General features: G+C 37.6%; 1 protein-coding gene, 1 long non-coding RNA gene and 1 pseudogene across 2 annotated transcripts in view; 1 reads left to right on the top strand and 2 right to left on the bottom strand.

The window, feature by feature from the left end:
* LOC113297867 (histone-lysine N-methyltransferase ASHR3-like) overlaps positions 1–6,999 on the bottom strand; it is a 9,481-nt gene extending 2,482 nt beyond the window's left edge. Inside the window, exons 1-9 of the mRNA XM_026546436.1 lie at positions 6,520–6,999; positions 5,118–5,264; positions 4,439–4,606; positions 2,864–2,890; positions 2,287–2,404; positions 2,052–2,154; positions 977–1,070; positions 786–864; positions 456–627 (exon numbers count right to left, since the gene is read on the bottom strand). Coding sequence (XP_026402221.1) covers positions 456–627; positions 786–864; positions 977–1,070; positions 2,052–2,154; positions 2,287–2,404; positions 2,864–2,890; positions 4,439–4,606; positions 5,118–5,264; positions 6,520–6,930 — 1,319 coding nt within the window. The 5' untranslated portion in view covers positions 6,931–6,999. The remainder of the gene's footprint in view (positions 1–455; positions 628–785; positions 865–976; positions 1,071–2,051; positions 2,155–2,286; positions 2,405–2,863; positions 2,891–4,438; positions 4,607–5,117; positions 5,265–6,519) is intronic.
* A 43,400-nt stretch (positions 7,000–50,399) lies between these two features.
* LOC113294907 lies at positions 50,400–53,605 on the bottom strand (annotated as a pseudogene).
* An 8,075-nt stretch (positions 53,606–61,680) lies between these two features.
* LOC113297865 lies at positions 61,681–63,014 on the top strand. Its single transcript, XR_003333811.1, has 2 exons — positions 61,681–62,285; positions 62,410–63,014. It is a non-coding gene; the product is annotated as an uncharacterized LOC113297865 (long non-coding RNA).
* The last annotated feature ends 9,075 nt before the right edge of the window (positions 63,015–72,089 follow it).

Raw genomic sequence — 72,089 nt, 5'->3', positions numbered from 1 at the left:
AGATGTTTCTACAAACAAGCATTTTAAGTATCACAGAAAACCACCTTCCAGTCTTAGAGGAACCGACCGATAGCCAGACAAAAGTATCACCGCACTTTTTCATTAACCAATTGTATAAAAAACAAGTTGTAAATAACACGAAGTCAATTTCATTCAGCAGATTAGTATGACAGTGATTTAATATCATACATAAGGCTAGTTTGCTTCTAGCCTGTGTAAATCCGTCAGTTGGCCTAATGCTAAAATGGTTCTGAAATCTACATTAGTTTCAGAAATGTAAGTAAATACTGAAGATGACATTCCAACTTTCAAGCATAGAATTGTATACCATAACCCGGAGCACTTATACTATTTTTTGTTAGTGGAAGGATATGGTTTTCCTGCAGTAGCAAGTAATGAGCAACGAAAGAGTATCATGACAGAAAATATAGGTAACAAGATATAAGGGCACCAACCATTTTTCCAATTTACAGTTAGGATCACAACTGTGGTTCAGGAAACGAGAGACGTTGCCCTTGAAAGTTGCATCGATTGTGAAGTCCTTGCGAATTTCACACATGTAGAAGTTCTCATCACCTCTAAATCTTATGTCCCAGAGCCTTTGTTCACATAAAGCATCATTAATTACTGAATCACAAAGAAAGCACCTTTAGCATTTTCTTACATACTAGAAAAATGCAGAAAAATACAATTGCTAACCCTGAGATTATCAACAAAAAAGCAGCTCTAAATAGTCTTTCTAAGAAGTTACAGGAATAAGCGGAAAGGAGAGGGAGCCATACTACCTTCTCCAATATACTCGATAACGAAATCGCCCCGCTTAAGCGATTCAGCTGCCTCTACTCCCCATCCACAAAACTGAGTCTGCATAAGTGTTTTTTCTTATGACTATCCAAACAGATTTGAATATTTATTCTTATATGGTAGAGATCAGGATAAAGATAACCAGTAAGCTTTAGAAGAGCAGAGTTCTTACCCTGACAACTTTAATTTTTTTCTCTTTACGGAATGGTCTATTTGTGCATGCTTCTGAACAATGGCAAGACTTGGAGCAGCTGATGGATTGGCCCCTATTTGAGCAGATATTTTCGTTATGATACCCAATTGACTCTATTATTTGAATAAATGATTAACCAGTGACAGATATATTCAAGGAGCTGAATCATTAAGTGTAAAACCTTCCACAAAGGCTGGACAGTAAGGTAGGGACAAAATGATGCATATTTAAAACATAAAGAATGACTCATTAACCAACGAATAACCAAATAGGAAATATTCACAAATGTATCTACTGAAAGTTGAGAAAAAAAATTGTATGTATTTCCACTACAGATAAACTATTATCCTACAAAGGTGGAGGAGAAGTATATCCGTACACCGCCAGACAAGGTCCATAACTATCATCAAGTACACTACAAAAAATTCACCTGACTCATAATGAAGCAATAAAATTACTAAAAACAAAAACATATCATTTGCCATGTCACTAATTGTGGACAGTTCCTTCATGTGAAGAGTGAAGGGACATCGAACACAATTGAATACTGGAACTGATTTAAAACACGGAAGGGAAAAGATGTAGGACATCATGTTACAAAACACAACGGTCGACAGGCTTGGTGTGTTTATATCCTAGTTTTTGGATTGGTATCTTATTTAGATTCACAGCTGTATGGCCCAAGACCAAGATACAAAAGGTGGTTTAACATATACAGTATTATGTAAAAGTTTTCTAGATTTCTACTTTTTCTACAAATTTGATAAATATGCAGGACCTTGATATATTATTTCTTGCACAAAAAATAGGTTGTGTAATTCAAGGTTTTACTTCATCCATGGGTCCGGAGGTGTCCTATGTCTAGCTTTTGGTAATTAGTAACGTTTAAAGTTTACATATAAGTTTTCTCTGAAAGTGTTCACCAATACATGTTTTGGATTTTCTTATCTCAAATTAGTTTCAGTTGTAAGACACATTTTATAGATGCTTAAAAAAATCTGTACGTAATACCCAAGCGAGAACACCTCTTGAAAAATCACCTAGAATCACTTACCTGCAAACACACTCCTCTGAGCACATTTCATTATCAGCTTTGCAATTTGTGCATCCAATACCAGCATCAGTATCCTCACGCTTTTTCTTCACAAGGTACACATCTTTTTCCTTATTAAGGGTAACACCATAAAATACATGGACAAATAAAATGAGATAATGATGAATCAGTGTTATACGCGAAGGCGCTAATCGGTGTATTCAGTAATATCAACACAAATTGTCTGATAGGATACTTCGTTTTATATGAGCATATTGAGGTGGCTCCATATTTTGCTCCATCAAGTCCTTCCACATAAGATTAATCTGAAACTCTTCTTCGATGTACGGTATAGGCAATCTCCGAAATATTTCCTAAAAAATTGGAATAAAATGTTATCATGTGTAACTTTATGAGTGATAACACTATAACATACTTGGGCACAGACTTGAGGAAATATTTAGTTATGCCTGCAATATGATCAAAAAATAAATTAAGAAAAAACAACCTACACAGCTCCTTTTGTGTTACTTTTTGTAAAGCACCCTCATGAGTAAAAACTACTATAGAAGCTTCTAATAAGTGAAATAAAGCTAAGACACTTTTTTGCATTTTACATTAATTACAGGTGGAAAAGAGATAAAAAAAGTATTTGCACACAAGAAACAAAACTCTTCAATCATGATTCAATCCCACAAAATTACCAAATCTTCTTAGGAACTATGTAGCACATTTCAGATATCACTTTAACATAGTGCACAGAACTTGAAGCATTTCCAAGCAAACATATAATGTATTGAATATAAGGATTACAAGTTTATAAAAACCCTGACCTCTACATCACTTGTTGGGACTTCATCCTGCTCATCCAACAAATATATGTCAGGCCTGTTATCCAACCTAACCAATGAAAACTAAGAATGAAGTTAATACGTAACAAAACCCAGATTAAAACATTATATCAAACAACATGCACAAATAACAAGGTCAATCCACGGTATTAACAATTTCCGGCATGCAGACTTTTTTTTCCAAAATAAAACTTAGATTGCAAACTAGTGAGTTCTCAACAATCATAGCAACCATTGACTGTAAACTAGCTTCTCAAGATATGTTTTTCATAACCGTCTACAGCAGAGCCACATGCATCAAAGCCTTGGAAACAGGTAGCATAAACTAGTAGCCAACAAACCATGCAAGGTAGGTGACTACAATGGGCAAGTTATCGTTTTCCACATGGGAGAAATAGTAAAAGAGTATGGATGGTGTTTATTAAAATCCCCTTTTTGTAGGTAGAGGTAGAGGAAATATGGACGCCTCTAAGAAAGGAAACCAGACATTTTACAAGAAGATGGCGTGATCCCATTGGTTTAAGCAGCAATTAACTCTGTACACGAAATAATGTGATATAGCATGGATGTGTTACCACAATATATATGTATATATACAAGTGTAGTGCAGATGTAGTCTGAAGTTGTATTGCAAGAACTTAGTTTTAGTCTGTGTTGCAACGATACGGATACAGTATCGGATACAAGATACCAATACGCTACTATGATACACCAACTTGAAAAACTAAAATACGGCGATACGGCATTTCAGTAGTTTAACATGAATATATTATATATAAGATAGAAACTTAACAAAATACATACATGTATGATTAACCTCACTGGATAGAAAAAGTCTGGATAACAAGGAAGAAAGTCTAGAGCAAGATCAGTGGACAGATTTGGAACTAATATTTTGTCACTATAGTTAAAACTTCTCATAGAATCTAGTAAAATACCTAATTTTCTAATATTAAGGTATTGAGATCTAATATTTAGTCAAAGTTTTCTAACTGAGTTGTATCTTGAAGTATTGGAAGTATTAGTACGCGTATCCGTGTAAATACGTATCGATACGGCTGAATTTTTTTTTTAGGTGTATCGGTGTAACACAGGTTTTAGTACAATCATTTGTTCGTGAAACCATATGTAATACTTGCCCTGGTTTAATTTACAATAAACCTAGTTCTCTAAAAGTCCGAACTGTTAAAAAAAAAAGGGCATAACGATGTACGCCATCAAAGTTTGAAAACTAGACCCCAACAAATTTACCAACGGAGATTCAAAGTCACGTTTTCAACCTCCAAATACCCGCCTATCCAATTATCATAAGATGGAAACAGGATGAACTTATATGGCATTATGCTATCTAACAAACTGTCCTCTAACACTTTTCTCCATATAGACATTCATATCTTAAATGATTAGGTTGGTGAACAAAATACCCATGAACATAAGTTATAAGTCTAAGCATCAAGTGGAGTAATGGTGTGAGTTTGTGTAGACTCATTGAGTATTGTTAAGAGTACAACCATCATGAATGCAAATGGAACAAGATGTAGGAAAGAAGAGGTTGACCTTCTTTTCAAGACGCCAATCAGTTGGATGCCTCCAACAAACTGCTCGCCCTGGTTGACTAGTCGTTAGATAGATCACTTTATCAGGCCAGGGAGCACATTTAGGATGTGACGCCGCCGGACATCTTATGCAACGCCAGTTTTTGTTCTGTTTGCAAACGAAACAAGCCTGTCCAAACAAATATGTGCATCAATTGCATGACAAGCCCCAGCAATAACAATTTTTCATGAAACATTTGTAAATGAGAAAAGCAGAGCAAACCAATGTTCAGTGCGTATTTAGCTATATATAAAATAAAAAAGACAGGGACAAATGAGAAAACATAGTTAGATTAACAATAAACATCAACCAATTGATCATGGGAAACTGGAATCGCCTTATTATGATCAGATAGAAAGGTTAGCAAACTTGTGGCCACAAGATCCAACAATCTTCAATACTTAGTCCTCCTGTACAAGGTAATTCTAAGAAAAAATGTCCATTTGGCAACATATCCAAGACAAGATCGGTATATTGGCTTAACAAGGAAGAACAAGATCATATGAAAATGTGAAATCAATGTAGTCTAAAAGTACACTAAATTTATATCTAGAATGAAGTATGAAATATATAAGTAAGAAAAAATAATGGAAACGTAGGTAATAAGGCAAAAACTTCAACAAAGATAAAGGATTTGTACATGATGGGGGCACTTGAAATTGTTTGAAGTTGAGAATCCAAGTATTTCCCTTACGCACGTTTCATGATATGATTCTTGACAACCTCGGACACTGCATACTGTTTTTTCCCCAGAATAGATAAAATCGTTGCATGCGCGACATTCATCCTGAAACGAGTGTAAAAACACATATTATAACTACAAGGATTTAGCAATTTTCAATAATGCATGAAATCTTTTATGATGCTGACACTCTTTTTCTGCCTGTGAACTAACATAGTCCAAGCAGCTAGCCATGTGTCAGTGTGTGTGTTTGTGTGTGTGTGAGAGAGAGAGAGAGAGAGCAGTTGATGAGAAACAAATGAAGAAAATAACTCTAAGCTACCGATCATTGAACTGTAAGTCTCTAACAAATTAAATATAGTAATAAGCTAATAACAACTGATAGCAGAGCGAAGTAATCAGTGCAGTGGTACCAAATTCTAGAACCACTACACCATTGCATAACGTGTTTCAGTTCTCTCGTACTGGTCTAGGGCACTCTAGTAAAACGATACTCAAAGCTTTGCATTCCAATTGTTTGCCTCACTTATTCTAAAACAATACGCCCTTAAAATGATCAACGGGTAAATCAGATAATTATTTCTTCATGCTTGTTTAGTTAAGGATTCGGGGACTAAGGTATATGTATAAATTTATGATATTAGACATATCATCCCGGAATAGAATCCCAAAGCAAACTGAATTTCAGAAACGCATTCCCGATGCTCACAAACTAATGTACCTCATAGGCGCGTACATCATTTCGCACTGGATCAGACAGCGCATTTTGACCCAGTGCATTTTGATTCTCTTTTCAAAGAAACCCTTGACAAGTTACCATAATTGCTGATTTTTACACATATAATGGTATCCGATTATCTAGTCGTTCAGAAATCAAACCGAAAGAATGCAATTAAGCTACAACGTAGGCTGTCATGTTCTGTGAAACATCTAAAACAAACTGTAAGACCAAATTATTCACCAAATATTTGAGGATAGTGTTGCATATGATAAATTAAACTAATATTAGGTAATCTACGTGAAACAGCCAATGTAGGTGTCTAGAGAAATTTACAGGCACTTAATGAAATAAATCAGTAATCCCTCTCATTCGTAGCTTTTTAAGTATCCATTTCACCGTGATTCGTTTTTCAATATGCATTCTTATGAGTTATGACTATCTTGGATCCCATTTAGAAAACCCCCCTTGTACACCATCTGCTCGGCTGATTGCTCTTCCAAGTAAAGATGCTAATTTTAGGCAACTACATTTGCAATAAATGCTTAGGTGCTGAATAACATACAACGCAAAAGGCTTGATAATTTACAAGAAAATAACATACAGTATCCAAAAATCTAAAGAGAGGGATCGGGAGAGTACCATTTTGGGGGCATTAACAAGAAAGGGGAGAAAACATCGTCTTTCAGGAACTCCAGATTCAATTTTCTTCTGAATCCAACTTTTCACACAATCATCCAGATTCAATTTAACAACATCCTTTTTCTCACATCTCTTAATCATCTTTGAGCGAACAAACACCTTAATTCCAATATTACCACTGTTACCCTTAGAAATTTTACCATTTGTACTAATCGGATTACCTAATCGAGTACCCAAATTACTACACCAACTAGTATTCTTCTCTTGATTAAGCGTTTTCGATTCAACAGGGTAAAGAGAATCAGATGTAGAAGAATCGCAGTTGAGAGTAGAAGAAACTGGTAAGAAATTAGGGCATCTAGTAATTTGTAAAGAAGTAGAAGAATCGAGAAGATTACTCACATCTAACATGATTGAAAATATAAAACAAATGAGGACCCTAACAAAGAATAGGCTTAGGGCATGTTCTTTCAATCTTTATTTTTTATTTTATTTTTTTTTGGCGAGATTTGGAGCGGGAGAAGTTCTCAGAAAAAGAGTAAAGTGAAGTGAGAGAGAATTTAGGCGGGAAATGTCAAAATTCAAATGTAGTTCGTACAATATTTGTCGAAATTACAGAAAAGTACCTCGATTTGGTAAACATTACAATTCGCTTCGGGTGAAAGAGGTAACTTCTTTTATTTTTTTATTTTTTTTTAACGAAACCACCCATGGCAAAGGCACACTGGGCAGCAATTTTATTAAAATCATTAAAAAAAAAAGTGGGGACTAGGCCTTACCTCCAACCTAGTTAATAAGTTCGCGGATGATTCGCGAATCATTCGCGGATGATTCGCGAATCATTCGCGAATTTTTCCGTATCACGAATTTTACCGTCTTATTCGCGTACGTTTGCAACTCCGAACCCAAGTCGCGTATTATGTGGTATTCTCGGATTATTCGCGAACCGTTCACGAATTTTACGTATCCCGAATGATACGTCCGCTTAATTCGCCATAAATTCTTTAGCTTTTACTTTTTAAAAACTCCACTTTTTGGGCTTTACTGCCTCCCGAGCATACACGACCGAATATTAAAAGTGTTCTAATTTTTATGAAACAAAAACGACTGAAGAGATTTGAAGGTGAAGGTGAGAGAGATCTCAAACTCACTAACCAAGCATCTAAACCACCATACGACGTCCTCTTGGATAACTAATGTTGTATATATTATTAATATCATCATATTAAGTTTATTTTTTCTTTAAATAACTCACACATATGCATAAAAATTGGTCTATGACCTTATAAATACAAATTATTTGTTATATATAGATACCGAATTTTCAGAGCCGAACTCACATTTATAAATCGAATTATACACGTACGTATGCCGTTCCGAATTACTGACGAATCACGTCCCGTTGACCGAATTTTGGACCGAATCTGGATTTTACAAAACCGTATAATACTCGTACGTTTGCCGTTACGTACGTTTGCCGAATCCCAAATTGCTAACTAGGCTCCAACAAGAAAAGAAGAAAAGAGAAAAAAGAACAAAGAAAATAAACAATTACATATTACGAAAACGATATAATAGAAAAATAGATTTATCAATAAGTAGCTTCCGTCTTGTGAAATCTGGAAGCTCAATCCACCAACGAGACTCAACCATAGCATCATGCTTGGCCAAAAGGTCTGCCACCGAATTACCTTCACGATATGTATGAGTACAAACAACTTGAATTGAAGAAGCGAACTTCAAGCAATTATTCCAGTGGGTAGATAACGTCCAAGGGACCAAATCCGGATTTTTGATAGCCTGTAGAACAAAAGTAGAATTGCATTCGAGCCAGAGCCTTTGTATTCTCTTTGTACAGGCCAAACGGAGAGCACAAATAGCTCCCCAAAGCTCGGCACATAAAGAATTGTTAAAACCAAATGTCCAAATGTCGAGTCCATTATCCGGACTGTACGTTGTAGACTGTAGTGGTTGGTAGGAAGAGGATACAATTCTGGCACCCAGGGTAAAAAGATTCAGAAGTGTTGCATGCCCTCAAGTTTCTCCCCCAGTTTGCTCTCCCTAACGTGGCGTCAACGGCCACCACACATAATACTTATGTCCCTCGGAGAAAACACAGGGGCCACTTAAATATTTAAATTTGTTATGCGAGTGTGGGAAGGTTGGGGGATGATTTTTTTGGAGGTGAGAAGCATTTTCGGAAAAATATCTCCAAAACCACCTACATATAAAAAGGAAATAGTGGATTTTTCTTTTCTTTAATAAATGATGGGAACAATTGACTTTTTTAATAAATGATCTGAAATTAAAAATGATTCGGACAATATAATGAGACTTATTAGATAATATTTTATGTATTTAGACGGTTTTAGACGAGTTTACTCACTTCTTACAATTCGTCTAGAATTTTTGGCTAAATAAGGAATATAGATGAGTTTTTTTTTCTAAGCTTCTCCTCATAATATTTCATCATATCAACTTCCTCAACATGATATTCAAAACCCTTTTCAGATTCTTCTGATTCACTTTCTGTTGTACTTCCACACTTTTTCCAACTACCTTTCTCAGACCTTTCCTGGAATTTCCTTGCATCTCTTACAAGCCTTTTTTTTTCCATGCAGCAAACTCAACAGATTGATCTTCCTTTCTCTGTTGCCTGGCTGATCTTCCTTTCTCTGTTGCCTGGCTGATCTTCCTTTCTCTGTTGCCTGGCTAATTCATGCGCACGTCGATCTATCTCATTTTGTAAATCATTCTTCAATCTCTCTATCTCTAGATCATTCAAGGTCATTGCGATGCTTTTGGCTTGAATGTAAAATGCAGAGAATGGAGGATCTACGGGATAATTCTCTCCAGAATTTGTCAGTTCTTAATGATCTCTCTCTAATTTTTTCCTATTTTGGTTTAATAGACAATTGTTATGATAATTTCTTTTCTGATTCCCTTTATAAAGAGTCTACTGATCCCATTAATAGTTATTTATGGCTTTTGGTTAAGTGTCATGTCGCTTGGCTATTCACGCCTTTTCAATGCCATGCGCACCCTTTTCAAAATTATCATTACTCTGTAAAACCCTAATTTCAAAGTCTAAATCTAGACGCTTCGTTAGCTTTTAAACCATTTGGAACTGCCATTAAGAGGTTTATTGGTAGGTTACCTAATATTGATGAGTTTCTTTGGGTTTTAATTAAAACTTTTGGTTTTACGCATACTCAGAGAAGGAAACACCTGTTAAGAGGCACCAATTGGGGTACGTCAATCAGATGGGTTATACCTATCTCCAGACGGGTTAACCTTGCATTGCACCATGTCAACAACAAATTAGCCTTCAATACCCCAAAGCCAAAAAATCATCATGTCAAACAGTCAATTCCTACTTACCATCAGTATTATCTACCTTTTATCGTTGTTTTAATTACACTTGGAAGGATGTGTCAACATTCTCGTATCTAACCCAAAAAAGACAAACCTATTAAGTGCTCAACAACTTCTTCTCTCATCATGCTTACGTATAGGATGTACGTAATGAGAACAAAATTGGCATAGATTATTGGGCAAGTCGTTGGCTTGTTTCGTTCTTACCGATCCCACATGAATATGAAGCTTCATTCTTTTTCAGTATCTCTGAAAAGATAGATATAGGTGGACAAAACAACTACTAAGGGATTTATGATAAAAAAAAATGAAAACAGGGAAGCTAGCATATTTATGCATCATTTTTTCCTTGTGCGAACCATAAATCATATTCAACCCTCAAATATTTCCCATTTTAAGGTTCAGTCTTCAAAAGAAGATAAAATTTGTCATTTTCTTCAAATCTTGGTTTTATGTCAGTATCATCAAATACGTACCAAAGCTAGAATCTTTTGCATCTGAATATGAATTTTAATTCATAATTTGGATTCTCTTCCCAATACATATTTCTCCATATCCATCATTTTTTTAAAGTTATATGGAGTCATCAAGTTCTCAAGATATCACTCATTCTGCAAATTTAAACATTCAAAACCTCGTATCTCAAATGGCTGAGAAGTTAACCCTACCCTCAACTCTCTCTGAACCAGCCTTTATTGATAAAACTGTTATTTTAGCTGAATCTGATAATAATTGGAAATGGTGTATGGTTGGGTATGTCTGTAGTGAAACTTTTTTTCCCACTTCTTCTATTCGTCATCATATCTGTAACCAATGGCCATTAGCTCAAACATCCACTGTTACCACCTTCAGTGGTCTAAGAAACAAAGTTCTTATAAGGTTTTTAGATGAGAATGACTTCAACAGAGTAAATGAGCAACATCCATGGTTTGCATGAGGTTATTTAATGGTTCTTAGAGTTGTCCCTTCAACAGAATGGCCAGCAAATTATCAGTTATTTAATGGTTCTTAGAGTTGTCCCTTCAACAGGATGGCCAGCAAATTATCAAGTTTCATTCGTTGAAGAACTTGTATAGTTGATCTTACGCAATATTCCAAAGGAATGCGATAAATTTGAAGATCTACAAAAGATCACATTCAAGCTTGGTGAATTAATTGAAGCTAAAGAACCTTATGGAAACCATCCTTTGAAGAAAAACGTTAGAGTTTGTGTTCAAGTCTCAGTTCAAAAGGCTTTACCTGCGGGTATTCCTCTTTTTACTAGTGGGAGAGTCCAACCATTTCTCATTGAATGCAGATACTTTAAAGTTCCGCTCCATTTATGTACTTCCTGTCGAGTTATTGATCACAAAGACGCTGATTGTCCAGCTTGAAGATCTAGAAAGAAAGCCATTAACGATGCATCCTCCTCTAGTACCATATATTCTCTACAAGTTGTATCTAAACTCATGATGTCGTCAAAGCCAGTTATTAAATGCCCTCCATCCATATCTAATATAGTGGTGAATAACTCTATTATGTCTCCAAGTGATATTGTTCTTGATACTCAAGTTGAGACCCTCGATGTCCATCCTAGTGACAAAAGAAAAGCTAGAGACACTACTCAAAATGCTGATAATATTGTTCAAAAAGGTATGGAAAGTAATCTCCAAATAGGTCCTTTTGTTAGTCGGTCAACTGCTTTAAAGATCTTTGATGTTGGTCTGATTCAACAAAACTCAACTTATTTAAACAATTTTTTGCCAGTCATCTTCAAGCAAGTTACTACTCAGAACTTGACAATTGATGCATCAATTTCTAATCCCGAGTCACCAAATCAGGGCCCGATTCGAACTACTAATTCCTCTAAAAGATTCAAAATTGTGGCTAATCTGACTCAAAATCCTGCTATTACTAGAGAAGAAGTTATTTCCTCAGCTGATGGGCATGATGCTCTGTCCAATATCAAAAGGAAAACTAATCCTAGATCGGATCTGAGGAACGTACTATATCTAGCTCTTTTACTCTAGATAGTATTGTGCTCATCCCTGAACGAAGTGATATTTCAGAACTTGATTATTCAAAGTTGTGTCCTCCTATCACCAAATTGGGCGATCTCCCTGCCATCAATTTGTCTAATTACACCTTTAATACCCATTCCATGGTTGATCCTTATAGTAGTTATAATGTAATTGCTGACGATTTCCCAAGCAACAATGGTGCCCACAATAATTCTTTTCGTGCAGCTGTTACTCTGAGTATTCTACCCAAGATGGTAGTTCTACTCAAAATGGTGGTTCTACTGATTCTCAGCTTGGTGGTGGGTTTGATTCTACCAATCAGGTAAATTCTACTTCGTCGCCTCCTTCTAATGATTCCTTCAATGCTTCTAATCCTGTGAATACTTTCCCTATGAATAATGTTAACATGTTGTGTTGGAATTTTAGAGGCTTAGGTAAAAAAAAAACTGGTAATAAGGAACTTAGCCTCCTCCGTAGAAATATCAACCCCGGTATTATCTTTTTTATATGAAACTAAAATGAATAAGGATTTGGCTGCTCGAAGACTGTGAAATATGGGTTTTCCGTGTACTTTCAATGTTCCAAGTATTGGAAGAAGTGGTGGGTTAGTGTTGGCCTGGAAAAAAGAGATTAACCTCAATGTTTTATCCTCGAGCTCGAGGGGCATCTATGTCACAACCAGTGATATTATCCATTCCAAACTCTGTCATATCTACTTTATATATGGAGAACCTAATAGAAGCTTAATACAAGCCTTCTGGGATAACCAATGTCAGTTACCGCCTACACCTCATGATGAACCTATTTTCTTTGTAGGAGATTTTAATGCCCTTTTAGGAACTAAGGATAAGAATGGTGGCTTAGAAGTAGAAGATTCTGATTTTTTTCAATCTTAAGAATTTTTGCAATGTGCATGATCTTGGTTTCTCTGGTCCTAGATCTACTTGGTATAATATGCAACATGGTAGTGACCTTAAATTCTTGAAAGATTGGATATATGTCTAATTAATCAAATTGATGAACAAATATTTCCTAAACTTTGTGTCAATAACTTGACTAGAGACTCTTCTGATCATTTCCCTATGCATGTTGGCTTTAATTATGACGACTTCAGCATGCCTAGATCTTTTAATTTCATGGCTGTGTGGATTGAGGATCCCACTTGTAGATATATCATAGCCAACTCTTGGTCTGTTAACGTGGAGGATCTCCAGCCTTTAAATTAAAAGCCAAACTTCTTAGTACTAAGAAAGGTCTTCGTGATTGGAATAAGTCCTATTTCGGTAACATCCAGACAAATATTAAAACTACTATGAAGGACTTAGTAGATATTCAAACTTCTAACCCAACTGACTCTAATTCAATTTCTAGACTTAGAGCCAGATTGGAGTATTTGTATAATTTAGAGAAGTTATACTGGAAGGACAATAATCGAGAGAAGTTTAGCTTATGGAAGGAGATATAAACTCTCCCTATTTTCACATAGTCACTTTTTCAGAAGAAAAAGAAATGTCATTAGTTGGATTGCGAACAATTTTGTTACTATTCTTACTGATGGAGATAGCATTGCTACTTCTTTTCTAGACTATTTCAAAACCTTGTATTCTTCCCATCCTCAGAAATTCCAGGATGATATCCTCCATGACATTCCTGTGAAATTCTCTAATGAGGATAATTAATATCTAAATTCTCCCCTCTCTGTTGAGGAGATTAAAAATGCGATTTTCCAAATGGGAGGGGAAAAAACCCCTGGACCTGATGGTTTTACGGGGATTTTTTATCAGAAACACTGGTACATTGCTGGTGAGGTTGTTGTTAATATGACCCAGACTTGTTTTCGTATTGGGCATATTGCTAAAGTTTTCAACCATACCAACATAGCTCTTATTCCCAAGCTCCTCTAGCTGAATTAGTCTCTCAATATAGACACATTGGCCTTAGTAACTTCGTTTACAAAATTTTATCCAAGACGTTAGATAATAGACTCAACTCTTGCCCTCGGGTAAGTTGCGTCTAGGCCTGCAGGAAGCCGGTATAAAAACTTTAGCCGCATATTTGGAAATAAGATCGTTACGCGGTTTATCTTCGCTCGACCCGGTACTTGTTACTGGAAAACGAGCTTTGGTTCTTGGTTCTTGGTTAGCTAATAGACTCAAACCTTTTATGAACAATCTTATTTCTCAAAATCGAAGTGCTTTTGTCCCTAAGAGAAGTATCTTTGATAACATATGTTAGAGCAATGCTCGGTCGCACTCGCATGCGTTGTTATCTCAAGCATGTTTGTCAATGTTAGTGATCAAAACTATAAGTCTTTATTTCTAGCCTTGAAAAAGCGGGGGTCTAACAACACCACCCAATATTTCGCTTAGCAATCTGTATGGACAAACTCCAATATACTTTTTATGAGAATCAACTAGACAGTTAGACTCAATCAATAAAAAGATATATCAAAGAGTTTATATCTCAATCTCTCGATTTGATCTTTACTCAAGCACATGGAAATATGCGAGTCTTTATCAAAGAGAGATAACTTGGACGGTACCAAAGACCAATATCCAAGGATCAATCAATATCAATCAACAACGAAAGGTTAGATTTCCAATTGATGATCTTAACGCACAACCTGTATTATTTCAATTAAATAAAATATAATGCGGAAAAGAAATAACACAGACACCAGAAGTTTTGTTAACGAGGACCGTAAATGCAGAAAACCCTCGGGACCTAGTCCAGATTGAATACACACTGTATTAAGACGTTAGAGACACTAGCCTATTACAAGCTAACTTCGGACTGGACTATAGTTGAACCCCAATTAGTCTCCCACCGATTCAAGGTACAGTTGTAATCCTACGCCTCTGATCCCAGCAGGATGCTACGTACTTTATTCCCTTAGCTGATCTCACCCACAACTAAGAGTTGTTGCAACCCAAAATCGTAGACTTGATAATAAACAAATCTTCCTCACACAGAAAAGTCTATCAAAGGATAAATCTGTCTCCCACAGAAAAACCCTAGGTTTTTGTTCCGTCTTAAGATATAAAATCAAGGTGAACATGAACCAATTGATAATCCGGTCTTATATTCCCGAAGAACAGCCTAGATTAATCAATCACCTCTTAACAATCCTTCTTGACTACACAAGCGATTTGTCGAGGAATCACAAACAGTGAGACGAAGATGTTTGTGACTTCTTTATCTCGCCTATCGGAGAACTCTCACGACCCAAATCCAATCAATAGATTGTACTCGTACGATAGAAGATGCAAGATCATATCACACAACTACGATAAAAGTAGTATCGGTCTGGCTTCACAATCCCAATGAAGTCTTTAAGTCGTTAACCTGGTTTTAGAGAAGAAAACCAAAGGTTAACGGAGAATCGACTCTAGCGAGCGCACTAGTATCACACAGACGTGTGGGGACTAGTTTTGCACAATGCTAGATGTCTCCTTTATATAGCCTTCAAATCAGGGTTTTGCCTTAGTTACAAAGCAATTCATATTCACCGTTAGATGAAAACCTGATTTAGATTCAAGCTAATATTTCTCAACCGTTAGATCGAAAACTTCACTTGTCACACACACTTGGGTAGACGTTTACTGGGTTTTTGAAAACCATGCCCAAATGTGTACGTGTATGTTGGTTTAACATAGTAACCCAAAAGGTTAACCATATGATCAATTCATATTAACCTAGTTCTTCTTCACCATTACTAGTTCAATTGACTCAAATGAACTAGTTAGAGAGTTTTTCAATTTCTATGAGATCTTATGTAACTACACAAGACACAATTGAAACAAAGATGATTCGATTCGATTGAATCGTCTCATGAACTTTATAGTCACGGTTTGCATAAAGCATTCCTTAGTAATTTAAGTTTCATGTTCAGAGCACATCTTTAGATCATAACCACTTAAGCTCACAAACAAGTTCGCGGACTTAAGGCAACCGGCAGAGTTTTCCAAACTCAGCAGAAAATCTCGTCAAAGAGACTTCCGCCAGTTCGCGGACTAGGTTCGCGGACTGAGTTCGCGGACTAGAACTTCACGAACGAATATGGAATCCCAGCAGAAATTCTCGGTACAAGAACTTCCGAAAGTTCGCGGACTGAGTTCGCAAACTGGGTTCGCGGACTTGGCAAAACCAATTCCTCTGGTTTCTCTCAATCAACAAAGTTCGAAAACTTCGGATTAAGGAATACATGGTTATGTAATCTAAACTCTCATTCCAATCATTGAGACATTCTCAGAGGACGTTATATAGCCGTTATTCACATACCGTTTCACATCAGAGCAATTCTCAAAGTAATTGAAACTTTTCATGACTTTCGTCACTAGGTGAAGATAAACTTGATCAAAGCGAAACGCTTTACCAACACACGATTTCGAGAAAAAGATAAGTAGTGAATACTCGGCTCGAAATGTAAAATGTGTATGATCCAGTCTATATAGCATACGACTTTTTGTCTCATAAGAAGTAGGATATAGAATATATAGACTTTTCAGTGATATATAAGTTCAAGTATCCACATACCTTTTTTTGATGAAGTTTCACGGTTCCTTGAGTAGATCTTCGTCGTTGTATGATGAATCGCCATGAAGTCCTTGAGCTCAACTACACTTTTTTATCCTAGTCCGAGACTTAGCTATAATAGACTAGAAATCAAGACTAATAGTTTTGATCACTAACATTGACAAACATGCTTGATATAGCAACGCATGCGAGGTCGACCGAACTATCCTCTAACAATCCTATTTATATATGTCTAAGACTAGGACATAGATAGTGTAGTTAAGCTTAGATTTCACAGAGTTCATCATTTGAAGACGAAGAACTACTAAGGGGAGCTTGTGGAACTTCTTCGACAAAAGGTATGTGGAGACTTGAACTCATCTATCACTTGGAAAGTTTATTTCTACTATCTCCTATATTGAGACATAAGTCCTGTTAAGATATAGTTTTCTCTATACACATTTGAGATTTCGAGCTGAGTATATCTCGCTTACATATTTCTCGAAATATGTGTTGGTAAGCTTTCGCTTCGACCAAGTTCATCTTATATCATGAGAAAACTGCCGAGTAACACCTTACATGGTTTGTGTGGTACAATCATTTGATGTAGGCTTGGAATGTTTCGACAATGATTATTTCAATATCTTGAAAATTTCTTTGATGCTAATAGTGCGTGAAAACGGATATTGTCACTATAGAAGAATGTTTCAATGATTGAAATAAATAGTTGAGAATGTAACCATGTTTGGATATAAGCATATATAGTGTGTTCGCACATTAGTGTATAAATCCATAAACCGGGAGCCAAGTGTATGCATATGTGTGTATACGAAATTGGTGAAGGAGACAGGTTAAGTATGCGTATCCGTACGCATACTGGCGGAAGTTTTCTAACCGAAAATTCCTGCTGAGTTTGGAAACTAAACAAACTCAAATCCGGTTGCTTAGGTACGCATACCCGTACGCATATTTAAGTTGGTTACTTTCTCAAATCGGTCAGTTCATGGACTTAAACATTTAAATCATAAGGAATGCAATCTTTGCAAACCATGGGTACAATGTTCATGATTGATTCAAGTGAATCAAACCAATTTGGTTTCAATTGTGTTTTCTATAGCAATTGAACAAATCTTTAACTAGTTTCATTTGAGTCATTTGAACTAGTTATGGTTGAGATGAATAAGGTCGATATGAGAGTAATCATATGGCTAACCTCGGTTAACTATTTCTGAACCAAATGAGGGTACATTTCATTTGTGTGTAACAAGCTAAGTTCGATCTAACGGTTGAAATATATTAGCTTGGTTGAATCAGGTTTTTCATCTAACGGTGAATATTGAATGCTTTGTTACCAAGGTAACTTGGATTGCAAACCCTAATTTGAAAACTATATAAATGAGAACTCTAGCAACTGGGAAACCTAATCCCCACAGCTCCTGTGTGTTACTAGTTGCATAACTAGAGTCGATTCTCCTTTAACCTTAGGTTTCTTCTCGAGACCCTGAAGGTTAACGACTTGAAGACTTCATTGGGATTGTGAAGCCAGACCCAACTATTATATTTGTAGTTGCGTGATCTGATATTGTTGTTTCTATCGTGTTGAGTACAATTGAAATAATTGGCTCGAGATTTTATATCTCTGATAGGAAAGATAGAAAAGTAATCACGAACACTTTGTCTCATCGTTTGTGATTCCACAATATCTTCTTTCGCTAGTCGATTAAGATTATTGTGAGGTGATTGATAATTCTAGGCTGTTGTTCGGGAATATAAGTCTGGGTTATCAATTGGTTCCTATTCACCTTGATTTATCAAAAGATAGAACAAAAACTCTTGGGTATTTCTGTGGGAGACAGATTTATTCAATCCAATAGACTTTTCTGTGTGAGACATATTTGTCTATCAAGTCTTCGACTTTGGGTCGTAGCAACTCTTGGTTGTGGGTGAGATCAACTAAGGGAATCAAGTGCGTAGTATCCTGCTGGGATCAGAGACGTAAGGAGCGTAACTGTACCTTGAATCAGTGTGAGATTGATTAGGGTTCAACTACAGTCCAGTCCGAAGTTAATTGGTAGTAGGCTAGTGTCTGTTGTGGCTTAATACAGTGTGGTGTTCAATCTGGACTAGGTCCTAGGGTTTTTCTGCATTTGCGGTTTCCTCGTTAACAAAATTCTGGTGTATGTGTTATTTCTTTTTCGCATTATATTTTGTTATATAATTAAAATATCACAGGTTGTGCGTTAAGATCAATCAATTAGAATATCCAACCTTGGGTTGTTGATTTACATTTATTGACACTTGAACATTGGTCTTTGGTACCGTTCAAGTTACTCCTCTTATTCAATCGGGTTCGCATATTTCTATTTGGTGATTGCGGATTGAATTAAGAGTTAGAGATATTAAACTCTTTGATATACTTTACTCTAGATTGAGTCTGACTGTCTATTTGATTCTCTAGAAAGTGTATTGGAGTAAGTCATCTCAGATTTCCAAACGAATTGTTGGGTGTGGTTGTTAGACCCCCGCATTTTCAATTGGTATTAGAGCAGGCAAACACATTAAAGACCTAATAAGTCTGTGTTTGTTGCGATCTGATATGGACATAAGTGCTATCTCAATAAATGCACCACCAGATCCAGGGATTCCAGAAGTTGCTTCCATGTCTGATTAATTAAATCCATAAAAGAAATTCTGTCTAAACCTCCACCAGGTCTAAAATCCCTTGAAGTTTTTTCAGGAATTGAAAAGAAACTTGAAAGCTTATCGTCTGATGTTGAGTCATATCTCCAGAAAGAACAAGATTCTCTTGACAAGCTAAATCAATTATGATGAATAATATTTATGTTGAAGTTGATATTGATTTGCTAATCAGTGAGTGCAATACTCCTCCTCTGTGTAATCCAATTAGTGGTAACGAACTAGACGTGTTACGAGAGGAGTTTAAATCTCAGACATCTGAGTATATCACCTCAAAGCATGAATCAATTCATTGATCAATGCCTGATACTTCGTATCAAGATAGTAGTAGTACCTTCTCTTTTAAAGAAGTCAGGATGTCTCTTTTTGTCAAAAGAGTTCCCCTTTACTGTACTAAAAACTATATACTAAAGATATGTTTTTTAAGTCGAAACAAGAAAAATCAGAAAAACAAACTTACTTGTTTTTTCTTGAAACTTTTGGATAGATTTTTAAAAAAGGAGTCTTGGATTTCTCTCGTTCCTGAAGGATGCAAGTGTTGATGGAAGGTGACTCTCTCTTGGTGTCATGGTGAAATATGCTCCTATGTAGCGTAATCAATGTGTAGCTGCTCGTAACTATTTGTTGAGATACACTCCAAATAGGTCGATCCTTGTTGTTCTTCCAAACAAACAAGTCCCTAACAGCTCACGTGCGACCCACACTCCTTAAACTATCTGTTTTGGAACTTTGTTCTGAACTAGTTCGGGTTCTACCGAATAACACTTAAAAAGAGAAAATATTCTCTTCGTTCACCACGTCTTCTTCTTCAGTTCGTGTACGAGGAAGAAAAACCAACAGCTCCTGAACCTTCGACGTATAACAACCCTCTTCTCATTATTTTTGAGTGTCCTTGGGGTTTTTGGATTCACAACGAAAAATCATTTCAAGGGTTGGTGTTTATTTTCAACTTCTCTGCTGTTCCGGAACTTCGCCATTGCTATCAGTTCACAAACCGAGTAAGTATCTCAACATTTCTTTGAGAATTTTTGTTGAATATGGCACATATGAGAGCTAGTCATGTTGGGAGTTCAAGTGGTCAAGCAAGGGATGAATCTTTCTATGATCCGAGTATCTGTGCTAGGTTCGTTAACCCTGCGGCTCGTGTACTCTATTTGGAGTATAAGATTAAGCAACCAATTTTTGAAAAACATTATGATGAGTCTGAAATTGTTGTACAAGGCCTATCTGATTTTTTTCAAAAAACACTCATGGGGAATTATTCACAAACCATTAGGAACTGCTCGTATTGAGATGGTTGCTCAGTTTTACGCTAATATTCATGATCCAGACCCAGCCAACTGCATGTTTAAGACTATGGTTGGAGGTATCTCCTTCACTGTGGATCGTTATGTTATTGCATATTTGCTTGATATAACTCATGTTGGTTATGCTCGATTTCCTCCTTCTGAGAATGAAAGATTGACTCCTCAAGTGATGTCAAACCATCTCTTTAATAGAGATGTCTCTCGGAGAGATGGTAAGATTTTTGTTGGAGGTGCTGATTTGTTTCTCAGAGTTACTGCAAAACTTATTGTGGCTAATATAATGCTTAGCAATATTGACAACAATCTCTGGACAAGGTCTCTTGCTGAATTTATATGTTCTACTGTTGAAGAAAGATACATTGATTTATGTGTCCTTATTGTTAATCAGATGATAAGTGTGAAACAGACTTCAAAGAAAACTCCAGGATTTCCTTGTCTTATTTCAAGGATTTGCAGTCACTTCAATATTACTCCTTTTGGAACTGAGATTGGTGGTCCAAAGGTTCTGAGTAAGGCTAGCATCAAAAAGATGAAGCAATCTTCAACCAGTACTCCAGCAAGTACATCTGCAGCGAAAAACTCTGAACTTGCTCGTCTTCGAGATGAAGTTGACTGCATGAAAGCGCAGTTGGAGTATGCTGAAGCAGAAAATCCAAATATAATCGAGAAGTTTTATGATATTGCTAGAGATTATTATGGGAGAAGTGAATGATCTATGCTCTCTAGTTAATCCACTGCTGATCTTCCTTGACTGGTTAAACTAGTTATGTTATTTGTTTGAACTTCTTGAACTTAATGTTATGGTGATGTAATAACTGTTATGACACCTTAGCTTTGAATGATTTTCTTTCAATTAAATTGCTAATTGTGTTAAGTTCATATGAAGTACAAGACATACTTGTTCAAAAGTTATCTCTATTATGTCGGTATGAATGTATTGATAGAAGATAGAATGAACTTTTGACATTACAAAAGTTAAAGCCTTTTATGTCATTGTTTTGATGGAAGAAAGGATAAACTTTTGTTTACAAGGATTAAGTCTAGTGTATGTCATTGTGCAAATAGTGATGAAAAATGGAATGAATCCTTGTCTATTCCGCAGTTTGGTCAATCTCCGATCCACATTTTTGTGCATATACTGTGTTGTTCCATAAGTTTTCTTATGTTTGAGCATGACCAATTGAATTGATCATTCTCTTGAGGTCAGTTTAGTTGTTGCTCCGTAAGTCCTCTTATGACGAGTATGTCCAATTGAATTGATCACTTTCTTGTGGTTAATTTAATTATGTAATTCCGATTGAATTAATCATGGGTTTTCTTGTGGTTAATTTAATTGTGCATTTCGATTGGATTAATCATGGATTCTTTTATGGTTAATTCAATTGAATACTATGGATACAAATTCATGCTTTCATGTGATTTGGTTATGTCCAAAGAAATCCTTCTTTTCTTGTGAAAGTAAGGCCTTTGTTGTTCTTTCGGGAATGCCATTTTATGGGGGAGAGTTCATTTTGAACTTATGCTTTATTGCCAAATCTTTGTGGGGAGTGCGGCTGTGGAATATTAGGGGTTATCTTGTATCTTTATAAACTCCTTGATGAATGCATTTAGCTTCAGATTTATGATGGCATCTAAATAAGTTGATATGGTATTCTATTTTGATCATGAACTATCTCTGTGAAAATTTCATGAGGATCCCACTAGTTTTCGTACCTTTGCCAATTTATATTGACAAAAATGGGGAGAATTAATGTGTAGTGTGATACTACAAATACATATGGTTTACAGATCATTATATAAGGGGGAGTGGTTTTCATGTTGAGATGAAGTATTACTAGGGGGGGGGGGGTGATACATATCACCATAGTATTGTTGTCAAAGTTGTGATACAATTAAACTTTGATGTTGTGTAATAATACTATGACACCGTATAACAATGATTGGGAGCATTTTTGTTATCTCATTGTTATCGCTACGGATCTTCAACAACTGTGATGCTGAACAACCTTTAGGATCATGGAGTACTTGGAAGTGACGAAAATTTCGAGTCGCATTGAACATGCCAAGGAGATCAACCATTTGGATGAGAAGCTACAATTTCTATCTATTTTGTAATCCATATGTATTGATAGTTTTGTCACTAAAATTGACAAAGGGGGAGATTGTTAGAGCATTGCTTGGTCGAACTCGCATGTGTTGTTATCTCAAGCATGTTTATCAATGTTAGTGATCAAAACTATAAGTCTTGATTTCTAGCCTATTTATAGATGTCTCGGACTAGGACATAGATAGTGTAGTTGAGCTTAGATTTCACAGAGTTCATCATTTGAAGACGAAGAACTACTAAGGGGAGCTTGTGGAACTTCTTCGACAAAAGGTATGTGGAGACTTGAACTCATCTATCACTTGGAAAGTCTATTTATACTATCTCCTATATTGAGACATAAGTCGTGTTAAGATATAGTTTTCTCTATACACATTTGAGATTTCGAGCTGAGTATATCTCACTTACATATTTCTCGAAATATGTGTTGGTAAGCTTTCGCTTCGACCAAGTTCATCTTATATCATGAGAAAACTGCCGAGTAACATCTTACATGGTTTGTGTGATACAATCATTTGATGCAGGCTTGGAATGTTTCGATAATAATTATTTCAATATCTTGAAAATTGCTTTGATGTTAATAGTGTGTGAAAATGACTATTGTCATTATAGAAGAATGTTTCAATGATTGAAATAAAGAGTTGAGAATGTAACCATGTTTGGATATAAGCATATATAGTGTGTTCGCACATTAGTGTATAAATCCATAAACCGGGAGCCAAGTGTATGCATATGTGTGTATACGAAATTGGTGAAGGAGACAGGTTAAGTGTGCGTATCCGTACGCATACTGGCGGAAGTTTTCGAACCGAAAATTTCTGCTGAGTTTGGAAACTAAACAAACTCAAATCCGGTTGCTTAGGTACGCATAACCGTACGCATACTTAAGCTGGTTACTTTGTCAAATCGGTCAGTTCATGGACTTACACATTCAAATCATAAGGAATGCAATCTTTTCAAATCGTGGCTATAATGTTCATGATTGATTCAAGTGAATCAAACCGATTTGGTTTCAATTGTGTTTTCTATAGCAATTGAACAAATCTTTAACTAGTTTATTTGAGTCATTTGAACTAGTTATGGTTGAGATGAATAAGGTTGATATGAAAGTAATCATATGGCTAACCTCGGTTAACTATTCCTAAACCAACATGGTGTACACGTTTAGGTACGGTTACATAAACCGAAATGAGGGTACATTTCATTTGTGTGTAACAAGCTAAGTTCTATCTAACGGTTGAAAGATATTAGCTTGATTTGAATCGGGTTTTTCATCTAACGGTGAATATTGAATGCTTTTTTACCAAGGTAACTTGGATTGCAAACCCTAATTTGAAAACTATATAAAGGAGAACTCTAGCAAATGGGAAACCTAATCCCCACACCTCCTGTGTGTTACTAGTTGCATAACTAGAGTCGATTCTCCTTTAACCTTAGGTTTCTTCTCGAGACACTTAAGGTTAACGACTTGAAGACTTCATTGGGATTGTGAAGCCAGACCCAACTATTATCTTTGTAGTTGCGTGATCTGATCTTGTTGTTTTATCGTGTTGAGTACAATTGAAATAATTGGCTCGAGATTTTATATCTCCGATAGGCAAGAAAGAAAAGTAATCACAAACACTTCGTCTCATCGTTTGTGATTCCACAATATCTTCTTTCACTGGTCGATTAAGATTATTGTGAGGTGATTGATAATTCTAGGATGTTCTTCGGGAATATAAGTCTGGGTTATCAATTGGTTCCCATTCACCTTGATTTATCAAAAGCGAAACAAAAACTCTTGGGTATTTCTGTGGGAGACAGATTTATTTAATCCTATAGACTTTTCTGTGTGAGACAGATTTGTTTATCAAGTCTTCGACTTTGGGTCTGTTTATGGGTGAAAACTACTTCTGCAGGTTTTGGTATTTTGGGGTGTGTGGATGAGAAATGAATCTAAACCCTAAACAAATGCACTGCACGGGAGTGCTTGTGATTCGAGAAATCAATCTATATAATTCTGGCCTAAACCAAGAAATGGCCGTTCCAGACTTGCTTCGGTCACAAAGTGAAGGAGATGGGGTTGATCTTAGGGAGGGAAGCGAAGAAGGTGTTGAGATTGTGAAGGTGTTGGCTGTTTTATGACCTGTATCAGAAAGCTGAACTGGCTTGCAGAATGTAAGCTATCAGTTTTGGTGTTGGGATACGTTGTATCAACACTTGACTTCTGTCTTGTCTCCGTCATTTGGAAATAGGGAGGAGAACCTATTTATACAAGTCATTGATCCTAACCCACGTTTCTCATGGGAAGTGGAGTGATGGAGTAATGGAGTTGTGTGTTAGTGTCACACGTCCAGTCTTTCCCACTTTTCTCATCATCTCTAACCGTCCATGACTTCCTGACACGTTCTTGTGATGGCGCGTTGTGCGCTGCATGCTGTAAACCGCCAGACCAATACCCCAGTATGTATCCCCCAGTTTGTGACATGTTTGATGTCTCGAGTGTGTGGATCGTAGGACCCACAGAAAAGTAGCATGTGATGCTATATTAAATAACTAAGTTATTTAGGAAGTCTATATTTATGAAATATCGTGTGCATTCTATGCATGTAACGCATCGAATATATTCAGCGTGTATGAAGCATCGTTGTTTTAAGGCTTAACGGAGTAAGTCGCGGATTAAGCATAGCATCACGTCCAACCATCTTCGAGTGATCGTTTGGAGGCTGTATAAGTAAGCCCTGACTTGGCCGATCACTCTGTGTGGAAGAGTGGTGGACGATGATCGTGGTGATACATCACGGGTCGCCTAACTCCTGTCTTAGGCTGGTGAAGTTGGACGGACGAGATGGCTTGCGACCCATATCTGCGACCGTCGTATTAGGGTTTAGGAGGTGCTCTAACACCAACCTTTAGCTTGGTCGAATCCAGGCATGGGACACGTTTTTGGCAGGGCCGATTGGGCATGCGTGTAGACGACATGCTGGTGTAGGTGTCTGTACCTCACTGTCCCATGGAGATGCGATCTAAGACACTCAATTTTTCTGGCAAAGAGGAGTGGCTGAGATTGATTTGCGACAGAAATCCCATGTCGCAAAGGAATCGAAGACCGCACGTTGTGCCTACTTCGGGCGCGCGTTTCGAGACGACCATGGATGGTCTTGGCCGATCAGTCAGGCGTGCTGTCGGCAGGCCAGTGTACATGTATGTACCTCACAGTCCCGTAAAGATGTGATCTAAGCCACTCAATTTGTCCGGAAAAGTTGAGTGGTCGAGATCGATTTGCAATTGAAAACGCGCGGCCATGCCTAGTTTGGGCGCACGAATCGAGACGACCAACCATAGTTGGTCTTGACAGATTAGTCATGTATGAAAGTGGGACCACGGTGATTGTGTTGACATGCTTTGGGCCCTTTGAATATACATCTACACCCTCCATCTATGCCTGCGGAGATGGATGGTTGAGACTTATTTGCGACACATATGATGTGCCGCAAACCCTAATTAGGGTTTCACGTCCACGCTGCTTTGGATGGACGAATTGGCAAGCCACGCTTCTCTTTTGGAGAGGCCGACCATGTGGGGCCCACGTTGGGCCGGTGGTGAACACGCCAATACCTGCCTGGTGGCTATGGGTCCGATCTAAGCCATCCAATCATGCCGGTGAAGTTGGATGGTCGTTGTCAATTTGGGACCTTTAGTGGAATTTCCTGCGACCCTTTAAGCTTTCACGCCGACCCAACTTCAGGCAACCGTACATGGTTCTGTGTCTAGGTCAGGGGAGGATCGACTATGCAGGCGTGAAGGGGGCCCGCCGGTGTGCAGGACACGCTTGTCCATCCGGTCATGGGACGATCTATGCCGTCCAACCATGCTGGTGATGTTTGACGGAAGTGATTATTTTGAGACTTCCATAGGCGGCCTTGTTCGCACATCTCCTCCAAGCCGCTCCATACCAGCCTGGACATCCAACTTCAGGCTGGTGTTCAGTGGTAGTTTGGGTGGCATGGTAGATATTCGACCGACCAGGGCGTAAGTGGGCCCGCTGGTGGTCATTAAGGTGGTAGCCTGCTCCTGCTGAGGATCGTTTAGGATGGTTAAATCATGCGGCCGACTTGCGTGGCCGTGATTGTTTCTGAGACTGATATGGATAACCCAGATTCAAATATGTTTAATCGGGCTAGTATAACACACCGAGAGATGTATCCTGTACGGGTATTTCGTGTATGCTTCATTATTAACACTTGGAGATTCGTGTTACTCTGCTGAGAGCAACACTCAGTCGTCATGCCACACTAATAATGAGAGTTCTGCAGGAAATACAAGGCTAAGCATGCATTAATAATGCTATAATTTCACATGGCACATGGGATTGTTGCCACATGCTCCATTCTAGGTAAACTAGCGAAGTGAAGAAGTATTCATCATTTTATCAGTGGCTTTATCCTTTGCAGGATGTCAGCGCATAAATTTGGTTTCAAAATTTTAGCCCTAAACTAAAATCAACCATCAACATTAAGTCCCCTGCCTAGCACATAATGGTTACACTATTGTGGGGTAGGCATTAGATGGTGATATATACAGATAAAACTTATGAGACAAAGTTAGATGTTACCAGGAGAGACGAGTCGTCCTGTCCTTGGAGCATGTCACATTCAAGAGGCGTTCAGGCGAGCGTTCCCCTAACATGATGTCGGTCTTGCCGTCTTCGATCGACCTTGCTATGCCTGCTTCGATCGAGAGCCTGCTCCGTGATTGCTCCGCTCGAGCGTGGGGCTGATGTGCCTGCTCAACGGACTGTTGCGCCTGCTTCGCTCGATCGTGGGACTCATCATGCGCATGCTTGCTCGAATGTGGGCTTGTTATGCCTGCCTTGCTCGAATGTGGGCTTGTTATGCTTTCCTTGCTCGAACGTGGGACCCGCCGCGTGCCTGCTTTGCTTGGGACCAGCTGTGCCTGCTTCGACCAATCTGGGCTGGTTGTGTCTGATCAAGCGGGACACGCCGCATGCCGGCTTTGCTTGGGGACGGCTGTGCCTGCTTTGACCAATCTGGGGCTGGTTGTGCCTGATCAAGTGGGACCCACCGCGTGCCTGCTTTGCGTGGGACGGCTGTGCCTGCTTCGACCAATCTGGGGTTGGCTGTGCCTGATCAAGTGGGACCCGCCGCATGCCGGCTTTGCTTGGGTCCGGTTGTGCCTGCTTCGTCCAAACACCATACCTGTTGCCTCATCCCAACACCAGACTTTTCCCTTGACCAACACCGGCCTTGCTGATTTGACGAACCCCGACCTTGCTGATTTGACGAACCCCGACCTTGCTGACGGACATCGCTGCTTCGATCGACACCGGCCTTGCTGTCTTGTTTCGTTCGGCCTTGTGACCTTGATCAACACCGGCTTCGTGGACTTGACCAACACCGGCTTTGTTTGCTAACGTGGTTCAATACCAGCCTTTTTTGCTGACGTGGACCAGTACCAGCCTTGTGACCTTGATCAGCCTTGACCAATAACTTGACCCAATACCGTCCTACTTGCGTGACGTGATATCATTCTTGCTTGCGTGACGTGATATCAGTTTTGCTTGCGTGACGGGATATTAGCCTTGCGATCTCGACCAACACCGGCTTTGCGGACTTGACTAACACCGGCCTCGTTTGCTGACGTGGCCCAATACCAGCCTTGTTTGCTTTGCCCAACCTGGTGTATTTTAACGTGAATGTATGTCCTGTCATGCGTGACTACACATCCCATGCGTTTTCATACAAGTACCGACTCCCCCGCTTTTATTTTATTGTAGGATGAACAAAAGGGGTCCTGCTAAGATGTGTTCTGGGGATAATGTTGATGCCAAGTCAGGGAGTGTTGACAGCTTCAAAGATATGTCGAGCATAGATGATGAGTTGTTCACCGCGCCCTTTCAACTATCTGAAAATATTTTTTCCACAAGATAACCCTTCTCCTATCGACTTCAAGGTTTGTCATGCTCCGCTGGCCATTATGAAGGATGGATGAGACGTATGTTGAGCAATGAGTACATCAAAGATAACTTGACCAAAGCGCAGATTATTGATGTAGCTTGCGTGTTGAAACGGCTCGAGAGGATGCTAAAGTGGCTTTTGGTGCGAACGTTGAACCGGCTCTTGGAGAGAGTGTTGAAGCAGGATTCTGAAGCGAACGTGGGTCCCGAAGAGAGCGTTGAGGCGACTCTTGAATAGACCATTAAAGCAGCTTCTGAAGCAAATGTGGAGGTGGCTTCTGGAGAGAGCATTGAAGCAGGATTCTGAAGCGAACGTGGGTCCCGGAGAGAGCGTTGAGGCGGCTCTTGAATAGACCATTGAAGCATCTTCTGCTGGAGGGAGCGTTGAAGTGGCTTCCTCTTCCGTTTGATTTACTTTTGTGAATTCCATGCTTCTTGATTGACCATCTCTCTCGTGTTGAAGAAGTCCTTGACTGACGGTGAAGGAACTTCGTGCTGAGCCTCAGTCCCCAAGCGTGGTTTATATGGTTCTATCTTGTATGTCCGATGGGTCTTTTGTACGTAATGGTCGTTGATATGGTGAAGCTCTGGATGATATCAATCGACAAGCAACAACAGTTCTTGGCAGCAGCTGTGATCAGAAGAGACTGGCAGGGAGAGGCGTGGTGGCAACTTGTACGAACTTGGCACCCTATTAAGTCCCAGGTGCAATCTCCTTTGGTAACATAACTACTTTTTCCACGGGAGACAAATTCTGAAAGCGTCTCTCGTTGATGTAGTTACCATCGATCCAGATATGGAATATCTTGGACGTTGTTTCATTATTGCGGCAGTCGTGCATGTGGCACTAGAGTTGAAGTTGGCAATTTTGGACGCGCAAGATGTTGTATCTCGGTGGCTTTCCTCTTGCTGCTTCAGCGAAACTGATTCTTTCTAGCAGGGCAGATGTTGTTGTAGATGAGCGTTCAGCAGCTTCACGAAGTCCAGAGGATGACCAAAAGCGCAGATTCTCCAACATAGCACGATAGACATGCACCATCGTCTGATAGAGTGACTCGCCCGGATTTTGCTTGACATAACGTGTGGACATCGTTATCTTCTTGAGGCGGCTCTCTTGAGGTATCGTCTCCAGTGGAAGATTGTCGTCATAGAGCGTTGATACATTGCACCGGCATTCTTTAAACCAAATGGCAGTACAGTATAATAAAAATTTCCGAGAGGAGTTCGAAAAACTATCTTACTTTCGTCATGCTCGTATATCCTTATCTGGTTGTAGCCGCTACATCCATCCATGGAGGAGAACATGCCATGTCCGCTGGTTGCATCTGCTAACATGTCGATGTTAGATAGAGGAGAATCGTTTTTGGGGCGGCATCTGTTCAAGTCTCTGAAATCCATGCAGCACCTGATCTGTCCATTTTCCTCGTGTCTGAACTGCAACCGGCTTGGATCCGGGTATGACATGTAGATGATGAGTGACCAATCTAAATCTATCATTTCTTCATACGTCCAGGAAAATATGTCCTGGTATTCCTTGAGAAGTTGCACAAGTATCGTGTGTTCCTCCGCAGACAAGGTCAAACTGATGGAGATAGGCCTAGGATATTCCTCATCCCCGATGTTGACCACTTCGAGCTCATCAGTTGTGGAATTGGTACCATCCTGCAGCTGTCGTGGAGAATCCGGTACTTCCTCTCGTGGCTCGTCGTTGTAGTAGGCTTCCGTACGACCTTTCCTTGGCGACCTTGGATGTCTTGAGAGTCTCGAGAGTAATCACATTCGAAGACGCTCCTGTGTCGATAAGGGCCCTCTTGAACTCTGAATCCTTGATGCGTACGATGACATATATGGCACGGTTATGACCTTCCTCTGGTTGATTGCAGCAAAACGTCTCCGCCCGCTGATTCTTCGAGAGGTGTAAAAGTTCGCATAAACTTTCCTAGAGAAACTTCTTCCTGATCCGGCCTTTGGTTCATAGTGAAACTATTGACTTGAGGAGGATCGTTGTGAGGATCAGTCCCCGGTGTAGGAGTCTCCATGACAGGACCGCTCATATCTGATGTTGCTTCTTTGATCAGGTCAATGTAGGCCCGCACCGCAGAAGTACCTTCTCCGGGTGCGTTGAATGCGTTCCTTGTTGGCTCTAGGGGTTGTCGCGGCTCTTGTGGCAATCGATCAGTTAATGTTTTAAGAAAATTGAGTACCTCTTTCTGAGTTGTAGCCATATCCGTTTGAGTCTTAGCAAGAACTTCCTGCCTCTCCATCAAGTCTGCGATGGTAATGGGAGATGATCCTCCTCTCATCCCTCTGGCTCCTCGTCCTGACGAAAGAGTGGAATCTGTTGCTCTGGTGACCACCGGAGGCGTTACACTTGAGGAGATGTCGGGATTCGCGGCTGCTCTTGCTCTGGTGATGGGAGGCGTTACACTTACGGGAACATCTCCTGCCCCGCTGGCGTTGGTGGTAGAAGTGACGGCTCCAAGAGATGTATTGACTACAGTAGATCCACTGACAGGTACATCAATACCGAGAGTGTTATCCACACTAGATCCATCAGAATTGATTGTTGACCCAGACCTGAGTTCTACCATCTTGAAATGGATTGATGATTGAATTGGTCCTAAGATCTACCCTTTTCGAAATTGATAAAGTTGAATCGGATTTTGAAGAAATTGACTTTACGACCGAGAGATTAACCTCCCACTGTGGTCGCCAATTGTTTATGGGTGAAAACTATTTCTGCCGGTTTTGGTAATTTGGGATGTGTGGATGAAAAATGAATCTAAACCCTGAACAAATGCACTGCACGGGAGTGCTTGTGATTCGAGAAATCAATCTGTACAATTCTGGCCTAAACCAAGAAATGGCCGTTCCAGACTTGCTTCGATCACAAAGTGAAGGAGATGGGGTTGATCTTAGGGAGGTAAGCGAAGAAAGTGTTGAGATTGTGAAGGTGTTGGCTGTTTTATGACTTGTATCAGAAAGCTGAACTGGCTTGCAGAATGTAAGCTATCAGTTATGATGTTGGGATACGTTGTATCAACACTTGACTTATGTCTTGTCTCCGTCTTTTGGAAATAGGGAGGAGAACCTATTTATACAAGTCATTGAGCCTAAACCACGTCTCTCATGGGAAGTGGAGGAAGTGGAGTGATGGAGTAATGGAGTTGTGTGTTAGTGTCACACGTCCAGTCTTTCCCACTTTTCCCATCATCTCTAACCATCCATGACTTCCTGACACGTTCTTGTGATGGCGCGTTGTGCGCTGCATGCTGTAAACCTCCAGACCAATACCCCAGTATGTATCCTCCAGTTTGTGACATGTTTGATGTCTCGAGTGTGTCGATCGTGGGACCCACAGAAAAGTAGCACGTGGTGCTATATTAAATAACTAAGTTATTTAGGAAGTCGATATTTATGAAATATCGTGTGCATTCTATGCATGTAATGCATCGAATATATTCAGCGTGTATGAAGCATCGCTATTTTAAGGCTTAACGGAGTAAGTCGCGGATTAAGCATAGCATCACGTCCAACCATCTTCGAGTGATCGTTTGGAGGTTGTATAGGTAAGCCCTGACTTGTCCGATCACTCTGTGTGGAAGAGTGGTGGACGGTGATTGTGGTGATACATCACGGGTCGCCTAACTCCTGTCTTACGCTGTCCGTCCAGGCCGGTGAAGTTGGACGGACGAGATGGGTTGCGATCCATATCTGCGACCGTCAGATTAGGGTTTAGGAGGTGCTCGAACACCAACTTTTAGCTTGGTCGAATCCAGGCATGGGACACGTTTTTGGCAAGGCCGATTGGGCATGCGTGTAGACGGAATGCTGGTGTAGGTGTCTGTACCTCACTGTCCCAAGGAGATGCGATCTAAGCCACTCAATTTGTCTGGCAAAGAGGAGCGGCTGAGATTGATTTGCGACAGAAATCCCATGCCGCAAAGGAATTGAAGACCGCGCGTCGTGCCTACTTCGGGCACGCGTTTCGAGACGACCAACAATGGTCGGTCTTGGCCGATCAGTCAGGCGTGCAGTCGGCAGGCCAGTGTACACGTCCGTACCTCACTGTCCTGTGAAGATGTGATCCAAGCCACTCAATTTGTCCGGCAAAATTGAGTGGTCGAGATCGATTTGCAATTGAAAACGCATGGCCATGCCTAGTTTGGGCGCACGAATCGAGACGACCAACCATAGTTGGTCTTGACCGATTAGTCATGTATGTAAGTGGGCCCACGGTGATTGTGTTGACATGCTCTGGGCCCTTTGAATCTACATATACACCCTCCATCTATGCCTGCGAAGATGGATTGTTGAGACTGATTTGCGACACATATGATGTGCCGCAAACCCTAATTAGGGTTTCACGTCCACGCTGCTTTGGCTGGACGAATTGGCAAGCCACGCTTCTCTTTTGGGGAGGCCGACCATGTGGGGCCCACGTTGGGCCGGTGGTGAACACGCCAATACCTGCCTGGTGGCTATGGGTCCGATCTAAGCCATCCAATCATGCCGGTGAAGTTGGATGGTCGTTGTCAATTTGGGACCTTTAGTGGAATTTCCTGCGACCCTTTAAGCTTTCACGCCGACCCAACTTCAGGCAACCGTACATGGTTCTGTGGCTAGGTCAGGGGAGGATCGACTATGCAGGCGTAAAGGGGGACCCGCCGGTGTGCAGGACACGCTTGTACATCCGGTCATGGAACGATCTATGCCGTCCAACCATGCTGGTGATGTTTGACGGAAGTGATTATTTTGAGACTGCCATAGGCGGCCTTGTTCACACGTCTCCTCCAAGCCACTCCATACCAGCCTGGACATCCAACTTCAGGCTGGTGTTCGGTGGTAGTTTGGGTGGGATGGTAGATATTCGACCGACCAGGGCGTAAGTGGGCCCGCTGGTGGTCATTAAGGTGGTAGGCTGCTCCTGTTGAGGATCGTTTAGGCTGGTTAAATCATGCGGCCGACTTCGTGGCCGTGATTGTTTCTGAGACTGATATGGACAGTCCAGATTCAAATATGTTTAATCGCGTTAGTATAACACACCGAGAGATGTATCCTGTACGGGTATTTCGTGTATGCTTCATTATTAACACTTGGAGATTCGTGTTACTCTGTTGAGAGCAACACTCAGTCGTCATGCCGCACTAATAATGAGAGTTCTGCAGGAAATACAAGGCTAAGCATGCATTAATAATGCTATAAATTCACAGGGTACATGGGATTGTTTCCACATGCTCCATTCTAGGTAAATTAGCGAAGTGAAGAAGTATTCATCATTTTATCAGTGGTTTTATCCTTTGGAGGATGTCAGCGCATAAATTTGGTTTCACAATTTTAGCCCTGAACTAAAATCCACCATCAACAGGGTCGTAGCAACTCTTAGTTGTGGGTAAGATTAGCTAAGGGAATCAAGTGTGTAGTATCCTACTGGGATCAGAGACGTAAGGAGCGCAACTGTACCTTGAATCAGTGTGACATTGATTAGCGTTTAACTACAGTCCAGTCCAAAGTTAATTGGCAGTAGGCTAGTGTATGTAGCGGCTTAATACAGTGTGGTGTTCAATCTGGACTAGGTCCCGAGGTTTTTATGCATTTGCGGTTTCCTCGTTAACAAAATTTTGGTGTCTGTGTTATTTCTTTTCCGCATTATATTTTGTTATATAATTGAAATATCACAGGTTGTGCGTTAAGATCAGTCAATTAGAATATCCAACCTTGGGTTGTTGATTTACATTGATTGACACTTGAACATTGGTCTTTGGTACCGTTTAAGTTACTCCTCTTATTCAATCGTGCTCGCAGATTTTTATTTGGTGATTGCAGATTGAATTAAGAGTTAGAGATATTAAACTCTTTTTGATATACTTTACTCTAGATTGAGTCTGACTGTCTAGTTGATTCTCTAAAAAGTGTATTGGAGTAAGTCCTCTTAGATTGCCAAACGAATTGTTTGGTGTGGTTGTTAGACCCCTGCATTTTCAACATCCTTCTTGCTAATGAGGCAATTTATGTTGTAAATCATCATAAGAATATTGATGGTATTGCATCTATAAAAACTTGACATGTCTAAAGCCTATGATAAACTTGAATGGTCTTTTATTGAAAAGGTTCTACAAAAAATGAGATTACGTGACCATTGGGTTAAGCTTATAAATCAATGTATGTTGTTTGTTTCCTATTTTGTTCTTCTGAATGGTATCCCTACTGGTCTTATTAAACCTGAGAGAGGTCTGAGAAAAAGAGACCTCCTATCCCCTTACTTGTATATCATATGCTCTGAGCTGTTGTCTGCCTATATTGATGCTCTTTCTAGGAGAGGTCTAGTTGAAGGCATTAACGTGTGTAAAGACGCCCCCTATGACTCAACTCATGTTTGCCGATGACTCTTTGCTTTTCTTTAAAGCCACTATAAAATATTTTGAAACCATTAAGGATTATTTGCAAAAGTATTGCTTAGCCTCTGGTCAGAAGATTAACATTGACAAGTCAGGTATTCTGTTTAGTAAAAAAATTCTTGAATCTTTAAAATATCGTCTGTCTAACATTCTTGATATTCATACTAGAGACTTAGGTGAAAAGTACTTGGGTACCTCTACTGTTTTTCAATCTTCTAAAATTCAAACTCATATGAGTATTTTACAGGATGTTGATGCTATAATTTCTATTTGGTTCCATAAACTTTTATCCCAGGCTGCTAGATCCACCTTGATAAAACATGTTGGCCAGGCTATCCCGATTTATCATATGGGTGCTCTTTTTATCCCCAAGTATCTTTGTAGGAAAATTGATTCTCATTTATGTAAGTTTTGGTGGGGAGAAACTCTAGACCCTAAGGATAGAAAGTTGCATCTGCTAAGATGGGACATTCTCTGCTCCCCTAAGTATGAGGGTGCTCTAGGGTTTAGGAAGGCTGGGTTGAATAATTTGGTTGTGCTTGATAGAAATGCTTGGAAAATTATTGAAAATCCCGATTGTCTCTTAACCAAGTACTTCCCTAAGACTTCTGAATGCTAAATGTCCTGATGCATGTTCTTGGACTTGGAAATGTTTGCATGCCATTAAGGAAATCATTAAACCTTTTATCTCCTGGATTGTTGGCGATGGCCAATTTATAGACCCATGGTGTGACAAATGGATCCCAACTCTGGGATATGCCACGCCCAACCCTCTTGTCCCTCCTGACCCTAGCATTAAAGTTTTTTATTTTATTAATCCTACTTCTAGGTCATGGGATATTAGTAGACTTAATACCCATTTTGATGATGCTTTTGTTGAGAAGATCATCACCATTCCCTTAAGCCAGCTGCTCACTCCTGATAAGAGGGCTTGGGATCTTTCAAATAATGGCAAATTTACCTCTAAATCTGCCTACTTGGGAATAAGAGGATTTAGGATTGTTCATATAATACATATTTTTACTTTGGAAGTGCATTTGGAAAATTAGAAGGGCATTTTCACTTCTAATCTTTGGAAGTGCATTTGGAAAATTAGAGTTCCAAATGCATATACATATTTTTACTGTTCGTATACATATTTTTACCTGTAAATCCTCTTGTAGTAATCTTTGGAAGTGCATTTGGAAAATTAGAGTTCCTCATATAATACATATTTTTACTTGGAAAGCTGCAAAAAATAATATACCTACTAGGACTGTTCTCAATACTAGAATTCCTGTGAATGTTGTTAACTGTACTAGGTGATGTCACTCTAATGAATCTGTTATGCATGCTTGGTTTTATGTACTCTTGCAGCTAGTCGTGTTTGGATCCTCTCTTTTCTGTGTGTTAATATTCAGGCCTTTAGTAATAAAACTTCCATTGATTGGTTGATGTTCTGGTTAATTGACCCTGGTTCTAAGTTGCCCGATGAATCTCAATGTTTGTTTGTTACTATTCTTTGATCTCTATGGAGTAGCAGAAACAATTTAGTCTTTCAAAACACTAAGGAATCCCATATAACAGTTCTAAATAGATCCAAAGCCATGCTTTTGACTAGGAAACCAAAACTGCACATTGGCCACTCTATTTCTATTGGTTTGTTGGATAAATGGGTACCCCACCTCTTGGTTAGATAAATTGCAACATTGATGGTGCCTTTGACAATTCTTCCTTGGACAATGGAGCAGACTATGTGATAAGAGACTTTACAAATAAAGCTTCCTTTTGTGTCGATATGGTTTTTGAAGTTCAGTCTGTTGTTGAAGCTGAAGCTAGAGCAATTTGGGCGCTGTTAAAGAAAGCAGTGGAGTAGAAACTTACTCACATCATTATAAAAAGTGATGCCCAGGATCTTATCAAACTCTTTTCCTCTAGGCAGTTTGATGGTGATACTAGGACTAAGACGGATGTTATCTTTAAAGACATTCAGTTATTTTCTTCCAAGTTAGAAGCTTTTATGCTTACTTTTCAACCTAGATTATGTAACTCTGTTTCTCATTAGCTTGCTCAATGGGCAAAAAAACATGAGTCCACTATGTACTGGTATGTGCCTCCAATCTGGCTCATGCCAGTTGTTGAGGGGGATCATTAGCCTGGTTGAAGGTCTTCGTCTATAAAATAAACAAATAAATAAAAGGTAATTTTAGAAATATCCCCTTGTGTAATGATATGGGAAATCTATCTATGAACAAAATTTAAAAATAACTAGGTCATCTATTTAGGAACGGAGGGAGTATTTTAGTTAGTTAATAAAATATTGGACAACTAGGGAATTTTCCCAAGTTTATTAAAATTGGTGCATTTCTCTAAGTGACACCTCGATTTTAGGGGCATTTTTCGGATCTTTCCTTATATGTACAACTAGAGTATGACCTGTGCCATAACGGGTCATACTAGGGGCATAATCTGAGAGGACTTACTCCAATACACTTTCTAGAGAATCAACTAGACAATCAGAATCAATCTAGAATAAAGTATATCAAAGAGTTTAATATCTCTAACTCTTAATTCAATCCGCAATCAGCAAATAGAAATCTGCAATACCGATTGAATGTAAGAGGAATTACTTGAACGGTACCAAAGACCAATGTTCAAGTGTCAATCAATGTAAATAAACAACCAAAGGTTGGATATTCTAATTGATTGATCTTAACGCACAACCTGTGATATTTCAATTATATAACAAAATATAATGCGGAAAAGATATAACACAAACACCAGAATTTTGTTAACGAGGAAACCGCAAATGCAGAAAAATACCGGGACCTAGTCCAGATTGAACACCACACTGTATTAAACCGCTACAGACACTAGTCTACTACCAATGAACTTCGAACTGGACTGTAGTTGAACGCTAATCAATCTCACTCTGATTCAAGGTACAGTTGCGCTCCTTACGTCTCTGATCCCAGCAGGATACTACGCACTTGATTCCCTCAGCTGATCTCACCCACAACTAAGAGTTGCTACGACCCAAAGTCGAAGACTTGATAAACAAATCTGTCTCACACAGAAAAGTCTATAGGATTGAATAAATCTGTCTCCCACAGAAATACCCAAGAGTTTTTTTTTCGTCTTTTGATAAATCAAGGTGAACAAGAACCAATTGATAAATCAGACTTATTGAAAAAGCGGGGGTCTAACAACACCACCCAATATTTCGTTTGGCAATCTTAATAGACAAACTTCAATATACTTTCAAGAGAATCAACTAGACAGTTAGACTCAATCTATAAAAAGTATATCAAAGAGTTTTATATCTCTATCTCTTGATTCAATCCGCAATCAGAAAATAGGGATTTGCGAGCCCGATTGAATATAAGAGGATTAACTTGAACGGTACCAAAGACCAATATTCAAGTGTCAATGAATTCACTCAACAACCCTAAGGCCGGATACAAGAACTGATTGATCTTAACGTACAACCTGTGATATTTCTATTATATAAATAAAATATAATGCGGAAAAGAAATAACACAGACACCAGAATTTTGTTAACGAGGAAACCGCAAATGCAGAAAAACCCCGGGACCTAGTCCAGAATAAACACACTGATAATAAGCTGTTACACCAATTTCCTACTACCTATTCGGACTAGATGTAATACCTTCTTCAGCACTTGTAGAGCTCCTAGAAGAATACCGATTCTCTTTAGAAATTCTTCACAGAAATCTTCTAGCAGAACCCAAAGTTCTCTTTAGAAGATACACCACCACGATTGATACGATTCAGTATTTTGTTTGCACAAAACACAGGTTTGATTTCCCTTTAGATGCAAATCAAGGTTTTGGAAATCTTGTGTTTATTTTGATAAAAACAATTACTAGGTAAAAGTAATATCAAAACAAACTTGTAGATTAGGGTTTTAACTTACAATCGGTATGCGTACACACAAGGAGTCCGTGAACCTGATTTCCGTAAGTAAACTTGGGTGATTCCAAAGATCAATTTCCAAGTTAAGAAAACCCTAATAATTCCACAACAAGAACAACTAGAGTAAATCTAGAGATATCTTGTTTCAAACTTCTCAAGGTTTTTTACGAGATGCCTCAATAGAAGTTTTTCTTTCTAGTCTCCGATTTCGACTAACAAGTGTTGGTATACGATCGGAAACTGAAATATATCAAAACCTAGGGTTTATGACCAACAACTCTTGAATGATTTTATATCAGAAGAGAAAACCTTAGAATAGACAAGAGGTGAAAACCTAGATTACAAGTTGTATGATCAATCACGAAGATTAAATCCAACTTGGCTTTGTGATCCCTAACACAAATACTTTTATCTCATTCTCGTTCACGAAGAACGGAAGACGTGGAAAACAACCTGCAGAGCTTACGCCAATTTTCCAAAGGGATAAAAAGCGTGTAAACTCACGAACTCCTTATTTATAATGAACAATAACTTAGAAGCTAAACAAAGCTATTTTCCTTTTTCAAGACTCTCCTAAATAAGGGAGTCTTTCCTAAGTTACAACTCTTGCCAAAATAATTAAATAAATAATTAAATAAATCAGAAATTAAATTAGGAAGGAATCACAAACACTTTAATATGGCAATCAAAAATGTTTGGACCAATAGCCATCTTGCGTAGATAAGGAAACATCACCAATTTGACAAAAAATGCCTTTTAGTCACGTAATTGGGCCCAAGTCCGTGAACTGTTGCAAACAGCCCATGGATTGTTTCTTACTAACGAACTGTAACAATCACAACAACACTTATAATTGTTACTTTAATAAATCACTCATAACTTCATCGTTATAACTCGGAATTGAGTAATTCTTGACTCGTTGGACACATAAGCTCATTCACTATAACATGAGATTCTTTATAAGGATCAAGGTTATTGTCTCCAAGGTCATGAATCAAATAACCTCAAGTATATATACATAAATGTACATTTACCGTCATTGGAATTGTTCCATGGAGTGAGCATTTATCTTGATAGATTAGAAAGGTAGAATTGAACAAGAATCCAAATGAAATCAATCACATACCTTTGTTGATGAAGTACTTGTTGATGTCTTCTTGTAGTCTTCAATCTTCAATCTTCACTCTTTAAGGATAACTTCGATTCAACTTCTTAGACCTAATCTAGTCCGAAACTATCTTTAGTGTGCTAAATCAAGAATGCATTTTGGAAACTAAAATTTAAAACTAACTTGACATACCAACGCTAGTGAGTTCAACCGAGCAGTGATCTAACACTTATATTCCCGAAGAACATCCTAGTATTATCAATCACCTCACAATAAACTTAATCGACTAGCGCAACAAGTTATTGTGGAATCACAAACGATGAGACAAAGGTGTTTGTGATTACTTTTATATCTTGCCTATCAGAGATATAAATCTCAAGCAAATTTTACAATTGCACTCAATCACGATAGAGACATCAAGATCAGATCACACAACTACAAAGAGAATAGTTGGGTCTGGCTTCACAATCCAAATGAAGTCTTCAAGTCGTTAACCTACGGGGTCTCGAGAAGAAACCTAAGGTTAAAAGAGAATCGACTCTAGTTATGCAACTAGTAGCATACAGGAGGTGTGGGGATTAGGTTTCCCAGTTGTTAGAGTTCTCCTTTATATAGTTTTCAAATCAGGATTTGCAATCCAAGTTACCTTGGTAATAAAGCATTCAATATTCACCGTTAGATGAAAAACCTGATTCAACCAAGCTAATATCTTTCAACCGTTAGATCGAACTTAGCTTGTTACACACAAATGAAATGTACCCTCATTTAGGTTTATGTAACCGTCCCCAAACGTGTACACCATGTTGGTTCACAAATAGTTAAACGAGGTCAGCCATATGATTACTCTCATATCAACCTTATTCATCTTAACCATAACTAGTTCAAATGACTCAAATGAAACTAGTTAAAGAGTTGTTCAATTGCCATATTCTCATGGATTTATACAATAACACAATTGAAGCAAAATCGGTTTGATTTACTCGAATCAATACATGAACATTATAGCCACGGTTTGCAAAGATTGAATTCCTTATTGATAAATATTTTAGGTTCATGTAAAACAGCAGAAATTCACGGACGTGAACTTTCCTCCAGTATGCGTACGGGTACGCGTACGTTAGGTAACCCGATGAGTTTGGTTTTGGTTTTCAATCTCAACGGGAATTCACGGACGTGAACTTCCGTTAGTATGCGTACGGGTACGCATACTTACCCAGTCTCCTACAACCTTTTTGTATTCACACAAGTATGCATACTTTAGGCTCCTGGTTTTGGACTTATACACTAATGTGCGAACACACTATGCTTATATCCAAAGATGGTTACAAGATTCTAAGCTCTTTATTTCAATCATTGAAACATTCTTCTATAATGACAATAACCGTTTTCACACACTATTAACATCAAAGCAATTTTCAAGATATTGAAATAATCATTATCGAAACATTCCAAGTCTTACACCAAATGATTGTATCACACAAACCATGTAAGATGTTACTCGGCAATTTTCTCATGATATAAGATGAACTTGGTCGAAGCGAAAGCTTACCAATACATATTTCGAGAAATATGTAAGCGAGATATACTCAGCTCGAAATCTCAAATGTGTATAGAGAAAACTATATCGTAACACAACTTATGTCTCAATATAGGAGATAGAGTAGAAATAGACTTTTCAAGTGATAGATGAGTTTAAGTATCTACATACCTTTTGTCGATGAAGTTCCACAAGCTCTCCTTAGTAGTTCTTCGTCTTCAAGTGATAAACGTCGTGAAGTCTAAGCTTAACTACACAAACTATGTTCTAGTCCGAGACATCTATAAATAGGCTAGAAGTCAAGACTTATAGTTTTGATCACTAACATTGACAAACATGCTTGAGATAGCAACGCATGCGAGTTCGACCGAGCAGTGCTCTAACAGTTTGCGTGCCCGTTTGCAAACTTATGTGGTTAAGTTCTAAAATCGGCTAAGTATGTTTTCATACTCATGAACAAATACATTTATAAATTAACGAGGAAACCGCAAATGCAGAAAAACTTCGGGACCTTGTCCAGAATTGAATACTCTCAGGATTAAGCCGCTATACAAAATCAAACCAACTTCGTATAGTTGAGACCAAGTAACTAAACCTATAGTTCACCTAGTTCTGTATGTATTCCCATGCCTCCAACTTGTAATAAGTCACGTACTTGGAACAATTCCTTTGGTTCGTATTCCAAACAATAAAGGAACAACAAATCTGTTTGGTAACAACTCTTTTCAACCAAGTGATGTGAGTTCGACAAAAGGCTCTTCCGTTTATCCCAATAAACTCCTTTGTAAGGTCCTTAGATCTATCTAATAACAACTAGCAAAGTAATTGTCAAGATTTTGCAATTAATACTTTGAATCACAAAGAATCGTATTGATGCCGATCTACTCAACTAATAAGTCCAATCTACCACAAGGATAAACCGATTATAGTTGGATCCTCTTTAACTGAAACAAATATTGTGCACACCAAAGATTATGAACCCAAAGCAGAAATCTTCTTCCTCTTCAAATCTTCTTAGATCTTCAATAAACACCTGCACACAATCAACTTGAAATCTTCTTCGTCTTCAAATTTCAACAACCGTTAGTCAATCAAATCAATCGAAAACAAAATATAAACCGCAATTATCTAGTTTCCCACAAGAAGTCTTTGAATCGACCGGCCGTAAGAAATTTCGCCTAATTAGGTTACTTTCCTCTCCAAATAGGCGGCTCCACCAGTAACAACACAACTAGGTAGTTTTGCTGGCTCCAAGGATTAGTTTGATCGAAATGCAAACTTTGATATTTATAGACCAAGGAAGTTTGGACACCGAGGAATTTCCAAAACCGAAAATATTCTCAAGATATGCAATATATTTCAAATTCGGTTTCCATAATTCCTGGAAATGTTTTGTCCATACATTGACCGAAAATCTCTTAGAAAAATCTCCAACTAGTAAATGCACATTACTAATTTTCATTTTCCAAAAATAAAAATAAAAACCTCAATTAAAAGATTATCAATTTATTTTTTCGATCCGTGATTTTTTTCTTTAGCTATTAAGGAATATATTTGAACAATAAAAGATAAGCGTTACTGCACATGTTCAAAGTATGTCGACATCTTAACTTTGTAAGTCCTCTTTCATACTTACAATCTTGAAACTGATTTGCCACACTTCCACACAAGTTTAAGATTGGTTCATCTGACTTTCAAGAACTATGTGATTGATTACGAACACTCAATCACCAAACATGGGTTTCACGGTTCTACCAAAACAAGTTTCGGTTCTACCTCCATGTGGGTACTGGAATTAGTCACACTAGCTTTCCAAAAATTCGGTTGACTAGGTACTAGGATCGGTTCCCACATATATATGGTATCTAACTTTTATTTGTTGCACGTGTCCATAGGATCGGTTCCCAATGTCTAAAAACGTGTTGCACATGTTCATAGGATCGGTTCCCAATATCTAGAAACTTGCTGCACCTCATACAAGGATCAATTTCCCTTTGTGATCGGTTTCACCTCGTACTAGGATCGGTTCCCCTTTGCCTAGAGTTGGTCATACCAATTACAACAAATCGATCATACCATCTCAGGTGATTACTTAAGATCGATTTCACTAATAAAAGTCATACCGATACAAAAGTCAGGCCTTGTGAATAGTTTTACCAAGAACATAAACAAGTCATGAGCGGTTATACTAATCACACATATTGGCAGTTCAAAAGATATACAATGAATAACAATATCAATAAGCCTAGCGATTTCCCTTTCGATTCACGAAACAAGTTCATGAATTTACTTCCTTTAAAAGAATGTCAAACATTGTTTCCTAGGATGAAATCTTCACCTCATACCCATACATAATCACAATAGCGTTCACATGATTATGTCGATGTCTTATATACGAAGTTCAAAAGATAAGAATTATACTTCGTATTGTATTCCTTAATACTACGTCTAACTAGAGTATAATCATTCATGATTCGCAGTTATGTTTTCAATATGCACGACTTGAAAGATACGTTAGGGAATGAAACAGTTCAAGTCAAATATCACTAACCTCAAGTGGAAGGATGATGTTGTCTTTGTAGCTCCTTACTTCTTCACTTCTTCAAGTCTTCGTAATAGTTGTAATGTCTCATATCCTAATACTTTCAAGCTAACATATACGAAGTTGACTCTAGTACATAATCAAGCGACTCTTTAAATGAGTTTTGGTTCACTAAAATATGACAATCAAACTTGACATACCAACGCTTGGTGGATTCAACCGAGCTATGCTCTAACAATGGTTGATGACAAATATTTATAATGACTCTTGAAAAGTCAGTGCCAGTGGTACATTAAAACCTATAATAAATTATTATAAATATATGTCCTCGAATAATTCGGATAATACTTTACGAAATTTGTTTTCGTATATGTGATGAAAATATTTCCGCCAAAATCAGGGGGACATTATACAACATTACAAGTTGGTGTCTATTAACTTAAAAAGTTATATTTCTCTCCCATCATGATCAAACCGAGAAAGACTATCATCTCAAATTGGCGCGATAATATTTCATTTTGCTTTTATTAAGCTTTTTCCTCTTGAAGAGGATAATCCAATCCAATCACATCTAGCAAGTATGTAGCTTTTTGAGTACGTGCTACAGATAATGCTCCAATAGAGTATATCAAAACAAGATCCACGTTCTCCAAGTCAATATCTCTTCATTTCCCCCTTAAGTGCACTTGTACCAGTATTTCTGTGATTTTTTTCTTTAAGATATACATACACTTGATAATTTTGTGGGACCGTAATAAGCTAAATATTGTCGAATATTCATTTAAAGTAGCTACTGAAATAAATGATGGTGGTTTTGAACCCCTCTGCTGAGGAATATCGACATATATGATTGGTTGGCATACATTCCAAATTAGATTGGATTATTTTAAATTCTCAATTGATGCAATATAAGGATCCTAGCAAGATTCAACTCCTTAAAATTGCCAAGGCTGAAATTTACAGGTTGGTGTTAGTCATATTGCATATTAAGAAAAATAAATCGTTTTAAGAGCAATGAGGGTTATACGTTCAAACCCGAGGATTGGTTCAATAATACATTGTTCTCCTTATATGATGCATTTTACGTGGTAGTTTTGAAGGACTCGTATTGCATTCATATAAGATGTTCTCGGAGAACATATTCAAATTTGTAATTTTTATTGGATTCAGATTATATTCAGGCAGCCACCTGACTCGATTATATTAGGTTTATCAATCCTTTATGTGTTTTTAGAAATTTGGTATGAACCAAAAATCTGGATTAATTAGTTGATGATACCAACTTTTATAGGTCTCTTGAGGAGTCCTTAAAAACACAAAAATCCACGTTTTAGCAGCATAAATTCTATTTTTTTTTCTTTCTTAAATCTGCAGTTACAATTATGTTAGCATAAACTCGTCTTTGAGATAGACTAGAGTTATTATTTTGATGCTTGTTCTCTGTAGAACTTATATAGTTGGGTTAGCATCTACATTTACGTCAAAAGTTGTACTCTTTTCCCTTCGTTTTAGGTTTTGTCCCATGTGGTTTTCCTAACAAGGTTTTAACGAGGCAACATCTCGCTGATGTTATTTTTTCAAAATGTTGATATTGTACTCTTTTTCCTTCGTACATATATTTTTTTCCCGTTGGGTTTTTAATGGCAAGGTTTTAGTGAGACAAATTATTCAACATGGCGGTCATCCAAGGGGGAGTTATATCAAATTTTAGTTATTTGGTGGATTTCCACTTAACTGGGTCATTTTGTTAGACCAAGTTAACATAAGAAACCCTTAGGAATTTGGATGTCATTGTGATCCACATAAGGCATGACTACAGTTACAATTTTATTCACTTATGATAATGTATCTACATCTCGGCCCTTTGTTGAAGAGACTACATCAACTATTCTGCAAATCATCTTTGAGAAGATAACACTCCATGTCACAAGTTTTCAATGTACTTAAAGAAACATGAAGACTGGAGAACACTACTATTAGAAGACTGACACAAACTTCATCAACTGACGAATTTCTTCACGAAAGAACAATAATCTTCTTGCATTCAAGAAATTCCTTCATCAAAACTAGGAAGCCTCGACTCAAAGATTTGCAAGACAAGATTTAAATGAAGTACTTATCAGGGGGAGCATCATAGTAAAAGGTATTTTACTGGACTATCATGTTGTACTCTTTTTCCTTCGCCAAGGTTTTGTCCCACTGGTTTTTTCCTTATCAAGGTTTTAACGAGGCAACATACAGTCCAACTCTGTTCTAAGTTTTCTCACAATTGTACTCTTTTCGCTTCGATCAGGTTTTGTCCCTTTTGGATTATCCTGACAAAGGTTTTAACGAGGCAATTACTTAGATACAATGGTCATCTAGGGGAGTGTTATAAACGACAGTTTGTCATGTAGATATCCACTTTAGTGGGACCCTATTACTTGGGCACCAAGTATGTAATTTTATAAATAGAGTCTTAAACCTTTGTATTCGGTACACGGACTAATAAAAATTTCTCTCTCTCCTTCCCTCTAGATTGTGTCTACTTTTGTCTTTCTTTATTTCACTAGACTTTTTTTTTTTTTAGATATAGAAAATTTCATAAAAACTGCATTGGCCAGGACGGAGTTGTGCCTTCCTCCAACCATTTGTTCCTTTAAGTCTATCACAGTTAAAGGATAATGTGAAAGGACAATAGTCTCACATCGCTATAATCCGCTTAATTAACTTAAAATATAATATGGAAGGGCCGCTCCGCTCATTGCGAATCGGTTTTGAGTTGGATGCCCGCAGATTGTATGAGAGCTAAGCCCCAGACTCAGACCTGCGTACGCCGGGTGTAGGCCGAGTTACTGGCCGAAGTGTTTAACCGATTTTGTCACTTGTACACCCGGGGTGTAGGCCAGTGCCGATACTGGCCGAGGTGTTACCCCCTGATTTAGTCAATCACCTGTGTACACTTGTTACCGATGGACTCGTAACTCGTACGTAGGTCCACGTGTGAGGCCCAGTGACTGGCCTTACACGTGAGGGGGCGTGTGAAAGGACAATAGTCTCACATCTCTATAATCCACTTAATTAACTTAAAATATAATATGGAAGGGCCGCTCCACTCATTGCCAATTGGTTTTGAGTTGGATGCCCCCAGACTTTAACAGATAACCACCGGTAAAATTACGTGAAATATTTGCATTGACTTTTTTTGCTAGAACAAAGCCTCCCTCCCCTGGTTAGCCTTCTTACAATAAAAAATCACACTCAACCCCTTATGACCTCTTCTAACAGTTTCCGTTATGTTCCTAAAGCTGTAACTAGTGGGGTACATTATTTATATGTCTCTACTTTTGAACCCTAATAAATATATCCTTATACAACAATAAATATGTCCCTACTTTTTAATAACCTTATCCATTTATAATTAGATTTTCTTAATACCCTCACCCATATAATATTTTTCTTTATTTCAAAATGGAACAATTTTTTTTCTCTACCACTTCACCACCACCACTAGCACCACAACCACCAACATTCAACTACCATTACACCACCACCGTTCAACAACCACCACCTACCAACCGCCACCACCACTAATATTCCACCGCCACTCCTTCACCACCACCATTAAACCACCACCAGTCCTCCACCACCACTAGTCTGCCGCCGCCGCCACCACTGGTTCAGATATTTTTGTATCAACAACAGTAGTTGATCCAAATAAAAATAAAACCAACAGTAGAAGTTGATCAAGTTTAGGAGATCAACAACGGTAATTGATCAAAAAAAAAGGATCAACAGTAGAAGTTGATCCATGTAAATGGAGTGAACTTGGCGTGAGTCGAACACGCATCATCTGACATGGAGTCAGTCATGCTACCATTGCACCACAAGTTCAACATTGGAAGAAATTTACATGATTTAAACTACAAGCATGATTATACTTATCCAAGGAAATATTGTCAACAATAGGAGTTGTAAGGATCAAAGACAGTAGTTGATCCCATAAAAATTGGATCAACAACAGGAGTTGATCCCGTAGATGGATCAACAACCGTAGTTGAACCCATAAAAAATTGGGTCAACAACAAGAGTTGATCCCATAGATGGATCAACAACCGTAGTTGATCCCATAAAAATTTGGGCCAACAACAACAATTAATCGCATAAAAACATATGAACAACAACAATTGATCATCACTTATAGCTTCATAAACAACAACATCTTCATCTCCTTCAAAAATATTACTTTAATTTCTTATTATTAATCGACAAATCAAGTCATTTTTGTAATTGTGTGCCCATACATAAATGTACTTATCATAAGTTGTAGTGTTAATATATTAACAAATGTATTTCATTTTCCAAGGAAATGAAAATGAGTGATCAAATGATGTACTTCTACTATTTACAAAAACAGTTAGTAAATCTGTTTTCATCACAAGCATAAGCCTAGCTAATTTGCTTCAACTAGTCTAACTAATCCAAATAAGAAAAAAAAAGTATATTCTAATACGATACCAATTTATGCTTTGCAAATAAAACAACCTTCAGGTATCTAACCATCTAATTGTTTTTCTTACCCATCCGGACGTAAGCTAAAGTTAAAGCTAATAAGAGACTAACATTTAATAACGAAGTATCTAAAATAGAACTTTGACAGTTCATGTAGTACCGTTAAGGCTAGCAAACCAAAATATCAGATTAATCTACAGTTACAGAAATATGACACAACTATGTAGCTCAAATTCTTTCATGTGAAAGTTTTTTTGACCAAGTGGTGGTGATATAATTATTATTGGTCATCTTACATCTTACACTAATCTTATCACCTGTACCACCAGTCCAACACAGATATACAACCGCTAAATCTAACGGATCCACCATCAGTACGAAAAACAATCACCAACCCCAACAAACACCATCAGCTGAATCAATATGTGGTGGTGTGTTAAACTAAAATTAAGAACATATACCAAAAATGAAAATCAATACCTAAAAGCAAAAGCTAAATTATATATGTTTCTGACATAAATCAACAATCTCGATCTCAACTATGATCGAACAAAACAAAGAAATTAATTCGGATCAACACTAAAATCAAGTAGAATCAACACCAAAATCAAATCGAATCAACACCAAAATCAAATTTAATATGGAAATAAGTGAGATCTGATTAGGTTAGAACATCCAACATTTCTTCAAATACACATAGGATAACAAAATTCCAAAACGAAAATTTAAAGAAAAGAGGACATAACAAGATCAAAATCGAACCTGAGAATTAAAATCTGAGATATGAATCTGAATCAGCAAATACACCTGAGTTCCAGGGTAATCGATTGATTCATACATCTATTTATAGCGGCGGAGGTGATGAAGGAGGAGGTGCTCATGAATTTATTTGCAGCAGCGGAGTTGACCGCGGAGGAGTTGGTACCGGTGGTGGTGACTGTCGTTGGAGCGAGAAAGAAAGAGAGAGTTTCGATCTAAAAAAAGAATGAAAAGGAGGGTAAATATGAGAAAAATAAAAAACGTTAATGGGCTTATACATGAAAAGGGATATATTTATTATGTGATATAAGGACATTTGTGAAGTCCACCAAAACAAATGATATTTATTCAATTCCCACTAATTAATTAGTGCACTCCCAAATATTACATTCTTATCTTATCTTTTAAATTTGGAGCTTTTGTTTGGACCAAGTACAATTTCATATTCTTCTTCATACGTTGTGCAGATTACAAGGTATATATCTAAGACCAGAACAGAAAGAGTTATCGGTAACACAATGCCTGCATCTTTGCAGATGAATCTAAGAGTTTAGAACATAAGAACAGATAAACATAGTACTAGCATTTTCAACACAAAATTGGTTAAAAAGACCAAAATCAAGAATTCCTGGGTGAAAAAGACTTGTACTTTTTGATACTGTTTAAATGAACAAAAATTAAAAAGATACTGTTCAAATGGACAAAAATATAAAAATAGCCAGGATGTAATCAGTTTCATCCTACCCATTTTCAAATATTTTTTCTTATTTTTAATTTATATCAGGATGCATCCAGTTTCATCTTGCTATTTTTTAAGTTTAAGCCGTGATGAATCCAGTTTCATCCTTGCTATTTTTTTTTGTCCATTTCACCCATACTAATTTTTACTCGTCCATTTGAATCATGTTTTAAATTTTTTTGGACAAATGACCCATTTTCCGCATTTTCAACTTCTCATGAACAATAGAAAGGGTACGTCAAAGTTCGAGTAATGGTCAGAGTAGAATATCTTTGACTGTCAGAAGACTCAGAACGTTTATAGATTTGGTTCCAGTGGGCAGATCGATTTTCTGCTCAAATGCTCAAATGGTTGCACAACTACGTACTCTTTACTAAGAGTAAAACTGATATACCCACCGCACAAAAACATACATGGATCAGAAGCATTGTGCGTTAATCATTATCCATAGACATTTGTTGATACTTATGAACTATCTTGCGGATTAGTGGAACCAGTCCAACAAGAGCTATTTGAAGATGTTGAAAAGTGTTCAAACAAATACTTAGTTTGCCAGTTTTACTGTTATTGAAGTTAGCATAAGCAACCAAGTTCGAACTCCGACCTAAAGGGATTTGGGTTTGTACGCTGCCCGCAATTCCGAGCTCGCCATTACAACTGATGAAAGAGCTTCCAAGTGTTGAAAAAGAACGAGCCAGAGGATTATTCCTGTCTCTCAAGTTCGCCTCTAAGAGCAACTGCAGTGGTGCGAGTATAACCAAAGATCAAAGAGGGAAAAAAAGATCAAATTTTGGGTTTAGTATGGTGTGTGACGCTACAGTGGAAAGACTAAATTTGGTCAGACGTACATTATACGTTCGCCTGGTGTGGGGCGTACACTATACCAACGCCTGATTGGGTAGATTCTAAAAAAAAAATAAAAAAAATGAAAGAAGTGGGGCGGAGGTATAAAGCCCGCCCCACTAAAATGGTTTTGAAAACAAAGAATGGGGCGGGGTACAATGCCCGCCCCATACAAAAATAAAACAAAATAAAAAAATGGGGCGTAGACTTTACGTACGCCCCATGTGGAGCGTAGACTATACCAACGCCTGATGTGGGGCGTGGAATATACCTCCGCCTGATGTGGGGCGTGGAATATATGTCCGCATGGTGGTGGGGCGTGAAGTATACCAACGCTCGACTATATTTGGGTTTAGTTTTGGTCCCAGACCAAATATACTCTGGGTTTTAGTCGTTGATCAAAATTTGATCGATAGTACGTTCCACTACGTCTGTTCAAAAGACCAAATATTTGGGTTTACTCTCCCACTGTGGACGCTCTAAGCTGCCGACATATACAATATCACCACGACCAGTCACTGCACCACCCGTCATAACCAATCGGAGACTTCTGTTAATAATCAGTTGATCTTCTACCTTCACTCCAGTAGCTAAGGCGTCATCCAAACGAGTAAGCGAAAGACCCACAATTGTCTTATTGTGTCTGAAATTGTGAAATCTTGTATCGCTGCAGAGAGTATATACCATTTCCTTTTCAATATCATACCCGATGCTTTTTGCAATAGGCTGCATATCAATAGACTCAAAACTAAGAGTAGTCACTCTCCCTTCCCCATGCTTAATTGAACCAGCCACATCCATCTCGATTTTGGCCTGTTTCCTATCCTTCCTAACCTTCGCACTGAAAGACAAGGGTGTCTTTTTCTTGATGGCAAACAACCTTTCCACATATATAGCATCATGATCAGCATCGAAATCACCACAATTATCATCTGGTTCAGAGACAGGCCTCACGAGCCATTGGTTGGTCAAACCATCATCGTCTTCTTCCTTTGTGTTACTCCCTTAGAATCTGTTGGCTACATCGTCAGACGATGCCTCCGTTTTCTTCATTAACTTCATCAAATTTTTCTCATCCTTCAACTGCTTTTTCATGAAAAGCTTCTCCCTGTATTCTAGCTCATCAAAATAGGCATTTTTCTGAGATTTGCTTAGCTTGGAAATCTGGGCCCTCAGCATTAAATGGAGGCAACTCATCATAATTCGCTTCATCATCCGAATCAGATGACTCATCCGTACTATCTACATCATTGAACTGCTCATCTGGGAATGTTACTTGTGCTCTTGATTGCATAAGAGATGGCAAAAGGACTTTTAACAAAATCAAACTAATAGCAAGAGGTTTTTCAGGTGGACTTGTTTGCAATTTTAGAATCGTGTCAGCTTCTATAAGAATCTTGTACGCAAAAGTGAGCAACAACAAATGAGGTTTCCAAGCCAGGCCATTTGGCAAGATTCTCTGCCCAACCTCATCTGTTCGGCTTGCGTTATGATTCTCCACTAGTAAAACAAGGTTCATGAGAATCGTATCATTGACAGCTTCACCGATAGCTCGCTGGACTACATAAGAGCGCTGAGCGACAAACAACTCATAACTTAAGGCAGTCCTACTATCGCCTTCAGGTGGAGCGCAGGCAGCATGTGTTAGGACCACAATCGCATTAGACCAAATTGAAGGTCCAAGAATTTTGGTGACTGTTCTCAGCAGGAGCATATCACCAAAATCTCGGCTTTGCATGTCTAACCTATCGAGGTACAGTACGATGTCTGGTGGGTTCTTTTCGATAAATCATTTAACAGAATAGAGGATTTTCCCGTTCTGCCGCTGATCTAACCCGCATGCTAGAAGGCCAGGTGTATCAATCATCCGCACCTTTATCCCTTGAAATGTTCCCATCACATCTTGGACCATCTTCGTACCTGTTTCAAACGCGTTTGTGCTAGACTTAACTTCATAAAATATTGAATTAATAGTTGCACTTTTACCTACCCCGGACTTCCCTAGAACCATTATTGAGCAAGAAAGGTCGAGAGGTTTCCCAGATGCCTCGACCTGCTCAGCCATGGCACTTGCGCGGTCGAAGCTAAATGCACCAACACGGCTTTGGTTTCTCCCTTGGCGCTGCTCAGCTAATCCAAGCTTGTATAACACCTCAGCAACAACAAGATTTTGAGAAGTCTCCCCAAGCCTATGCGCAAGTCGCAAGAATTTCATCCCAAGCATCTGGAGAGTTGCACGTTTTTCATCATTTCCCTCTGCCACATCATTCCCAGCGTGTTCGACAAGCATTGTTTGCCTCGGTGGTTCAGTTCCTTGCACTAGAGACTGATGTGATGCACGAGCAGGCTCCAACAATGGAGATACATTTCCAAGGCCAACAGGACTAGTAGGAGAAGTAAGATTAGCAGATCGTGGACGTGGAACGGGGTGAGCTACAGACTAACTTCCACTCTCCTTAACCTCGCTGGACTCCTTCATTTTGGGGTTTTATTTATTGTCGTGTTCCCTTTCTGTCTCATGCTCTTCAGGATCTTTCACCAAAAGTGTAGTTCTCATCTCCATTGCAGCCACACTGAACTCGCGCAAGACTTTATCGCTTATGTCTTGTTTCTCTGCTGGCTCATCTTTTGAACCCTGCTCTTCCAAAATTTCGACGACGCTTTGAATTTCAGACTCCTCTACAGCCATACTTTGCTCACCTAACTCTTCAACTTGTTGTTTTGCTTGCTCGTCTTTAGAACTGAGCTTTTGGATGCTTTTAACCACACTTAGAATTTCCGTCTCCTTTCCGGACATAGTTGAAACACCCCCCTGTATACAGGGCAATGTATCCACACAATTACACAAAGAAACCTAGTCTCTTGCTCGCAAACAACTCTCTCTTTCTCTCTCTGGCCCTGGGTCTCAGAAGTAACAACCCCACTAGCTCTTTTAACCCCAAAATTCTACAGCTTTCTACGTTAGGTTGTCCAAACTGCAATTAAAACCAAATCTTCTTAATACGGAGTATAATTTTAGAATTCGCGTACCAAAGTACTTCGTTCAAATTTAGGGTTTTCAAGGCTTAACACAACAAAAACCGGGAGTAAAAATTGAGCAAAAAGAAACTATCCAACCTGGTATTGGCAGCAGAAAGATGAGACGTTTTTTGAGCTCGACAGGAGAAGAGCTTTCAAGCTGTAAACGACAAGTTGTTCTCTTAAAGGTGGGTAAACTAGAAGTTTCTTTATTAGCTTGTAGAACAAGTACCACCATGAATGAGTTTCATTAACAAAGTGGTTAATTATAATAATATTAGGACAATATGGAGTACTAGTTGTCTTAGGATGTCTTTCATCATACGTAGACAAGTTTTCAGTAGGTACATATATAGTGCTAGCGAGGGGACTAATTGGGCCTGTTTGGGCCTATGGGGTGTAATGACTCGAAGAGACCTGTTTTGTGGCATACCGAATTTTATTTCGAGGCATACCGAATGCTACCAAAATAGGGTCACTAAATAAAAAAAATACCATCATCCCTTATCTACCCTTTCTCATAATGGCATACCTACCCTTATTTAATTAGTGTTAATGATTATGATTAGTTTTAATAATAATGATTGATTAATAATGTTAATAATTGACTAAGTTAAGTTGTTAGTGTTATATTGGTTAAAAAAATCTGATTTTTGAGTGAGAGAGTGGGGTTTTTGATAAAGGAAGAAGAAGTGGAAAAAACTAGGGTTTTTGAGATTTGGGGGATTTTTGTGATTCAAAATGGATGATTCAAATTATGCGGGAGAATCTTCATCTCGTAAAGACAATATACTACACATCAACTACAACAATGATTCGGATTTGGCCAACTTTTTGGATTATGAGAATGATTTTGCTAAAACTCCAACTCAACCTCAACCTAAAACTCATGATGATGGTTTTTATGAGCCAAATCCAGAGAACGAATACATTAATGAAGAACCTTCTGCTAATAATACACAAGTATACTCGTATACGACTGTTTGTACCCTATTAAAATAGTATACGTGCATGCCGCACAAGCTATTTAATATCGGTAACCCGTGGATTTATTGAGGAAACCCACATGGCTTATTGAGGAAGCCCAATTGGTTTATTAAGGAAACCCACATGGCTTATTGAGGAAGCCCAGTTGGTTTATTGTGGAAACCAACACGTGGGTTTATTTAGAATGATTTTTTGGGCACTACTCAAAAATGGAGGGGGACTACTCTTCATTTTTTGAGTGGATATTAGAAGTAAATTTGAGTCACCCCTTATCTATTTTTTTAATACCAAACTTTCCCTTGGTAATAAAATTAGTTAGTATAATGATTAGCGAGATTAAATTAATAAGTTGATTTTTATTAAAAGAAGAATTATTGGGTGGGGAAGAAGAAGATGATAATGAAGATGAGGGTTTTGGAAAAAAAAATAGATCTTTTCCTTTAAGAGCCACAACAAGAGTACGATGTTTTGGGTACTCACGGATACTTCAAATTCAGTTAATGGTGCTTGAATTGGCCAAAACATTGCTAAAAATGAACAATTTACAAATTGATTTCGGTTTGGTTAAAAAAGTTCGACTACGACATCTGAAAACACAGGTAGCCGAACTCAGCTTTAATGGAGTTCTTTCTTTCAGAGAAAAGTTCGGTTAGGAGAAAAAAATTGCGACGTAACCGAACTTTTTGTGACGAAACCGAACTTTTTGCGACGAAACCGAACAAAAAGTTCGGTTGGGACATTTCTTTTGCGACGTAACCGAACTTTTCTTTGAAAACAGAAAAAACCTCCATTAAAGTTGAGTTCGGCTAGCTCGACAAAGTTTTTCACATAATTCCTAGCCGAACTTATCTCTGCAACTTACATTTTCAACTCATTTTGATGATTACTTCTCATTTTTTCAACCAAAAACGAAAGACAAGTAATGGGTTTGTGAGAATATATTTGTTAATGATTTAAATTAAGCTATACATATATAAGTGGTGGTGGTTGTTGGTGGTGGTGGTAGAGGTGGTGGAAGGTGATTGTCGGTGGTGGTGGGTGGCGGTGGTGGGAGGAGATGGTGGTTATATATATATAGGTGGTTATTAGGTTGGTTTTAAATTAAATTAGGTTAAGGATAGGTTAGTCATTTCCACACTTTAGGACACCCCTTATAACTATAGGATAGATATTTTTATCACTTAGTAGTCCCCCACCATTTTTGAGTAGTGCCCAAAAAATCATTATTTATTTAGGAAACCCACATGGCTTATTGAGGAAGCCCAATTGGTTTATTGTGGAAACCAACACGTGGGCTTATTGAGGAAACCCACATGGCTTATTATGGAAGCCCAATACGGTTTATTGTGGAAATCGGTGAGTTTATTGAGGAAACCCACATGGATTATTATGGAAGCCCAAACGACTTATTGTAGAAGTCATTTTGGGATAGACACAAATATTGAAGGATAAGTACAAATCCAGGTGGTTATTTTGGATAACTACAAATCTAGGGTTATTATGGAACCAGATTAGGGTTTTTTGCATATAAATAGAGGCCAAAATCCAACTCAAAGGATATGTAATTCTGGGTTAGCTAACCATACCACAACTATTGTAATCTCATATCAATATAATAATTCTCCCTACGGGGATTCATCCGTGGATGTAGGCATCAATGGCCGAACCACGTTAAATTCTTTGTGTCTATTTATCTTTCATGTGTTTTTACCCAAATTTCAAATCAAATCATCATCACAATCGTGTTTTGTGCCTAGGATTTATTTTGGGTACAAACAACGACGTCTAATCTATCTTTTTCAGCTTAAAAATTAAATTTTTCCAAACTTCTTCGGAGTTCAATACTGGATTCGGTTGTAATATAAGAGCCGAACTTTGCGCTGGAAGAACAGTTCGACCATTGTATATTAAGCCGAACCTATAGTTTTAAAAAAGTACACACAGTTCGGCTTGTTCGATCTCTTTCACTGGATGGCCGAATCTATTATTTTCTTTGTGTTTTTTTTTTTCAAGTTCCAGTATATTGTTCGGCTCACATTATGTCATCGAACATATCTAAGTTCGAAGTTCGGCCCTAAATGTACACTCACACTATGCGACGAACTTCAGTAAGCTTAAGGTTCGGATTTTGACTTACATTTCGAATGAGCCAAACCTATCTTTACTCGGAGATGTTCCCAGGTTCGGCTCTAGTTCCAAATTTTCATGGTTTTACATTTGGCGACTTCACCGGCCTCTCCTTATAGGATTAGGACACAGATCCACCACCTTGTTCCATCGATCACCACCTCCCAATCCTTGCTCGAACACCACTACCGAAACAAACACCGAGCTGTCTCAAAGAAAAATGGCAGTGGAGAGAAAATCCCAAACAGACCGATACCAGAATCAAATCTTCCAGATCTGAAAGGAACTCTCATCAATCAACATTCTAACATATCTGCTCTAGAATCTCGAAATATCAAGAGAGTTTTGAAGAAAAACCTCACTGGCGTACAAACGACGTTTTCCTGAAGAACAACTTTGTGTCGGTGACGAAAAATTCTCATCAGCAGCAGCTCACTCTAAGAGATTCATGAACAAAAAGCGATAAAAGATAAGTATCTCACTCCCAATACTCTTTATTTTGATTGCAATCTTCAAGTTTTCAACAAGAAACGATTTAAAGAAATCTAGGGTTTGTAAATAAAAACCTAAAAATCTGTTTTCCATCTTGATAATTTGATTCATTTCTTAATTAGATTACAGATCTATAATCTATTCATCTTGATCTAACTTCTGAGAGAAAAATCTCACAAAAATTTCAGAAAATTTTTCATGAGTTCTTGATGAAATACTGATCAAACTTTTGATCTATTATCTTGATTAAAAATCGATCTCTAGATTCGTATTCAGCATCTTTGGGTCTACATTACCCATATAGTCGATTTCATTTTCATTTTTCGATCTAATATTGAACTTATGACTGTTCTTATGAAGTTTAATGATTTTAAATCAGAGTATATTGAGCTGTTTAATAAAGTTACAGTGAGATAATCATGCTTCTAGTAGCAAGAATTTGTTATCTAATTCTGTTAATGACTCTCTTTCAAAAAAATTTGAACAAAACCACCATTAATGGCGGAGTTGTTATGTCAAAAGGCAACAGAGGTGAATTCTCCAAAGAGCAACTTACAAACTCATCAAGCTTTACAGCTATTGAATCAAAAGACAGAGCTTCAGAGTCTCAAGCAGACAAGACATGTATGAACAAGATCAACACATAATCGCTGGAGCTATATCAAGTTTAAACACAACCTGGTTGTGAATGATAAAGAGTTACAGTACCAAAGCTTCTTTGAAAGAGCCAAATGCTGTGAACAACATCAACTCCAAAGACTGCGAATAAAGCTAAGTGCACATCTATCTCAATTTTGAATTATCTTTTAATGCTTGCTTATAAATGCAAATCTGTAGATTCAAATGCCAAAGCATGTTAATATGTGTAAACTGAAAATCGTGCTTGAAAGTTGTAGATGACCCATAGTGTCAAACTAAGATCTTTTAGAGCCTATGAGCTTCAATCCGTCAAGACTGATCTGATGCGATCTGTATAGCTTACAATAAATCTGTTGAGCATAATATAGAGCTTCTCATAAGCATGATAGTTTTAATGACCCTGTTCTGTATACAAAAAAAGCATGACTTGCCTATTGACATGAATGCTTTTGAACATTCCTGAGTTTGAATAATGCATATAGAAACAATTCTTAAGGAGTATAGAGTGATTATCCTGTATGATACATCTATTGAGGAAAAACTCCTCAATGAATTACAACCACAAGTTTTATTTTCCTAGCATTTACATTTTCCATGAATATTATTTCCTAATGGTAAATCTAGCATTATATCTTAAAAGCACAGCATGAATGCATAGCTTGGAACATCTGTTGACCTGCGAGTAGCACAAACAATTAAGTGCAAACCTCTACTTGCTTCAATTTACTTGACTACAGCCTTTTGAAACTCAATGAGCTGTGAATATTAAGCTTATGAATGCTTTACACTACTGAGAAAAAGTATATTCAAATAGTTGAAATCGTAACAGCATATGCAACACATTTGTATGATATGAACTATGTATCTAATCAAATTTTTATCTCCATCTCAATATCAGATCCAATGTTCTACAGTACATGTAATGACTGGATAATGATGAGAATGAACTCATTCCATGAATTGATATCTCAAAGAGAAGCAGTAGCTGTCATCAGCATCTGTGAAAGAATTAAACTCCGACGAGATAAGTTTTCACTATCTTTTCAGCATCCTAATTGTTATAACCTAAGCATGATTCTTAATTGTCATCTGTAAATGCTTGAATTATGAACTCTCTTTACTGCTTCAAAGCATGTTAAGCACAATATCACATGTTTGCAATGAAATCCTTCTTGAAAGCTAGGGAAAAAATAAGTTTCTTTATGGTGATGAGCTGAATGTCTCACCTTAAGCATGTTGAATTATAATCTGAACTATCTCTGATCTGTAAAAGCATGAGCTTGCTTAGCTAGGTACAACTGTTGCTTGTAAATAAAATATCTGCATATTGAACTAGATGACTAAATTCGCTCAACTAGTATCTACCATGTATATCTTGCTTGAATAACACAAACCTGCTCGTTACATCTCATACATTATTAGCTGACCTATTGCTTTTGATTGCATCTAAATGACATGTACAATAATGTTATATCTGATAAACTTGAACATCATCTACACAGCTTGCAATATATATGTTGCACTAAATTTATCTCATTAAGAGCCAGAGAAATATATCTTGCGGTATTTCAATTTTAACTGAGCCTTTCTATAACATTTGCTATATGCAATGCTGTAGCTCAAAAATTGCACATCTGTATCTGAACGGCGCGTCTTAAGCCTAGCTGCAAAAAGATCGTGCAAAAAAGTTTGCTTGGGCACAGTCTCTTTGACACCTTAGCTATCAAGAGTAGCTGCAAGTTCACAACATGCACACAAACCTAAGCGCAATTCAATCTTAATCTTTTACTATCTTTCAACGCTTTTTATGCTGCTATAACTGAAAATTGGTGTAGCATACTCACTTACTGATATTGATTCAGGAAATACATTTCAAATGTTGAAATCTGATCCACCTGAAAAACCAAAGAGCTACCAAATGATGGAACTGTTGTGGAGTTGATAAAACATCAACATTATTCCAAATAGAGCTAAGTATCATTATCTGCATCTACATCCTTGCTTAGGCAAATCCAAATCAGACTCAAGATTCTCGTATGTCTAACTTTGACTATTATAACTAATTGCATACCTGCGCATATGACTCCAAGCATGTCCCAGTATACCTTATATGTGCATATACTTGTTGTAAATCACTAAATCACTCACTCGTTGATTCCAGACCGAGGAAGTCCATAATTTTATTGCTACGAGAATAGTCCCACAAGTGCACAATATCATCTTGTGTTGTTTTTTATTATTATTTGAATGCTCTAAGATGAGCGAATGCCCTGAGATGGGTGACAGCATAAGAAAACTCCAAGATGAGTTGATAGCTGAAAAGAAAGAAAGATAAGTGACCAAGGACCCCCTCCAGAACGAGGTGATGAGGGGCTATATTGCTCCCTTGGATTGGAAGTGATTAGCAGCTGGAAAAACTCTCCGATGAGGACTCCGATGAGAGGAGACTGCCTAAAGTAAAACGTCCCAAACTCCCCCAAACTCCAAAACTAGGAGGGAACAAGTCAAAGCACTTGTAGTTGAAATACGGCAAGAATAGCCACTACTTGCCAAAAGCTTGTAGCCACATCAAAAGCCACGTGAGTATGAGAATATGAAGCTTTTTTGCTAACAGATGAGGGCCCTGAGAATATGAGCATAAATCTGAATATGAGCATAAATCTCTGAAAAATATTAGAAATGAATCGCATCGCTGCGAGAATCTCCAAAACATAAGGGGAAAATATTGTTAAAAAAAAGGGGGGAGGTAAGGCAGCTGGATCTAGCGCCAATAAAAAGGCTCTAGTCTTACCTTAAAAAGAAAAGGGACAAACTATTTCCATCCCACACGAACAGTCATCTCTAATCTTACCTTAGAAAGAAAATTTCGCTAAACGCATGAGCGCATAATGACGGTGTCAATAGCGAGCCATGCTATAACAAATTTCTGAAAGTCAAAACAGGAGATCTTTAATCTGATTACGTTTGTGCGAGTTCAAATGAAAGAAAACGAAAGCAATGAGATCTTTAGAACCGATGAGAAAGTGATTACTGATAGTGGTGGGTGCATCGCAGCAAAATTATCCAAAAGAGGAAAATTCTTCATAATCATCCATAGCAAAGACGATACAAATTATAAGTCGTACCGTAGCGAAATTCCAAGAAAAAAGGTGTAGATTCTTTTATGAAAAACAAAGACACCAAAACAGAGTGTTGCTTGCTTTGGGACGATAGAGAGCTAAAGCGATGAGAATACCTCAAAATGAGAGGAGCCTAAAACATACACTCCATTATGAGTGAACAGAAGCGATGAAGAGCCCATACGCTCCAACATAAGTAAAAAAAAAGAGTGGAGCGACTATACACTTAAGAAAGAGATTTCTGCCATTCATATAAGTGAAAACTACTGTAAGACCCATTTTCTCAGATTTTTCAACTGAAAAACCCTCGGCAAAAAAACTTCATGGTCGCACCCATTCTCGGTGATAAAATTATCCACATACCCATATTTTAACATTTTATGTTTTTTTTGTTTTTTTTTTCTTTCGCATCTCTTCTATAAACAAGAGATATAACAACGAGAACACCATTAATAACGTCTTTTTTTTGATATCTTTTTATCTAATTCAATCAAAACCCTAGAAGACATAACCTAAATTCAATTCAATCTTTCTTTTTGTAGCTTCAGATTTTAATGATTTGATTGCGGGTGTTTGTTTTCTCCAATTTGATAAACCTCATTTTAGATCTGGAGATGGGTGTGTTGTTGCTTGTGATTTCAAGCTGAAATAGACGGAGAGGAGATGACAAACACTGCTAGAGAGAATGAAGATTGCTACTGTTACTGCGAACCGGAGATTGATTGAGGTGGATTCGAGATCTGAGAAGAAGGAATCAGAAATGAATTTGTTGCTTCTGGTGACGATTCAGATGGAGTTTTGTTGTTGATAGAGGAGATGTGATTGGGTTTTGCTCAGTTGAAGAGTCAAAGAAGAATGTTTATCAGTTTATGTATGTTGCAGATTAGTTGAATATTCAAAGAAGAATGTTTGTTTTGTCATGTTTTTTGATGAACAAAGTATATCGAAACTATCTTCAGAGGGGCATATGCGAGATGTCAGAGGATACATTGGCTTATGGAAAATCGTTATCGTGAGAAACTTGCCATATGTTTACATGCATAGAACAGGAAAGGTGCCGAAATTTTTATCTCACCATCTCTTTCCATCTGCTAGGTAACACACCTCCATGATCTTGCTTTGCTTCATGTCTGTTTACATTGTCTTGTTGCTTATGCTCTCAGTAGAGTTCATTTCTCAAATGCCTTTTGTATGTACTTACCATTGCATCGATCAATAGATGGAGTTTGAACATTACAAGCACCAGGAAGAGCAAGAGCTAGTGTTCGACTAATTGCAATACCTAATGCGGCACCGACACCAGTATTAAGGATTGAGCAAAGGCACTCTGGTTGTGTTTGAACCACACTAGTAAGTTGTGAACAACAGGAAGATGATGGGGTTGAGGAATTTCATGTTATGTAGGTAAGACAAGGTGTCATGCCCGTGATCACATTTGTACAACTAGATTGAGCCGTTACATGTGTCGTGAATGCAGTCACAAGGACTACTAGAAGAACCATTTCCATCATTCTCAACGGAGCAGCCATTTGAATGAATATGAAAAGAGAAGAAAAGAATGTTGTAGGAAAATGTAAATGAAAAGGAAAGTGTCTAGAGATTAATTGTTAGAGGAAATGTCGGTTTGACTTGGAGATAAATGTGAGAAACTGTGGTATTTATAAGAGAAATAGTCCTGTTCATGAAGCTTTATAGGCAACAGGGTCATCGTCAGTTAAAAGATTGGTGATTTTTGGTCACCAAACTTAGGATTTTAGTGATGAAACTAAACAGAGTTTACAAAATCACTAGCTACTGCCTACTGTACAGTAGGATTTAACTGTCTGTACCACTACCAACCTTACCTAATAACATCATTTAATTAAAAAAATGAGATTAGTTAAACTGTTAGTTCAAGTAGTTCAACTTCAAACCCAATTTCATATCTAACTTTTTTGCCCCTCCATATATATATTTTGCAGTTAACCTTTTCATTTACAATCATCTCTTTTATCTCTAAATTCCCACAAAAAGAAAGAAAGAAAAAGTACACTGATTCTTTTTTTTTTTTTTTTTTTTTTTTTTTTTTTTTTTTTATCTTTGCAGATGTATTTGGTCATATTGGTGTTGGTTATTGATCATAATGGTTGAATAATCTGTTATGCAGCTATGAAAATGGATGCATAACCTGTTATGCATCGGCAGTCCAGAAAACGGTTGCATAGCACGTTATGCATCAACTTTTTCGTCACTATTGAAACCAACAAAAACAAAGACTGCACAACTTGTCATGCACTTACAATATTATCTGCATAACTTGTTATGCAGTCGTGAAAATTGATGCATAACCTGTTATGCATCCGAAAATATGGCTGCATAATGCATTATGCATCTAGAAATTTGTTGCACAATCTTTTATGCATCGAGAAATTAGATGCATAACCTGTTATGCATCCGAAAATATGTTTGCATAATGCATTATGCATCAATTCTTTATGTACGCACTAAAATCAACCAAAACAATGGCTACATAACTTGTTATAGATGCATAACTTTGTTATGCAGATGCATAATTTGTTATGCAGTCGAGAAAATGGTTGCATAATTCGTTATGCGTCTGCAGAATGTGTTATGCATCTTTTTTGGTGGCTGCATAATGGTTATGTAGTCAGTTTTCGAAATTTTACCTAAAATGATGATCACCTCCGATTTTTTCGTGATATTTTTTTTGATATTGTTGTTTGTACTCGTTGCGTAGCTCTCTTAAAAAGATTTCCAACGATATAAAATTTGTAAAATTCCAAGGCGCGGATTTTGAGATATGTTATATCCAAGTTGCGTTGCCAATTATACCCCTGATGCATAACCCGTCATACGGATGCATAATCCGTCATGCAGACATTTTTAATAATTTCATATAATTACCGGTGTCACGGAAATAATTATGAGTGTCACGGTACCTAAAATTAATTGTGGATCTGACAATGAAAATATTTTTTTTTTTTGGCATGCGCCTAGTTTTCCCTTCATATAACTCCATGACAAGGATGACAATAATAATAAGTCACACCGTAGCGAAATTTCAAAATAAATAAATAAAATCCTCTTATAATACACCAAGACTTGGTGTTGTTTGCTTTAGAACAAGAGAAAACGGTGAGAATACACCAAGACTTGGTGTTGCTTGTTCCAGAACGAAAGAATAAGAAAGCACAATGTGACTCCTAACACAAAAATCATACATACATAATCGGAACGCAAGTTGTTAAAAAAAAAATGGGGGAAAGAGAACAGAATTTATTCTTCTTCAAACACCAAGTGCTGCTACACATAGCCACCTTCAGATAATACGAGGAGTATGAAAACAAATTAAGTTGAGCGAAGACTATCAACCTACTCGCCATGTCATGGTAATAAAAAAAAAAAAAGAGAGAAAAAAGAACAGAAATATAAGGAAAAAGATGATACAAGAATAATAATGACGTGGAAGAGTAGACTCAAAACGTATGAGAAAGAGAAAAGCAAAATGGATTCATCAAAAGAAGAAGGGCTTTTTAATAAAGTGGCCATGTTTTTGTAATGTATTTCACAAAATGGCCGTTTTTTTGAATGTTTATATAAAGTGGCCGAGATTGACCTTTTCCATCAGTTTTTTTCAAAAAACTGTTAACAGTCGTTAAATACACGCGTGTCAGTTAACCTCCTTAGTAAAAGACAGTTTAACCCTCGGTGAGTCAGTCTGGATTGGTGAGTCAACTCGCCTGAGCCATATTCAAGCCATTATACTCTTCACCCGTGCACAGTCCTAGCATACATCTAAGTCATTTCTGTAGCTTCTCTGCAGCACAACAACACATTGTTTTGTTATCTTGGACCTGCAACCCATTGCAATTTCATTTCAGCTACACCGACACCTATAAGCTCCACTAAAACCACATCAACCTTCAATAACACCACAAACTCATATACTACAATTCCAACACCACCAGAACTACTTGATTTCTCTTCAGCCAAGACTCATTCAAACAAAGCCATCCTCTTACTCTCCTTCTCATCTTAACTGACATCGAACCTAGTTATAACACTAATGTCATCTCAGTTTCATCTTCCTGTAAGCAACAAGAGAAACAAATCAAACCCATTAATCCTTGCATTTTGTTGAACTTAGAACCCCTGCAACAACTTCATGATCACAACATGAGCCAACAGATGCAGCCACTTCTCATTTTCTCCCTGTAACAACCACCAATTGCAACTGCACCTGCAATTTCATTTCAGCAGCAACATCTTCTTAGCCAATCAACCACAACAACTCTTCTTCCTTTCTAAAAACAACACCACCACATGAGTTATCATCTCAGCTCAAAACTACTCACAACTTGAGCTCAACTCAAGCAACTTTTCATAACCTGGTTATTGCTTGGTTAACAACTATCCATTTTACATCCTTGCCAGTGACTACCAACACCTGCTCATCATAAACTAAAGCAGCAGAACATCAAAATCTCTTAATACTTGTCAATTTGAATTCAAGAACAAACCCATTGCTTCAAATCTGTCACAAATACTCAACAACTACTTGAACTGCACTTCAAACCCTGATTTTTGTCAATCTCCCCAATTTCTTTCATGTCTTATATATATTCCATTTCACATCATCTCGACAAACCCTAACTTCCTAGTTCATCAAAAACCCATGGAAATCAACATTCACAGCTTCTTCTTATCTTCGAACACGATCCTGCATTTTTCTCTTCTTGATTTCTCTTCAGCCAAGACTCATTCTTCCTCTTTGTTCTTCTCTACATCGTTGATTCAATCACAACTGCAAATTAAGTCAATTGATTAAACAAAAAAAAAAAGAAAAGGAAAGAGCCCCAAACCCTAGAATTCAAACAATCGAAATCAATTGATTTCACCATCCAAACATGTGTTTTCATTAAAGACTAAGTTAATTAACGTGTGGGTTCTAAAATTCTTACCTGGATTTTGATTTCTTCATCCCCGATTTCAACTTCATCTTCGATTTGTACTTCAGCTTCGCTGCTGGATCCAGCAAAACCCTAAAAACTTCAAAATTGCCAAATATCACTAATAAACCATTCTTCTTCTTCTTCACTAATAACCACATCTTCGGTATTGACTGCTTGTGAGATCACTTCTATTTTCATCAATCATCCGAGTTCGACGAGAAGAATTGAGATACAGAGAGAGACAAACATAAACAAGAAGAAATGAATGAAAAGAAGAATCGATAACATAAGGGTGAGGATGTAGTGGTAATTTTAAGCCCCATGATTGACTAAGTCAGCTTGGTGGACCATTTTGGTGGGACCAGGTGTTATATCTAACAGAAAGGCCACTTTATAAAAGATTTAAATTTTTTGGCCGGTTTATTAAATATATGGTAGGAAGCTGGACACTTTGTTAAATTGCCCAAAGAAGAAAGCAAATGAAGTTTTCCGAGAACAATTAGAGAGACGTCAACATACACGAACAAGGCAATGGATTCCAGTAAGAAAATATGATAGACCCGGCATTAAGGCAAGGTTACGTTATTAAAAAAAAAAAAAAAAAAAAAACGCGACTTGAGGACTAGACACTTAAACCAAGTGGCGATACTGGAATACTATGAAGACATGCTAAGATACAAATAAATAGCGAGCGCATAATCCATGACATGAATGGTACCAAACTACCGATAGCAAGTTATGCTATAAATTTTTTTCCAAAAATCAAAAGAGGAGATTATTAATCTGATAAATATGCAGAATACCTGAACGCATAATCCACGATGAGGATGATATTAATACCAAGACAGACACAAATTTTACAAGCACTCTTTGGTAAGGGTTACCTCGTATAGTCCACTCCAAGAGGAAAAGAAAAACAACCCAAAAATACATGTTGAAATCAAAAACATGAAACTCCTCTAACTAATAAGGTGACAAGAATAAAAGCAAGAAGCCCTTCTGAAAGATGAGAGCGTAGGACAAGCGGATGAAGCTTCTCTTGACCAGTGAGAGAATTAAGTGTGAGTACATGTATCTCTTTCAACAGACGAGGGCGTAAGAACACCACTAATAGTAAGCTCTGCATTATCGATATCCCAAAAGAAGAAAGAATTAATTCAAGCTAAGACTAGAGCGCCTAAGCGTGTCTGTTACAAGGACACCACTAATATAATCACAACACAGAAAAAAAAATAAAAAAAATAAATGAACAATTACCAGATCCTGAGCATAACAGACATCAAACAAACAAACAAAAAAAAAAAAGGCGTAAAACCTGTGCTTGTTTAGTCATCTCCAGAGCATAGGGTACATAGCTCGAAAAATTTAGTTGAGATGAGCAAAGCTACTTGGTCACTAAAGAAATAACAAAAGCCGCAAGTGTTATACACCTCATGTTGTTTGAATCGATCCTCATTATCCAACACGGAGTTGAGACCCTGTAATGATTGGATAAAGCAGAAACTGCTGGTATGTATGAATATATATGGGTGACTTGGCTTAAAAATCACAAGTCCTTCCATTTGCACTTTGAAACGCTCCCCCAAAAGAACTAACAGATAACACAAGAAGACAAGCTTCCACCAAAAGAAGCATCGTGACAACTTCACAACATCACATACACGCCCTTCATATATCCTTACATGAAGAATTAACACCTTTTCCCAAACACACGCAATCGATAAAGCGTCCCGCATAAAAGGAAATCGTTCTTGCAGAGAGCTTTAACTCCTAATTATCCAAGCCGTTATCAGGAACTTGATGTAATGAATATTTGCTAGCCAAGAGATCTCAGTAAAGTTGCAAGAAAATAAAATTGACTATAAGTTGATATATCCAAGCTTCAACTTGAGGACTAAACTCTGATCACGATGAAGAAATATACTTTGACGCCAGAGATAGGGGACTGAAATTTTCACGTCTTTGAGAAGGCGCACTTTGTTGATTAATACATTTACCTTAGTCACCAAATGGTGATGATTAATTCCTTGGTTGATTAATCCCATATGTACTGAGCATCACCAACTAACCTTCACGTTAAGAAAATTTGGCCTGGAGACATGGGAAATTATTCCAAGTAGCGATGGTATTATGAGGAGACGCTAAAAGACTTAAAGATGGTGCAAAGACGACTAAGTCTAGAGTTCACCCATTAGAACCATCATCTTGTTGTATGTGTGATATATATTATAGAAAATCGTAGAAGCGATAACTGTATTGCTATCGGAAGAGAAACACTAAGTGGTATCTAGCCCACATGGCCACTTGATAAAATTACAGGGCCATTGGGACCGACCAACATTATATGACAACATGAACATAAGCTAGGATGCAAGCGCGTGCAACAATACTAATTCACAGTTTCACAGATAAAAGTTCTAAATGACTCATGGATGAAGATTGCAATTATTAAGGAAAGAAGAGAGTTGAAACCGCCAAGGTTGGGGAATTCCAGTACGTTGCAAACTGCCACAAGAGAAAAGGAGGCGTGATGTCATGAGTATTTTGGAGCATGTGACTGCTGGATAGACTGATCGCCTAACCAAACCGTCAGGGGACTTAATGTAGATACCCCAAAATCATGAGAAGGGTATAAAAATAATTATACCCATGAGACTAGTCATTAGTGCGCTGATAGAGCATAAAACGCTGAAATTACACGTCATTGTAAAGGATTTGGACTAGTTAAAGAGGTTTGGTCAAAGGGTCAATCTGTCTTGAGAAATTAGGAATATCCACTACAAGAAAAACTGGATTAAGCAACCTGGCAGTTTTGGTTGCAAAAGCCCATATTGAGTCGCTCTAACCGTTATAGCGACTTAATTTGGCTCTCGCTCTTGAGTTGCAAAAGGTGGGATTTCTATAGGTCTAGAGCAGCTAGGCACTCGCTCTAAATATGTTTCAACTACCATCAGCAATTAACTAATATGATTGCTTTAAATTTATTCCAACTATCCTAAAGTGAGACGCTCTAAATATGCTCCAACTACATCAGCGGCTAACTAATATCACTGCTTTAAGTTTATTCCAATTATCCTAATCGAGTCGCTCAAAATATGCTTCAACTGCCCCAGCGGCTAACTAATATGATAGCTTTAACTTTATCTCAACCATCCTAGTGAGTAATATGTTAAGTTGATAAAGGTTTAGAGCGACTTAACTGACCAATAATCGGTTGCTCAGGGTTTCTGAAGTACAAGATATCAGACGGTCCTAATTTGAGCTTGTCTAACATTAGTTGCTCTAGTTATTGTCTAACATTAGTTGTTAGTAACATTAGTTGCTCTAGTTATTCATCAGCAGGGAATGTTCCGGTTGGTTAAAAAGTTTTCAGGCAAGTTTTGACTCGGATGAATAAAAAATGAAATTAAAATTAATATACAAAGCAAATAATTAAATGCAAATAAATGTATTTTCTTAATCAATGAATTTACAATATCATTTATTAATCAAAAAATTTACAATCTGCTTGACAAAAATTAAATAAAATAAAATTCGTTTCTTTGGAAAAAGAAATTAGAAGAGGAACAACATTGATACAACCATTTCAACTTTGAGAAGATTAGAGTTCTTTGAAATATCACCGGACAAGCTTAAATACACAGATCGATTATGCAACTTGATATCATTCAATCTGTTCTTTTAGCTTTTATCTCTGATTTTGAGAGCAATAGAGTTCTCGTTTCAGATCTTAATTCCTTCCTCCAAAAATTGGTCCTGCATATATACAAACAAGCAAATCCAAATTAGAAGTATACACATTAAGGAAATCAAACTTAAGAAAAAACAGGATCAAGAACTAATCAACAAACGAATCAATAATACCTGATACTTTTGTACCTTTTTCAAAGCTTAGATTAGTGGAGCAAACCAAATCAGATTTTTTCATTCTAAACAAACAAAAGGCCAGACCCATTAAAAAATCAAAAACTATGACAACCATAACAACATAAAGAACCAATCAATAAAACCCATAAATTTGGTACCTAATTTAAAGGTACCCTTCAAACACTCTTGTCTGTGAAATAAATTTGTTCATTATAACAAATTGCTGAACACCACTATTACTACAATCATTGCAGACTACTAATTTCTGAAAAATTGATTAAGGCTCTTTGCCAATTTCAGATGAACAAACAAAACTAATTTCTGAAAATCATCAAACAACAAATAAAATCACTTGGATCTAAATAAATATAACCCCCAAAATGAAATAAAAATGAAGAACAATATGAAGCAAACCCAAAAGGAAACTCACATGCAAAATGAAACCCACTACTCAATTCTTAATTGAAGGAAAACTCAGCTATTAATTCAACATACGACAAAAGTTCAACATGAAAAAAAACATAAACTCAGTTGAATAACTATAAATCTCAACTCTTCAATAATTAGAGTTGAAATCAGTAAAGGTTCAACATTTTAAAACAAATCCCTAACTGAACAAGGAGGAAAAAAACAATCTTCAATAAAGTAATATTCCAAACTCCTCAAATCATCATTAGAGTCAGAATCTGTTACAAGTTTAATCATCTAAACTAATTTAGCAGAAATTAAAGATAGATCACATTGAACCATCTAAATCAAAGTAAAAAGTCAACCAAAAATTGAGACAATTGGACGGGAAAAGAAGTTTAAAGAGCGATTCAAAAAATTAATCAGGTGTTAGTGGTGTTTGTTCAAACTTCAAAGAGAGAGACGTGAAGGCGGTGGATTTTTTACTGTGAGATCTAGTTTAGAAGGAGAAGAGGAAACAGAGATGAAGATAAGGCAGAGAAAGGAGGCGGAGAGAAAGAGGTAGGGGTAGGTTTTTCCATTCTTTAGGATTAATTTATAGGGTAAACAAGATGCTCCATCTCGAGAAATATCTAACGAGATCCAGGGCCCAGATTATTGCATGCATATTTTGCACGTGCACTTGAGTTCTAAATTTTGGAAACCCAACCATTAATATGGTGAGATATGTACAAAGCCCATAATTAATTATATTATTATTAATCTAGTAATAATATCCGGATTAGTTATTATATTCCCGATTTTTAGTTTGCAAAATTTAAAGTTTTCTAAAGTCAAAGCTTCCAAAAATTGTGAGTGATTCCTAAATATTCCATAAATTAAGAAATAAACGATTCTTTAAAATAAAAAAACGCGAAATATCTTACGCGAAATATCTTTTCTAAAAAACTTAACTAATGGGATAATAAATGATAATCCGAAAAAAAATCTCCCCAATAATTACTTTTCATTTACCTTTTCTTACTTCTCATTAAAAAGTGAACATTTTTTTCTTTTCCCATCGTAATTATCAAATCGAATTTTTTAATTTCACGTTTTGAAAAATCAGAATTATCACCACCATTGAAAACTCCAATTTCTATAATTGAGTGATAATCGCAATTACCAGCCTACTGAAAAATTCAATGAAAAATATTTTATGATAAAAAATAAAAGTTACACAAAAAATCGGTATTGTCAAATTGAAATTTTCAGTTGTCACGTTGTAATTTTCACATTTCGCAACCACTTACATTTTGAAAATATTGCAACTATCACCACTATTAAAAACTCCAATTTTTACAATTATGTGATAATCATCCTACTAAAAATTCCAATTTTCACAACTTTGTGATAATTGTAGTTTTCAAATGAATCTTGATTGCAAAAAAATTATCAACTCTTTTGTTTAAAACTAGGAACCAAAATTTCATTCAATTTGAAATCAAATTATTTAAACCCTAACTTTAAAAAGAAAAAAGAAACTGAAAAAAATTTATTTCCATTTTTTAAAAAATAAAAAGTGATAGTATTTATGTTCCAAATAATTTCTTGAATTTCATCTTTTTATCCAGTTATCATTATTTTAACCGAATAACCATCGACCTAAGTCAACGATGTATGTTATTCATCA

The sequence above is a fragment of the Papaver somniferum genome, chromosome 7, assembly GCF_003573695.1.
Source record: "Papaver somniferum cultivar HN1 chromosome 7, ASM357369v1, whole genome shotgun sequence".
Lineage (NCBI taxonomy): Eukaryota > Viridiplantae > Streptophyta > Magnoliopsida > Ranunculales > Papaveraceae > Papaver > Papaver somniferum.
The sequence above is the reverse complement of the archived record's forward strand: the minus strand, read 5'-3'. Positions and strand labels throughout refer to the sequence as shown.